Source organism: Salvelinus namaycush, chromosome 21 (assembly GCF_016432855.1).
Source record: "Salvelinus namaycush isolate Seneca chromosome 21, SaNama_1.0, whole genome shotgun sequence".
Classification (NCBI taxonomy): Eukaryota; Metazoa; Chordata; class Actinopteri; order Salmoniformes; family Salmonidae; genus Salvelinus; species Salvelinus namaycush.
Genome location: NC_052327.1, coordinates 16,538,880 through 16,610,968, shown reverse-complemented (window position 1 = coordinate 16,610,968; position 72,089 = coordinate 16,538,880). Strand labels below are relative to the sequence as shown.

Genomic DNA, 72,089 nt, shown 5'->3' with positions numbered 1-72,089 from the left:
AAAACAGCTATATTTGCAAACAGACTGATTGTGTGCAGTGTCCCGGGTCCCAGAGACCTGAGACAATTACTCACACTGTGTTGAAGGACAGGCTGTTTGTGTTGTGGCATCATAATACTGAATGATCTGAAGCCGTTCAAATATCTGTCATCATTATTTTTGTTTTTTTCTATGTGCACCACATTTACAGTATATTAAAGCGGCAATCAGCGGATGAAACAATAACAAACCCTGTTTCGGTAAAAAGCAAGCTATGGGATGGTCCTGGAGAAATGTAACCACTCTCAAATTCATAGACAGACCTATGGATGCAAGGACTGACCATCCATGATGTAAAAATTTAAGTTTTAGCTATGATTTGAGGCTATATAGTGTTTGTTTACATTCACTTTGTTTACACAAACATTGTAGTAAAACAAGAAAACTGATCTGCTCAAGATTGACTATTGAATTATTAATAACTTTCTCTCTGCACACGTGTGATTCATAGTTTGTACACTTTAAATGAAAGTCACTTTGGGGGGAAAGTGATAGAGGTATTAATTTAACAAATTACTCAGAATCTGACAGTCTGTGAAATACATTCCAATCACCAAACAAGGGAGAGAAGGTTGCAGGGTCAACAGGAGAGGGAGGGCAGATGAGTGAAAGTGATAAGAGTGAAAGAGACAGGTGGAGAGAGAGGGGGGGGCGATATATAGAGGGATGAAGAGAGTGAAAGAGAGAGCTGGGGGGAAGAGAGAGTCATTTAACATAGAAGAGTCTCATGGCAGCACAACATCATTCACTTCCTAGTTTGAAAGAGAGAGAGAGAAAGAGAAAGAGAGGGAGAGGTGGCAAAAGAGAGGAATAAATAGGGGGAAGTGAGCAATAAAAAAGATGGGGGTGGGATGACAGAGAGAGTGAGAAATAAATATATGGAAGATACAGAATGAGAGGGAAAGAGAGAGAAAGAGAAATGTGGAAGAGAGTGAAAAAGATAGTGAGAATAAAGAGAGAAAGTATCAGAAAAAAGATAAACATTCTAAGACTTACAACACAATTTCACACTAGGAATGAAAAACATAGAACACACTAAGGTCTATTTATATTTGGCCTTAAAAATACACTCTATGGGTAATTTCTGCTTGGCTGTCAATGAACTGTGTCATGCCCTAATCTGTTTCACCTGTCTTGTGCTTGTCTCCACCCCCCACCGGGTGTCTCCCATTTGTCACCATTATCCTATGTGTATTTATACCAGTGTTTTCGGTTTGTCTGTTGCCAGGTTGTCTTGTCCCGTCAAGTCTTACCAGTGTGGTTTCCTGTTTGAGTCGTTCTAGTTTTCCTGGTTCTGACCATTCTACCTGTCCTGAGCCTGCCTGCAGTTCTGTACCTCATTAACTCTGCCCTGGATTACTGACCTCTGCCTGCCCTGGCCCCTTGTAGAATAAATAGTATGAGAACTGTACTATCCGCCTACTGTGTCTGCATCTGGGTCATATCCTGATTCGTGATAAACTGAAAGAGAAAGCAAGAAGGGCTTTTTACGCTATCAAAGGACAAATTCAAATTGACATACCAATTAGAACCTGGCTCAAAATATTCAAATCAACAATTGAACCATTGTCCTATATGGAAGTGAAGTGTGGGATCTGCTAACCAAACAAGATTTTTTTTTAAATGAGACAAACATCCAATTGAAATCCTGAATGTAGAATTCGGCAAAAGCATTCTTAGAATACAGAGAAAAGCCACAAATAATGTGTGCAATTAGGCCAATATACAATTCTAATTAATATCCAAAAACAAACCATCAAAGAGATATATATTTCCCTGAGATTACAAGGACCCCAAAATCATTTGAGGCAAAATACCGCAGTGTGCAATCATCGCAGCAAAATGTGTGACCTGTTGCAATAAGAAAAGGGTAACTAGTGGCGAACAAACATCAAAGTAAATAAAACCTAGAACTATGTTTATCTGTTTATATCATTTCCCTTGTCATTTGTACTTCTACTTTTTGGAAACACAGAACAAGTTCTCGCACATATGCCAGCTTGCTGAGTGGGCCCTACTGGAGCCAGGCAGTTGTATAAGGTGCGAGTAGCTGAATTGGTTTTCTCTTCATTTAATAGGCTAATTTATATTTTATTTAGTGTATCGACCATCGGCCTGTGCAGGTCCGTACCGATACACTCGTTTTTGTGTTTGTTTTTGTATATAGTTAATCATTTAACATTTCAAACGTCTTTCTCTTTTGAAACTTTTGTGTGTTTAATGTTAAAAACCTCTCTAGGGTATGTGGGACGCTAGCGTCCCACCTGGCCAACATCCAGTGAGATTGCAGAGCGCCAAATTCAAATACAGAAATACTCATTATAGAAATTCAGAAAACAAAACATATTTTACATAGGTTTAAAGATGAACTTCTTGTGAATCCAACCACGGTGTCAGATTTTAAAAATGCTTTACGGCGAAAGCATACCTTACGATTATTTGAGAACATAGCCCAGCAGACAAATCATTACAAACAGTAACCAGCCAAGTAGAAGAGTTACACAAGTCAGAAATAGAGATAAAATGTATCCCTTACCTTTGATGATCTTCATATGGTTGCACTCAGAAGACATTCATTTACTCAATAAATGTTCCTTTTGTTCGATAAAGTCTCTCTTTATATCCAAAAACCTCAGTTTTGTTCGCGCGTTTTCTTCAGTAATCCACAGGCTCAAACGCAGTTACAATACGCAGACAAAAAAATCAAAATTGTATCCGTAAAGTTCATAGAAACATGTCAAACGATGTTTATATTCAATCCTCAGGTTGTTTTTAGCCTAAATAATCGATAATATTTCAACCGGACAATAACGTCGTCAATATAAAAGGTAAACATGAAAGGCACTCTCTCGGTCGCTCGCATGAAAAAGCTCTGTGACACGGCAGGGTCCACTCATTCAGACTGCTCTTACTCCCTCATTTTTCAGAATACAAACCTGAAACAATTTCTAAAGACTGTTGACATCTAGTGGAAGGCATAAGAACTGCAATTTGAGTCCTAAGTCAATGGATACTGTAATGGCATTGAATAGAAAACTACAACAACAAAAAAAAAACTACTTCCTGAATGGACTTTTCTCAGGTTTTCGCCTGCCAAATCAGTTCTGTTATACTCACAGACACTATTTTAACAGTTTTGGAAACTTTAGTGTTTTCTATCCAAATCTACCAGTTATATGCATATCATATCTTCTGGGCATGCTTTTCATCCAAAATTCCGAATGCTGCCCCCTACCCTAGAGAAGTTAATTGTTAATTTATGATTGTTTATTTCACTTGCTTTGGCACTGTTAACATGTTTCCCATGCCAATAATGCCCACATTGAATTGAGTCAGAGAAAGAGAGAGAGAAAATGAGTGAGAGAGAGGGACAGAAAGAGACAGACTGCTGGAGAGAAGGGGCTTTTGAGAGGAGTGAAGACTGTGACCTCCACCTGTAAAGCCCTGGTGGGATTAGAGGATCAGTTTCCTGGAGATAGCGGTGCTATCTTCCCTGGCACAATGCCCCACAGCCACCAGAGCCGGGAGAATAAAAGTCCAAACACTCTCCTGGGAGAGGAGAGAAATAACACCCTCAACTAACTTCCTCATTGTTCACTTGAAAAAACACTGAGCTGCATCAGGGGGTGAGAGCAGGACTCCGACTCTGGATTATACAGTGCCCACCTAACTAGGTAGCCAGAGAGAACAATAATGAGAATATGCCATCCGACTAAAATGTAAATGTCAATACAGCACGGAGAGCACTTCCGTATACACTTTTGAGTCTCACACTGGCTTCTCATACAACTGAGCTGAACCAAGCCAAAACAAGCTGTACTGAGCTGACCTGGCTACGCATCTACCATAGCTTTAACATATACTGTACAAAGCAGTCGTGACGAGCTAACACTTCTTTAAAAATGGTGCTCCACTAAAGTCCAGAAGTAGCCTAGAGCCTGGGCTTAAGTGTGTGTGTGTGTGTGTGTGTGTGTGTGTGTGTGTGTGTGTGTGTGTGTGTGTGTGTGTGTGTGTGTGTGTGTGTGTGTGTGTGTGTGTGTGTGTGTGTGTGTGGGGATAGGGGATCGTGACAGTACTTCAGAACAGCACTCTAAATTAAGAGGGGGCTGCAAAATGCAGGGAGGGAGGGAGTCTCAACAGGTAGGAGAGGGAGGGAACTGGGACTAAAGCTAAAGTTTATACCAGTACTTTAAAATGTATTTCTTTGCTGATCTTGTTCCCTTCGTGGACATTAATTTGAAAGAAACTTGTAAATGTCTTTCTATACTAATCTGCTTCCCTTCTGGCCAATGATCTCATTCTGAAATTACTCCATATGAGGCAGCAATATAATGGTAACATGTTTAGTACATTTACTGTATAAGTAAATACCAATGAAGGGAAAAAATGACAAGAAAGGCGGAATGTTTGAGAGAATTTGAACATGGACTCAAAACAGCAAAGCAGGAGCAGCAGCAAAAATCTGTACACTAATATCAACAGAGAAACTTCATTCACCTCTATCTTCTGAGACCTTTACGTTAACCTTCACACCTTGGCCCAAACTAACCATGCTATCCACATAGAGCAGCATCTAGTCTGCATCTAGCATCTAGTCCAGCCAGCTTTCAAGGACATAGCAACCTTACCATTCAAGGCTTCACACTAGCCACTTAAGGTTAACGTTGGGTGCAGTCCCACTGAGAGGATGCAGCTCACACCATTATGGCTGGCTGAGTAGAGGTAAGCTGCAGGATACCTGTCTGACAGACTGATCACTCACAGGGAGTGTGGATGGATGTACTGAACTTAATGTCGAGGCTCTGAATGGCAAACGCCAGTCATTGTTGTGCTGCAGAATGAGGACCCAAAAGCGACGTAATAGTAACAGAGTCTTTATTCCAGAATAAAACAAATAATGATTCTCCTGGATACTATCCTCTCGTCAACAGAGAGGAACGACTGGAGACGCGACCACAGACTGCAGGTCGCTTCAGGAAGGCACTGGCCGTAGCTGACATTGACACCTGCTCACACGCAGCATCTGAAGAAGGCAAAGAACACGACAGGGCGGAACAAGGACACAGGAACAGCAAACGTCAAACAAGAATCCGACAAGGACAGAAGCGGAAAACAGAGGGAGAAATAGGGACTCTAATCAGAGGGCAAAATAGGGGACAGGTGTGAAAGAGTAAATGAGGTCGTTAGGAGAATGAGAAACAGCTGGGAGCAGGAACGGAACGATAGAGAGAGAGAAAGAGGGAAAGAACCTAATAAGACCAGCAGAAGGAAGCACAGGGACAAGACATGATGAAAGACAAAACATGACAGTACCCCCCCACTCACCGAGCGCCTCCTGGCGCACTCGAGGAACCCTGGCGGCAACGAAGGAAATCATTAATCAACGAACGGTCCAGCACGTCCCGAGATGGAACCCAACTCCTCTCCTCAGGACCGTAACCCTCCCAATCCACTAAGTACTGGTGACCACGTCCCCGAGAACGCATGTCCATGATCTTCCGTACCCTGTAAATAGGAGCGCCCTCGACAAGGACGGGGGGGGGGGAGGGAAGACGAATGGGGGCGCGAAGAAAAGGCTTGACACAAGAGACATGGAAGACAGGGTGGACGCGACGAAGATGTCGCGGAAGAAGCAGTCGCACAGCGACAGGATTGACGACCTGAGAGACACGGAACGGACCAATGAACCGCGGAGTCAACTTGCGAGAAGCTGTCGTAAGGGGAAGGTTACGAGTGGAAAGCCACACTCTCTGACCGCGACAATACCTAGGACTCTTAATCCTACGTTTATTGGCGGCTCTCACAGTCTGCGCCCTGTAACGGCAAAGTGCAGACCTGACCCTCCTCCAGGTGCGCTCACAACGTTGGACAAAAGCCTGAGCGGAGGGAACGCTGGACTCGGCGAGCTGGGACGAGAACAGAGGAGGCTGGTACCCAAGACTACTCTGAAACGGAGATAGCCCGGTAGCAGACGAAGGAAGCGAGTTGTGAGCGTACTCAGCCCAGGGGAGCTGTTCTGCCCAAGACGCAGGGTTTCGAAACGAAAGGCTGCGTAATATGCGACCAATCGACTGATTGGCCCTTTCTGCTTGACCGTTAGACTGGGGATGAAACCCGGAAGAGAGACTGACGGAAGCACCAATCAAACGACAGAACTCCCTCCAAAACTGTGACGTGAATTGCGGACCTCTGTCTGAAACGGCGTCTAACGGGAGGCCATGAATTCTGAACACATTCTCAATGATGATTTGTGCCGTCTCCTTAGCGGAAGGAAGCTTAGCGAGGGGAATGAAATGTGCCGCCTTAGAGAACCTATCGATAACCGTAAGAATCACAGTCTTCCCCGCAGACGAAGGCAGACCGGTAATAAAGTCTAAGGCGATGTGAGACCATGGTCGAGAAGGAATGGGAAGCGGTCTGAGACGACCGGCAGGAGGAGAGTTACCTGACTTAGTCTGCGCGCAGTCCGAGCAAGCAGCCACGAAACGGCGCGTGTCCCGCTCCTGAGTAGGCCACCAAAACCGCTGGCGAATAGAAGCAAGCGTACCCCGAACGCCGGGGTGGCCAGCTAACTTGGCAGAGTGAGCCCACTGAAGAACAGCCAGACGAGTAGAGACAGGAACGAACAGAAGGTTACTAGGACAAGCGCGCGGCGACGCAGTGTGAGTGAGTGCTTGCTTTACCTGTCTCTCAATTCCCCAGACAGTCAACCCGACAACACGCCCCTCAGGGAGAATCCCCTCGGGGTCGGTAGAAGCCACAGAAGAACTAAAGAGACGGGATAAGGCATCAGGCTTGGTGTTCTTATTTCCCGGACGATAGGAAATCACGAACTCGAAACGAGCGAAAAACAACGCCCAACGAGCCTGACGTGCATTAAGTCGTTTGGCAGAACGGATGTACTCAAGGTTCTTATGGTCAGTCCAAACGACAAAAGGAACGGTCGCCCCCTCCAACCACTGTCGCCATTCGCCTATGGCTAAGCGGATGGCGAGCAGTTCGCGGTTACCCACATCATAGTTGCGTTCCGATGGCGACAGGCGATGAGAAAAGTAAGCGCAAGGATGGACCTTATCATCAGACTGGGAGCGCTGAGACAGAATGGCTCCCACGCCCACCTCTGAAGCGTCAACCTCGACAATGAATTGTTTAGTGACGTCAGGAGTAACACGGATAGGGGCGGATGTAAAACGCTTCTTGAGGAGATCAAAAGCTCCCTGGGCGGAACCGGACCACTTAAAGCAAGTCTTGACAGAAGTCAGAGCTGTGAGAGGGGCAGCCACTTGACCGAAATTACGAATGAAACGCCGATAGAAATTAGCGAAACCGAGAAAGCGCTGCAACTCGACACGTGACTTAGGAACGGGCCAATCGCTGACAGCCTGGACCTTAGCGGGATCCATCTGAATGCCTTCAGCGGAAATAACAGAACCGAGAAATGTGACAGAGGAGACATGAAAGGCGCACTTCTCAGCCTTCACGTAGAGACAATTCTCTAAAAGGCGCTGGAGTACACGTCGAACGTGCTGAACATGAATCTCGAGTGACGGTGAAAAAATCAGGATATCGTCAAGGTAAACGAAAACAAAAATGTTCAGCATGTCTCTCAGTACATCATTAACTAATGCCTGAAAGACAGCTGGAGCATTAGCGAGACCGAACGGCAGAACCCGGTATTCAAAATGCCCTAACGGAGTGTTAAACGCCGTTTTCCACTCGTCCCCCTCTCTGATGCGTACGAGATGGTAAGCGTTACGAAGGTCCAACTTAGTAAAGAACCTGGCTCCCTGCAAAATCTCGAAGGCTGACGACATAAGGGGAAGCGGATAACGATTCTTAACCGTTATGTCATTCAGCCCTCGATAATCCACGCAGGGGCGCAGAGTACCGTCCTTCTTCTTAACAAAGAAAAATCCCGCTCCGGCGAGAGAGGAAGAAGGCACCACGGTACCGGCGTTGAGAGAAACAGACAGATAATCCTCGAGAGCCTTACGTTCGGGAGCCGACAGAGAGTATAGTCTACCCCGAGGGGGAGTGGTCCCCGGAAGGAGATCAATACAACAATCATACGACCGGTGAGGAGGAAGGGAGCTGGCTCTGGACCGACTGAAGACCGTGCGCAGATCATGATATTCCTCCGGCACTCCTGTCAAATCACCAGGTTCCTCCTGAGTAGAGGGGACAGAAGACACAGGAGGGATAGCAGACATTAAACACTTCACATGACAAGAAACGTTCCAGGATAGGATAGAATTACTAGACCAATCAATAGAAGGATTATGACATACTAGCCAGGGATGACCCAAAACAACAGGTGTAAAAGGTGAACGAAAAATCAAAAAGGAAATGGTCTCACTGTGGTTACCAGATACTGTGAGGGTTAAAGGTAGTGTCTCACATCTGATACTGGGGAGAAGACTACCATCTAAGGCGAACATGGGCGTGGGCTTCCCTAACTGTCTGAGAGGAATGTCATGTTTCCGAGCCCATGCTTCGTCCATAAAACAACCCTCAGCCCCAGAGTCTATCAAGGCACTGCAGGAAGCAGCTGAACCGGTCCAGCGTAGATGGACCGACAAGGTAGTACAGGATCTTGATGGAGAGACAGGAGTAGTAGCGCTCACCAGTAGCCCTCCGCTTACTGATGAGCTCTGGCTTTTACTGGACATGACAGGACAAAATGTCCCGCAGAACCGCAATAGAGGCAAAGGCGGTTGGTGATTCTCCGTTCCCTCTCCTTAGTCGAGATGCGAATACCTCCCAGCTGCATGGGCTCAGTCTCTGAGCCGGTGGGAGGAGATGGTTGAGATGCGGAGAGGGGAAACACCGTTAACGCGAGCTCTCTTCCACGAGCTCGGTGACGAAGATCTACCCGTCGTTCTATGCGGATGGCGAGTGCAATCAAAGAGTCCACGCTGGAGGGAACCTCCCGGGAGAGAATCTCATCCTTAACCTCAGCGTGGAGTCCCTCCAGAAAACGAGCGAGCAACGCCGGCTCGTTCCAGTCACTGGATGCAGCAAGAGTGCGAAACTCTATAGAGTAATCCGTTATGGATCGATCACCTTGACATAGGGAAGCCAGGGCCCTGGAAGCCTCTTTCCCAAAAACTGAACGATCAAAAACCCGTATCATCTCCTCTTTAAAGTTCTGATAAACGTTAGAACACTCAGCCCTTGCCTCCCAGATAGCTGTGCCCCACTCCCGAGCCCGACCAGTAAGGAGTGATATGACGTAAGCGATCCGAGCTCTCTCTCTTGAGTATGTGTTGGGCTGGAGAGAGAACACAATATCACACTGGGTGAGAAAGGAGCGACACTCAGTGGGCTGCCCAGAGTAACATGGTGGGTTATTAACCCTAGGTTCCGGAGACTCGGAAGACCAGGAAGTAGCTGGTGGCACGAGACGAAGACTCTGAAACTGTCCTGAGAGATCGGAGACCTGAGCGGACAGGGTCTCAACGGCATGACGAGCAGCAGACAATTCCTGCTCGTGTCTGCCGAGCATTGCTCCCTGGATCTCGACGGCAGTGTTGCGAGAATCCGTAGTCGCTGGGTCCATTCTTGGTCGGATTCTTCTGTTGTGCTGCAGAATGAGGACCCAAAAGCGACGTAATAGTAACAGAGTCTTTATTCCAGAATAAAACAAATAATGATTCTCCTGGATACTATCCTCTCGTCAACAGAGAGGAACGACTGGAGACGCGACCACAGACTGCAGGTCGCTTCAGGAAGGCACTGGCCGTAGCTGACATTGACACCTGCTCACACGCAGCATCTGAAGAAGGCAAAGAACACGACAGGGCGGAACAAGGACACAGGAACAGCAAACGTCAAACAAGAATCCGACAAGGACAGAAGCGGAAAACAGAGGGAGAAATAGGGACTCTAATCAGAGGGCAAAATAGGGGACAGGTGTGAAAGAGTAAATGAGGTCGTTAGGAGAATGAGAAACAGCTGGGAGCAGGAACGGAACGATAGAGAGAGAGAAAGAGGGAAAGAACCTAATAAGACCAGCAGAAGGAAGCACAGGGACAAGACATGATGAAAGACAAAACATGACAGTCATACTGGCCATAGGGAATACAGTATGGACCAGGGTTACTCAACTCTTAGCGAAGATCCGGAGCCTGCTGTTTTTCTGTTCTACCCGATAATTAATTGCACACACCTGGTGTCCCAGGTCTCAGTCCCTGATTAAAGGGGAAGAATTAAAAAATGCAGTGGAACTGGCTTCGCGGTCCAGAGTTGAGTTTGAGGGTATAGAACATGGAGACTTTTTAAGAGAGAAAAGAACAATGTCAGCGTCAGGTAGCGTTATTAACTGTATCAATGACATGTAAGAGACCGTGGACATTGTCAGAGGCTAAACGTGCCGGTTTGGTCATGGTGAATACGTTTGGTCAGGTAAGGTTCAAGGCGGAAGGCAAAAACTTTAGCGAATGCTTTAATGTCTGAATTCAAAAGTGATATTGGATGATAACTGGAACATTGAGGGGTCTTTGTCTCTTTTAAGTGAGATTAAAGCAATATTCTAAATTGATTGAGAAAGACCCCTTTTTAGCTGCAGCATGTTCAATAGTAAAGGGCCCAACTGAGTCCAAAAATCTACACTCTGGGGGTATTCTGTCAAGACCAGGTGACCTCCCAATGTTCATAGCTATTCCACTAGCATAATTGAAGACTCCAGTGTATGAGATACTGTGGTTATTACTTTTGGCTTGTGTAATCATATTATAATGCTAACCTGAATGTCATTCTGAATGTTCATGTAATTGTCACAAAAACATAATGAACATTTTGTAGAATAATGACAAGGTTACAATGCAAATGACATGTGTAAAATACTTGTTTTATATCGTTTTGGAACTAAACCACCCTTTCACTGCACTGCTTAGTAAAACCTTTTACTTAGTTGTTTCGGTGGGCTGGCCCTCATCATCTGCTTTGTTTTGTAGTTTCATCTGCTTTGTAGTTTGCTTCTGCAGCCAGTTTTGCCAACAAGTTGCAGGCATAGGAATGTTTTCGTATGAAGAAGCCATGCTGTTGGCATTTTCTCTCTCTTCTTGCTTGCTTCTTAAAAGTGGCTTGTGCTGTCAGCTGCATACGCAAATGCAGCCTGGCTAACTACTGCCACCTTAAGAAGTTTCAGACAAATTACTAGACAGACTCAATCCTCTCAATCCGTATATGACAAGAAACATTTGACAGAAGTACTGAAAGTAACAAAAATTCTAGTGCCGAACGATTTTTAATTTTCATGTTCGAGTTTCAAAAAAGTACCGAAGTTATGGTATACCGTGCAACACTGTCGCTATCTGTCTAACACACAGAGCAGAGGACTAGATGACAATTTATGCTTAAAATCAAATCAAACTTTATTTGTCACATGAGCCAAATACAACATGTGTAGACCTTACCGTGAAATGCTTACTTACGAGCCCTTAACCAACAGTGCAGTTCAAGAAAGAGTTAAGAAAATATTGACCAAATAAACTAAAGTAGAAAATAATAAAATGTAAGACAATAAAAGAACAATAACGAGGCTATATACAGGGGGTACGGGTACCGAGTCAATGTGCGGGGGTACAGGTTAGTCGAGGTAATTTGTACATGTAGGTAAGGGTAAAATGACTATGCATAGATAATAAACAGCAAGTAGCAGCAGGGTAAAAAACAAATGGAGGGGGGTGAGTCTTACGGCTTGGGGTAGAAGCCGTTAAGGAGCCTTTTGGTCCAAGACTTGGCGCTCCGGTACCGCTTGCTGTGCGGTAGCAGAGAGAACAGTCTATGACTTGGGTGACTGGAGTCTTTGAAAAATGTTTGGGCTTTCCTCTGACACCGCCCAGTATAGAGGTCCTGGATGGCTGGAAGCTTGGCCCCAGTGATGTACATGGCCGTACGCATTACCCTCTGTAGCGCCTTATGATCAGATGCCGAGCAGTTACCAGCAGGCATTGATGCAACCAGTCAGGATGCTCTCGATGGTGCAGCTGTAGAACTTTTTGAGGATCTGGGGATCCATGCCAAATCTTTTCAGTCTCCTGAGGGGAAAAGGTCATCTTGATCGAAGGTCATCCATTTTATTTTCCAATGATTGCACGTTGGCCAATAGAACGGATGGCAGTGGAAGTTTACTCACTCGCCTACGAATTCTCAGAAGGCAGCCTGACCTCTGCTCCCTTTTACTCCGTCTTTTCTGCAAGCAAATGACAGGGATTTGGGCCCAATCCCGAGAAAGCAGTATATCCTTTGCGTCGGACTTGTTAAAGAAAAATTATTCTTCCAGTTTGAGTTGAGTAATCACTGTTTTGATGTCCAGAAGTTATTTTCGGTCATAAGAGATGGAAGCAGCAACATTATGTACAAAATGAGTAAAACAAATAAGTTTCAAACAATGCAAAAAAACTAGCAAAATAGCACAGTTGGTTAGGAGCATGTAAAACATCAGCCATCCTCTCCGACGCCATTCTACATGTTACTTAGGGCAATATGTTAAATGTGCACGCCGAGTCCTGCCTGAAGACTAGGCAAATACATCTGTAGGATCCACTTTGCTTGTGTAAATAGCTATGCATTTTGGATTTAGCTGTTATTTCAAAACCATATACAGTATATCCTCTCAATTGAAGACCTTTGAGAAATTGATGCCTATTGCCTAGCTATGGGTTATTTCACAAAGTGTAGTGGGTAAACATTAATTGTGTGCTGTGTGATGGCAGTGTGGTGGTGGGGTGACCTACTGTAGGTACCTGCTGTACTGGTGAAGATCTCGCCCAGTGCGGCACCTGCAGAAGGAATGGCTGTGGTCTCACCTGGAGACATCCAGTCGAAGCTCAGGGTCCCTGAGATGGTGATCTGGCCTGACAGACACTGTGACTGGGGGAAACAATGACAACTTACAGATTGATTAACTGATTGATTTCAGAATAAAAACATTTGAGTGCTTTAGTAATGCCCATATTGTCCCCATCTACAGGGGCAGTTGGACTTACACTACCTTTCAAAAGTTTGGGGTCACTTAGAAATTAAAAAACAAGGAAAATTCTAAGTGACCCCAAACTTTTGAACGTTAGTATAGAAACCACTTTGTATAAGCCAACCTACTTTGTATTGATATTATGGCCAATAGAGCTGTGTGTGATCTAAAAGAGAAAAAAAAACTGTTTCAGAACTTTTCCAGCCATCAACAATGCAATGTCATAAAGATATGGTCCAATATGCAGTATGTCTAAAATATATCTGGCAACTTTTGTACTGTTGATAAAACAATTCAAAAGACGTATGACTCCATTTTATTCGAGAGCACGATAGCAGTCAACTGCCCCAACACGGCATTTGAAAAATAAAAAGAAGCAGACAAATGTGATAAGTGATAAGAAAAGATGGAGCTGGATTGAGGCAAAGACGAGCTTAATTTCCCCTAGGACAATGTTGGACTCAATGTGCTAGATACTAGCAGAGAACCTCTATTTTACCCACTGTCCTACAACAGGGGGGTATGCAACTTATTAGTTGACCAAAGCAGTTTTTCAGACAGTTTGTCCACTGACTGGCCTTCCAAAACTGTGCCAGCAACTACCCTGTGGTGCCATTTTGACAAGGTAATCACAGGTGATGACTGAGCAGGCTTTACCTTGTCCTCTGTCCTCTGTTTGACTCGTCTCTAAAGCCCCTGTAACACCTATTTAATGACTTACCTCTGAAAGATGGGACCCATTTATGTCATTCAATAGGTTAAAAGGAGGACGTCAGACACTCTTTATCCTCCAACAGACGCCTGCTGAGAGTCACTGTAAGGGATTTCTCTGCATTGTCTGTCTGTGGCATCTGAAGAGTGTGTGTGTGTGTGTGTGTGTGTGTGTGTGTGTGTGTGTGTGTGGTTTTTTGTGTGTGTGTGTGTGTGCCTGTGTTTGTGTGTAACTCACGTCACCCCCGGTGCCGGTCTGATGTTCTTGGGCGGTGGTTGGTCCATTTTCTCTGGAGCGGTCGGCTACTCGTTCTCCTTCTTGCACCTCTTGTAAGGGACAAGCAGTCAGACCGGACCCATCTGGACAGTGCAATGCTTGGTGAGCAACAACCGTGATGACTTTTTCATGACTTCTATGATTTATTTGCGTGAACTGTTGGACAGGTTGATTAGTTTCTGCACAAAAAAAGAGTTGGAGTTCTATAAGAAATGCTTAGACGGCTGAATGTTCTGTTTCATGTGAGCACCAAGCTCAGCAAAGATTGCCTTTGCTGCAGATGGCAAAAGCAGCTGTGAAACAAAATGTATGCTGTGTTGTAGAAAACTATTTCCCTCCCTATCTTACAAACAATAAGCCAATGCCCCTGAGTCTGCCCTTTATGTCTGCCAGCCTAGAGATCTGTTATAGCCAGGACGTCAGGGAAAAACGTGGCAGACACACATGATTTGCTGTTGTTTGTCTACTTTCTGGCTGGATTGTCATAAATAAATTCTACTTACCATATTCATGTTTTCCCCTGCATATCCTTGGTACTGGTGAAAAAATATAACAGTGTGATGGGACAGAATGTGAAAGGTGAATTTCACAACTAAGCTTTTAGAAGTGATCATCAATATTTTCATGGCGTGGAAACCACACACTGCTGGTCTGTACCAAGTGGTCCTGTATGTTACACCTCTAACATCCTATCCCTTGAGCTTCACCTTGAGCTACCAGTATATTCAAAAGATATTCATTCACCGACATACTTGTCTCTGCAAAGTCAACTCGCTCATCGACGGGAGGTCATCGCAGCAGGCCGCACAAGTACAGGAGGCAGCGTGGAGGTTGAGGATGCGCTCCTGAGAAATCAATCATATCTCTGCATTCTAAACAATCAGGTGTACACTCCGCTCCTTATGTATTTGGACAGGGAAGTGAAAATGTTTAATTTGGCTCTATACCCCAGCATTTTGGATTTGAGATCTAATGTTTCATATGAGGCAATAGTGAAGAATGTCACCTTTAATTTGAAATGAAAGCACTTTACACTATATATCTTGTCCCCCCATTTGGACAAAATGCAGTCCCTCTTTAAATGACGTTCAGCTTATAAAGGCTTAATAGACTCTTCATAATGCCTTCATAACCACTACATAAATGTGTTACAAAGCATCTATAAACATATGTCATGGTTCATAAATGTGGCATAACTGTGTGACATACAGTAATCAACAATGTCAAATGTGACATACCCACTATGTTGAATATGATATAAACGTGCTTTATGAAGGTGCTGAAGTATGGCACATGCTCTAAAGTCAAGTTAGTCACATTACACCTAATCTCATTCAGTTAGCTCTATCCGGAATCCTTGGGACATCCCTCCCCTAAACGCTAACCTTAACCCCTACGCTTAATCATAACCATAACCCTTACCAAATCCTAACCTTAACCATTTAAAATGTCAACTTCAATGGGGTATGGATGTCCCAGGGATCTCGAATAGCAAGGACCAATCTCGTTCCCAGACACTTCTGCCCAAATGTGCAGAAGGTCTGGTGAACCAACGCGTCAAACTTGGCCTTCGCTAGCCAATACAGAGTGCTTGGTGAATCTCCCGGCGCATTACTCATTGGCTTAAGCTACCAACCAATTATCTTCCACAACACTTTCCCCCATGTGTCTTGTATCGTATTTGTCTGACGTCTTGGCAATAAAGAGATTGTGTTTGTAACTCTTATTGGGAGAGTTTTCCCCACAAGCGCGACACATCTACCACAGATTTTAAGAGTGTAGTCTTTCTTTTTTCAGTGGAGCCATTAGCTAGCTAGCTATGTCCTTTGCTAATTAGCTACCTGGAAGGTAGGGCCTGTTGTTTTTTCTCCCTTGAGGCCAGAGGGAATGGTTTCCACTAAACAGCACAACTATATTGTAAAGATTCATGAACAATTTGCTTTTTGATCTTAATTTAAGGTTAGGGTTAGGCATAAGGTTATCAGTGTGGTTAAGGTTAGGGTTAAGGTTAGGTTAAAAATAAAATGTTAAGGGCCTCCCGAGTGGCGCAGCAGTCTAAGGCACTGCATCACAGTGATTGAGGCGTCACTACAGACCAAAGGTTTGATCCCAGGCTGTGTCACAACCGGCCATGACCGGGAATCCCATAGGGCGTCGCACAATTGGCCCAGTGTCGTCTGGGTTAGGAGAGGGTTTGGCCGGGGGGTCTTTACTTGGCTCATTGCACTCTAGCAACTCCTTGTGGCGGGCCAGGCGCCTGCAGGCTGGTCGTCATTTGACCAGTGTTTCCTCTGACACATTGGTGCGGCTGGCTTGGGCAGCTGTTAAAGAGCGTGGTTTGGCGGGTCATGTTTCGGAGGACGCATGACTCACACTTCGCCTCTCCTGAGCCCGTTGGGGAGTTTCAGCAATGAGACAAGATCGCAATTGGATATCACGAAATAGGGAGGTAAAATACGACAAAAATCTGGGAAAAAATTTGTGGCAATGGGCATGGTTTAGACATAATTCTGACTTTCTGGCTGTGTTAATGAGTGATGACCGGGGGAATGTTTTTGCTAGCAAAGGAATATAAATGCAAAGATTTCAAAGATTTTACTGAGTTACAGTTCAATATAAGGAAATCAGTCAATTAAAATAAACTCATTAGGCCCTAATCTATGGATTTCACATGACTGGGAATACAGATATGTATATGTTGGTCACAGATCCCTTTAAATAAAAGGTAGGGGTGTGGATCAGAAAACCTGTTGGTATCTGGTGTGACCACCATTTGCATCATGCAGCACGACACATCTCCGTCGCATAGAGTTAAGGATTAGGATTATCCCCTTTTTTTTCAATTTTTGCGTAAAATGACATACCCAAATCTAACTGCCTGTAGCTCAGGCCCTGAAGCAAGGATATGCATATTCTTGGTACCATTTGAAAGGAAACACTTTGAAGTTTATGGAAATTTGAAAGGAATGTAGTAGTATATAACACAATAGATCTGGTAAAAGATAATACGAAGAAGGGAAAAAAAACGTTATTTTGTATTTTTTTTGTACCATCATCTTTGAAATACAAGAGAAAGGCCATCATGTATTATTCCAGCCCAGGTGCAATTTAGATTTTGGCTACTAGATGGCATCAGTCTATGTGCAAAGTTTTATACTGATCAAATGAACCATTGCATTTTTGTTCAAAATGTTGAATCAAGACTGCCCAAATGTGCCTAATTTGTTTATTAATAACTTCATGTTCAGAATTGTGCACTCTCCTCAAACAATAGCGTGGTATTCTTTCACTGTAATAGCTACTGTAAATTGGACAGCGGAGTTAGATTAACAAGAATCTAAGCTTTCTGCCAATATCAGATATGTCTATGTCCTGGGACATTTTCTTGTTACTTACAACCTTATGCTAATCGCATTAGCCTAAGTTAGCTCAACCGTCCCGTGGAAGGGACACCAATCCCGAAGAAGTTTTAATCAGGTTGTTGATTGTGACCTGTGGAATGTTGTCCCACATTTTAGAGTGGCCTTTTATTGCCCCCAGCACAAGGCGCACCTGTGTAATGATCATGCCGTTTAAATCAGCTTCTTGATATGCCACACCTGTAAGGTGGATGGATTATCTTGGCAAAGGAGAAATGCTCACTGACAGGGATGTAAACCAATTTGTGCACAAAATTTGAGAGAAATACGCTTTTTGTGCGAATGGAAAATTACTAGAATATTTTATTTCAGCTCCTGAAACATTGGACCAACACTTCACATGTTGCGTTTATAGTTTTGTTCAGTGTAGTTAATCTCTGCACAGTAAATTAGTTTGTCAGCTAACTAGTCCGTTCAGTGTACTTTAGTGAGTAAAGTCAATCAAACCCATAGAATTCTATGGTCATTCAAAAGCCCAATTTTGAATGGTTAATATCCCAGGCTTATATGTGCTGTTTGCACAATTGCCAGAGGACGACGTTACACCAAGAAGTACTTACCTTGATGAACATAAGGAACATCAGGACATTAAAGTGATTTTCTTCTGGAACCAAGTTGCATGTTCCTCCGTACACAAATACGCACACAACAACATAATGATCCATACCGTACGGTGCTGGGCCCAGTCAGGTCTTTGACACATTCACCCACAGATCAGCCACAAAATGTTGGCACCAGTGTAACAGGTTGTAATCAAGCCCTGGTCTCCAGCATGGGAACAGAAGAATAATACCTGTACTGTACTGTCCAAATCATCTTGGCTCTCACACACACACACGCAATAAATAAAGGTTAACTTGCTCGTTTTCGTTGCACAGTGGCACCAAAAGTTGGCATTTGATTTGCGAAGTCCATCACATGTGTGCTTACTGTGCTACAGAAACACTGCATGCACACTGAATTAAAGGGTAACTACACGAAAAAAAATCTTAGATTTTTCCCAGACCTCAAAAGTGGTACCCTGATGTGAACAAAGAAAATCAAAAAATGGGGGAAAACAAGACCGTGAAATGCTTACTTACAAGGCCTTAACCAACAACGCAGTTTGAAGAAAATAGAGTTAAGAAAATATTTACTAACTAAAGTAAAAAAAATAAAGAATTAAGTAACACAATAAAATAACAATAATGAGGCTATTTACAGGGGGTACTGGTACTGAGTCAATGTGCGGGGGTACAGGTTAGTTGTTTGTACATGCAGGTAGCGGTAAAGTGACTATGCATAGATAATAAACAGCGAGTAGCAGTCGTGTAAAAACAAAAGAGTGGGTGTCAATGCAAATATTCCGGGTGGTCATTTGCTTCATTGTTCAGCAGTCTTATGGCTTGGGGGTAGAGGCTGTTAAGGAGCCTTTTGGACCTAGACTTGGTGCTCTGGTACCTCTTGCCATGTGGTAGCAGAGAGAACAGTCTATGACTTGGGTGACTGGAGTCTTTGACAATTTTTGGGGCCTTCCTCTGACACTGGCTAGTATATAGGTCCTAGATTGCAGGAAGCTTGGCCCCAGTGATGTACTGGGCTGTACGCATTACCCTCTGTAGCGCCATACAATCGGATGACGAGCAGTTACAATCGGTCAGATGCAACCAGTCAGGGTTTTCTCGATGGTGTAGCTGTAAAACCTTTTGAGGATCTGGGGACCCATGCCAAATCTTTGGATTCTCCTGAGGGGGAATAGGTGTTGTTGTGCCCTCTTCACCACTTTCTAGGTGTGTTTGGACCACGATATTAAGTTGTTGATGTGTACACCAAGGAACTTGAAACTCTTAACCCACTCCACTACAGCCCCGTTGATGTAAATGGGGGCATGTTCGGCCCTCCTTTTCCTGTAGTTCCTTGGTTGGACCATCCTAGAAATGTTTTAGAGTAATATATTATAAAATAACATATGCCATTTAGCAGATGCTTTTATCCAAAGCAACTTAGTCATGCATGCATACCTTTTTACGTATGGGTGGTCCCGGGAATCAAACACACCATCCTGGTGTTGCAATTCTCTACCAAGATGCCTAACAAGTTTAGAAATGCTTTCTGAATCCTCAATTTAATATGATTTATTAAATCCCAAGATCTGTGCCTCAACACAATCTTGTCTCGGAGCTCTACGGACAATTCCTTCGACCTCATGGCTTGGTTTCTGCTCTGACATATACTGTCCGCTGTGGGACCTTAAATAGACAGGTGTGTGCCTTTCCAAATCATGTACAATCAGTTGAATTTACCACAGGTGGACTCCAATTAAGTTGTAGTAACATCTCAAGGATGATACATGGAAACAGGATGCACCTGAGCTCAATTTCGAGTCTCATAGCAAAGGTTCTGAATACTTATGTAAATGTGATATTTCAGTATTAAAGTTTTTATAAATTAGAAAAAATTCTAAAAAACAGTTTTTGCTTTTTCATTATGGGATAGTGTGTGTAGATTGATGAGGGAAAAAACAATTTAATCAATTTTAGAATTAGACTGTAACGTAACAACATTTTGAAAAAGTGAAGGGGTCTGAATACTTTCCGAATGCACTGTATAGTGTATTCAAGTAGTCAAATTGTGGTTTGGTCCCACATTTCTAGCACACAATGACTACATCAAGATTGTGTCTCTACACACTGGTTGGATGCATCGTTTTGGTTGAGTTTCTGATTATGTTTTGGTCAGATCTTTCTGAGATAGATGTATCTGAACACTTTAAATTAATCCTGATAATGCCAGGAATTAAACATGAAACTGCTCTAACTGTTTACACCCCTCCTTTTGGTGGAGAGAACATTACGCTGTTTGAATGCAAATGTTTTGCACTTCTACACATTTTCCCATGTGGCAGAGAGAACATGTTGCTGTTTTAAAGCTCATTTCCTGCAATTCGACACATTTGTCCGTGTCTTATGTGTGTTTATATTATACCAGGGTTTGAAGAGTTCCAAAAATAAAAAGAAGTGCCATCAGAGACAGTCACGACTGACAGACTGTGGGCTGAGTGGGCTGGCTTGCTCACCTGGATGAGGCACTGCAGTGGACGCCCTGCATAGCGGATGCTTCTCTTCCAATCCCTGCCGCTCGCCTGTCCTGACATGCCCTCAAATTCAATGGGCCTGTACCAGTGGAATGGACAGGCGGCAGAGACAAGACAAGCGAACATGGCAACAATTATTTAAATGGAGATAGGCATCATTCACCATAACCCATGTATTCTCAAGTTGAGTGAAGAATATATGGCTTCTTTCAGACAGCTTTTTTCAGCTGGGTTTCTTAAAAATAGTGAACTCCATAGCGGCGAACCTATCACCTCTTTCACCCCTATTCCCTGCCACTCCTCAACTTTGGCTAAAATCAAATCTGTGTTTACACTCATTTCTACTTCCAGTCGTGATACTGCAATTACTGGTAATCAGAGTGGCCACGGTCTCCAGCCAGGGCAGAGGAAAGTAATGGAGCCTAAACTGTCCTCATCTTTAAACCAAGAGCTCCACTTTGTGGCCACACCTACAGCTACATGAGACCAGTCTAATCTTGTACAGCATGCCGCTGGTGTTCATGGAGCACACTGGCAGCTCGATGTTGTACGCGAACGGGTCCCAGTTGTGCTTGGAGCCATTTTTCCCATGCCCTAAGGTCATTGGAGTAGAGGGAGTCTGGGGGCCTGGGAATGACAAGATAATACACAACACTGAAGTTACCATGACAACTGATATTTATTTTTGTAATTGAGATTCCCCAGAGCATACCAGAGGTCATGGCGGCTGGAGCGTTCGTCAGTCCTGTTGCGTTCACTATGCTCCCATGAGTGTGAACCACTGTCAGAGTGGCCTTCTGGGGATTGACACCATTGCCCATCTGTAGAGTGGTCCTGCCAGTCTGTCATGTGAGGGAGGAGCAGAGAGAAACATTACATTGCACAGTCTGTGCTGCTGGGGACGTTATGTGGCATACGGGTCTGGTTTTACATGGTCTGTTTCGTTTCAGATACAGTGGCTTGCGAAAGTATTCACCCCCTTGGCATTTTTCCTATTTTGTTGCCTTACAACCTGGAATTAAAATAGATTTTTTGGGTGGGGTTTGTATCATTTGATTTACACATCATGCCTACCACTTTGAAGATGCAAAATATTGTTTATTGTGAAACAAACAAGAAATAAGACACAAAAAATTACTTGAGCGTGTATAACTATTCACCCCCACAAAGACAATACTTTGTAGAGCCACCTTTTGCAGCAATTACAGCTGCAAGTCTCTTGGGGTATGTCTCTATAAGCTTGGCACATCTAGCCACTGGGATTTTTGCCCATTCCTTAAGGCAAAACTGCTCCAGCTCCTTCAAGTTTGATGGGTTCCGCTGGTGTACAGCAATCTTTAAGTCATACCACAAATTCACAATTGGATTGAGGTCTGGGCTTTGACTAGGCCATTCCAAGACATTTAAATGTTTCCCCTTAAACCACTCAAGTGTTGCTTTTGCAGTTTGCTTAGGGTCATTGTATTAGATTAGTTTGAATCAAATAGCGAAGTTAGTTATTAAGATCAGCCTATAACTCAAATGTTTGACTATTTATATCATTGTTGTGAATCAGTGTCTCAAAGAACAGGCATTGAGATTATTTTCTCAGTGTTCTCCTGAGCGCACACTGCATAGTTGAAGTCCCTTCTGACCTATTTATAGTGCTGGCCCTCGCTACAATGTCATCTGTAACTCGACTCCATCTGTTTAGTCACAACATGTTGAATGTCAGTTGCCAGAGAGAAGCAGAGAACTTGGCTCTGCGATTCCCCTTCACCCTGTCACTAGACAGCCCAATGGAGTCTGCTGCGGCTGAACCAAGACCCACTGGGATCAGCAGCCTCTTGGGTGTCCCAGGGCTCATCACCTGGGACGGGGACGAGGCGATTGACGCGGAGGTGATCGGCGGCATCAGGCCCAGGTCCTCCCCTCTACCACGGAGAAGGAGCTCCAATGACTTAAAGGACTGTGAGCTCGAGCTGACGCCGTCAAGCTCCAGGAGGGTGTCCTTTGCGGACGCCCTCGGCCAAAACCTGGTGAACGTGAAAGAGTTTGACTCGTGGGACATAACCATCCCGCTGAATTTCGACGCCCTTGAGGGAGAGAAAGAGGTAGAGGAATACTACTTGTCCTCCTTATACACTCCACCACCGTCCGAAGAAGCCATGGTCCTGAGAGTTCAGGAGCAGAAACTAGAGCTGGAGAGCATTAAGTTACTCCACAGGACTACGATACTGCGGGGCGTGGTCCGTGTTCTCAATGTCTCATTTGATAAGATGGTGTACATCCGCACCTCTCTGGATGCCTGGGCCACGCACTTTGACCTGCTGGCAGAGTACATACCAGGGTCCAGCAATGGAGACACTGACTGCTTCTCCTTCAAGCTCACCCTGGTGCCCCCCTTTGGGGAAAAGGGGGCCAGAGTGGACTTCTGTCTCCGGTATGAGACCCCTGTTGGGACTTTCTGGGCCAACAATAGTGACCGAAACTATGTGATGTTTTGTCACCAGAAAGTCAAAGAGCTGGAAGATAAAGCACAAAAATACAAAATCGAGCGTAGGAAAAGCATCCTGAAAGTCAACATGTGAGGATGATCAGATTAATCAAAACATGCTTGTTTTGAGTGTGTGTAGATTGATGGAATGATTGAATGCTACAGCAGTACGTTTTTGAAAATGTGTGGTCCGGTCCAGTGGTCCAGTCGTGTCAAAGCTATGATGCTTTCACATTGATAATGCCTCGCCTCAAAATACACCATTTTACATATATCTAGATATATTTGCTTCCTAAAAATAAGCCAACTTGCAGTTTATTATGAAATTATGATTTAACAGTAAATGTTGGACAATTGTTGTTGGGTCTTTTTTCCTGAGCTTTCATTTCATTTATTTACAGTCATGAATTTCCCTGTGATGAAAACTGGTCATCAACCAGTGATGAATCGTCAGGTAATCATTCATTGTACTAAATCATTAAAAAGTTAAATGACTTGTCCATACACTAAAATCAATTACATTAAATCATTAACTAATGTAAATTATGATTTTTCCTCTCTAGATGTAAACAAACATGGAGGAGAGATGACTAGTGTGAACATCTCTGAGTCTCAGTCAGGAGCACTCGAAGATGATCATCAGAAATTACTGGTGAGTAACACTTGCAGCATTTGGATTTCAGAACTTTTACAGATGAGTCACGTATCCAGGGTTTTCTTACAACATACGCTTTTGTGATACATAGCTTGGCATAGCATTTATGTACGATTTTCAAATGAGCCTTACTTGTTATTGTGGCCTTCAATGATGATTAATGCAAGGTTTAATTAAGTTTTTATGTAATCTACAGTAAATGGCATGGTAAAATGCCATGGTTAGGCTTAAAGCTGCAATATGTAACTTTTTGAGCGACCCACTAAATTCACATAGAACTGTGTGTTATAGATCTGTCATGCTCATTGAAAGCAAGTATAAGAAGCGTTCTATGTGCTCTATTTCTAAGTTTCGTTTTTGCGTCTTTTACTTTCGGTTTTGTATACCAGCTGAAAATACAATGTTTTTGGTTATGGAAAATATATTTCACAGCGGTTTAGATGGTACAATGATTCTCTACACTAAACTTGCTTATTTTGTCACATAAATTGAAATTAAGCAAACTATTAGAATTTTAGCAACCAGGAAATGGCGGAGTGATTTCTTTATAGGTCATCTTTAAACAGCTTGGGGTGACCTCAGAAACAGGAGACAGTGAACCCTGTTGCTCTTTCTCAATATGTCATGTGATCACTGATGTCCGAGCCCTGGTAGTCACTACTTTAACATACTGTGCTAGTTGCATCTTTATGACACTTGAGTCAAATGCCAAGTATTTATATATATTCCATGACAGGAGCTTAGAGAGGTCTTACATGGTCACATGAGTGACTAAGCAACACATTGCAATGGTTACATTACAAACTCAAACATGCAAATGTTACTGGCCAGAGGCCAGTGCTCATGTGAGATTTGGTTTGGGGTGCCAAAATTAAATGTCTAAAAATATATTTTGGCTTGGTCATGAGCAATATTTAATCTGAACCTGCCAATCTAAATGTCATCATCCCCAAACTAGCCAAACCATTGAGGAGGCATTGTGTGAGAAAGCGAAATTGAATCTATCCTTCTTGCTGTTTGACAGATTGAGAGCAGCCAGAACTCCAGCCGGAGAAACCGACGAAAGACAGCACGATTGGTGAAGGTGCAGGACTGCTTCATCCAGAGAGAGGATGAGACCCAAGAGAAAGAGAAGGGAGCAGTGGAACCATCACAGATCCCACAGGAAAGCACATTCCCACAGGAAACCCCTTCAAATGGGCCTGAGGTACAACCACTGCCACCACAGCACAGGAAAAGGTTTGGGCTGCAGGCGACTTCAGATTCTCTGGCTACGTGCAACAAATTGTCTCCTGGTCTCAGGGACAGCACGTCTTGTGAGGAGTCAGTGAAACCTGAGAACATAGACTCAATGGTCAGCTCAGCCCCATCCGAGCTGGGAGAGGAACATGCCTCACCAATCCCTAGCAACAAGTCAGATTTAACTGATCAACCCGCTGCTCTGAGCCAAAATGGTGATACGTCTGTTTCTAAAGTGGAGGGAAGTGCTCTGATGCAGATGGAACCGGAGAAGGGTGGATCTGCCATCAGCACAGAAGGAACACATTCAGATAACACTGTAAGGTTGGGGAACAGCACAGCAGGCTTAGTCCCAGGCAGCCAGACCAATAGTTTTACGTTTGGAAATGTTGTGGCCCCACTATACTGTCAGGTATTTGGTAGAGTGGCGAGTGAGAGCCAGAGCTCAACCGATATTGGGAATCGAACAAGGGGGGCATTGCATGGAAGGGATTCAACAGGCTGTACAGTCCAGAGTTACGTAGAAGCTCACTCCCGTGTTTCAGCTGATACCCACGGGACACCTGAAGAAAAGCCTGTAGATCAACAGCAATATCTTGAATCAAACCAAGGACATTTCATCTCTGGATTAAGTGCAGAAAAAAAGTCTGAACTTGAACCTATGTCAGAAGAGGCAGAAGGTTTTCCCAGGGCTCACACTGCCCTGCACACTGCTGCTGCTCTCAGGGCACAAATCCCCAATGAGGACTCAGGCCTCCAGGGGCCTGAAGAGAACATTCTGCCTCCCCAGTCCCAGATCCACCAGGACAGCACGTTTTTCCAGACACAAACCCCATTACCAAACACAACACTTTCACAAACTCCTCCAGACACAACACTTTCACAAACTCCTCCAGACACAACACTTTCCCAAACACAAACCTCGATAGACACAACACAAGGTAGCCTCTTACAGTCACAAACTGAAATGGGGTCAACACATGTCTCTGCTGAAATGACTTTGCAGGGGGCCAGTGGTGGATATGAGAGACCTGATGAGTCAGAGGAAATGGAGAACCCTTCCTCAGCCAACACTGATGAATGGTCAACAGGCACATTCACAGAATTAGTAGGCACATATATAGCCATGCTAGAGCCTGTGTATGCTGACCTACAAATTTTCACTTCAACAACAAAGGTGGAGGAAAAGATCCCCGCTGAGCACCAAAACTTAGCTGTGACCTGTACGGACACACTGGAGGAAGAAACCAGTGGGACAATGTTAAAAGAGGATCCCATTGTCATTACGGAATGGACATCATTGGAGAAGTTGATGAGAAAACAAACAGATCAAGTGAAGGGTGAACTATCATTTGAAGTGTCAAACACCTTTTGTAATGAAGAAAACAGGCATTCTATTGACAGTAAGGATTATAGTGAGGAAGAAGGCGCGATGACAAACTATGTGAGGGATGATTATGATAAAGACACTGACAAGGTCCCAATGTCCAAAGAAGAAGATATTCATAAGGAAGATGACCCTGTAATTATGAAAAATAAGGAGGATTTAGTTCCTACAGAGAACGAGAAAGGTCCAAGTGATGGACAACCACTGCTAAAGAACAATATAATAGAAAAAGACTGGGAGGGGACTCTGGAAGAGGAAGAGGAGGAGATGATGGGGGAATATGTGGAAGAGGGCGAATGGGAAGAAGAGAAAGTAGTTGTGCGAGAGGTAGAAGTGGAGATGATGGCTGGGGGAAAGGAATTGGAGGAGGTAGGGGAGGTGGAGGCAACAGAGGAGGAAGTGGGAAAGGAGGTGACCAAGGAGGAGTTGGCAGTAGAAGAGGTGGATAAGGACAAAGAAGAAATTATGTTATGGGAAAAGATACAAGGAAGGGTGGAGGAAGAGCTGGTGAAAGGAGAGGAGGAAATAGAGAAAGAAATGGAGGATGAGATGGTTGTTGAAGAAGAGCTGGAGGAATTAGAGGAGGGGGATGTGAAATGGATAGAGTGGGAGGAAGAGGAGATTGTAGAGGAAGAGAAGGAGGAGGAAGCAGAGAAAGACAAAGTAGATGTAGAATTACTAGATGATCAAAATGAATTGGTGGATGAGTTAAGCAACCCAATGGACAATACTTGTGAGGGTAAGGGTAAAGGGGGTGAGAGCACAAATGTAAATGTTGCAGAAAAATCAGGCCCAGAAGAAAATACATTAAAGACGGATGAAGTGTCAAATCTTTGCTACAATGACGTAACGCTGGACACCAATCATCTTGGAGGAGAGGAAATGGATTCCATCAAAGGAGACGGGGAATCCTACATTCAAACAGATGAACCTGCCAGTGAGAAAGAAGGTGAAGGTGGGGCTGAAACAGACAACGTGTCCACAGAGTCCCTGTCAGATGATGAGATGGAGCTGTACATGCACAGTCTGAGGGCTGCACAGAAGCAGCGAAACAAGGACTTGAGTCTTGGGAAACGGCCCTCAATAAGTAGAAGAGGCAGCAGGCTGTCCATGCCATCCATCAGTGAGTCTGTGGATGAGGCAAGCAACCTGGAAGATCAGCCAGACACAGAGACTGTGGAGCATCAGTCTACAAGTACAGTGCCCGTTGTGGAGGGAGGGCAGGATAGCACCAGGAGCAATGTCATGTGGTGGAGAGAAACATTTTCTTGGCATAATCTCTCAAAAGCACTGTTATACACCGTCCTGTTTGTGGTGTTTTTTTTTGCTGCTTACCATTATGACTTTATGGCCTGTTTCAGTCTTTACTTGTTATCTGTGATCTGGCTGGTTTGTCAGGGGGAGAAACAACCGATGAAAGGAAATAGTAGAATAGGTTGAGACCTGTGAAAATATATTTCAGTGTTTATGAAGTGCTCCACAATTAAGTTGAATTATTTTTCATTACGCCTCATCTGAGAATACATGAACTCGCAAATGTAGATGTCAAATGTATAAAATGATTGGTGTGTAGCATACTGCAAAGAGTATAATGTAAATGTACGTTAAAGTTAGTAAAATTCCATCAAGAAATACTGTGTGTATATATATACTGTGTATATATATATATATATATATATATATATATATATATATATATATATATATATATATATTTCAGAACATTCTTATTAAAATTATATTAACAGGCGAGGATGTTATCCTTTAATTACTCTACGTCGCTATACTCTTATGAGCGTCACCTAGTTCAAGGCAGACCCTTTTTCAGTTCAATGGAGCACACAATAATATTATTTTTCTAATAGAATGTTATGTGCCTTTTCTACACATTGGCCATACTATTGATGCATCTTGACAGCATGTATGTTATTTGAACACATTAGTTCAAAGCCTTGCGTTCAAATAACACACCAGATACAAGGCTGTGGACCATTGCTTAGATGAATTATTGATAATAACTACTTTTATTGCATTATTGTATTTGGTGTAAATTAAACTGATTTTAAAACAGTCTAAATTAGATTTATTTTGTACCAGATGCCTCCAGATTCATAATATCAATTTACAGTATGTTATTACTTTGTTATTTAATAAATAAATATGGTTAACAAAATATTATGTCTATGAATCTCTTTTCTGATAACAGTAGTAGAAGAAAAAAAATGTCATTTCCTGCAATCTTTCAACAAATAATATAATTGACCACATGCGTATTTACAGTACCCCTGGGACACATTTAAAAAACATGTAGACATTTCCCACAATGTGAAGCATACTGCATGCAGAACTTTTGTGATGAAGCAGGGGCGGACTGGGACCATAAATCTTCCCAAGCATTTCTGACACACTGGGGTCAAATGGGCCAGTTCACTAAACTATTTTGGGTCGGTGTACGTGAAATGGGACTGAATCTGTGTCGGAAATGGCACCCTATTCCCTATATAGTGCAATACTTTTGACCAGGGCCCATAGGGCTCTAGTCAAAAGTAGTGCATTATATAGTGAATAGGGTGCCATTTCGGACACAGATTCAGTCTGACCCAGATTCGGGAGGTATAAGTAGTCACCATCAGCCCATTAGTCAAATGATGATCATTCTGCACCAAAATCATAATAACATTTCTTAATAACAGGGCCATTTTATGTGATTTTTTACAAAAAAGCCCACTGGCCTAAAGATGGACCGGCCCACCGTCCGTTTCTGTGATGAAGACATCTCATGCCTTATTCTTACTGTGGGACTCCATCCATCACACCACTGACCTTTAGGAGGTGAACTCTACATGGCACCACTGGAGGTTGTCAAGCAGTAGTGAGTGTGGTTGTAATTTTAGCAGACGTATTTGATTTCAATTCGCTCCCATCCAGGCTTGTTAGGACTTTGTGATGACACATCTGTTTCCTGTACTCTGATGCATTACTGTTAGATTCATTAGATACTGTATAGGGCTCATACAATACAACTTTATTGTCCATGTTAGAGCAAACAACAGATATTTGTCTTCTGCTTCGTTCTCTTGGTAAATAAACATGGCAGAAGTTATGAAAGGGGTGTAAACCTAATAGTAAGATTACAACACAATCATGGGTCAATGTTGATGTATGGTTGATTGGGAAAACAGAAAGTGTAAAAACCATAGTCCACTTCTCACCGCATATCAGCTTGAGACAGTTTGAATCTGTTCTCATGTCAAGACAATGCTGTGTATATTAGTCTTTCTGGTGTGTTGAAATGGTTTTATTAATATACAATATAAACCGAACTGAATGTAACTGAATTCAATCTCTTTGTCTCTATCTGACTCATGCTTTGAGAAAGTATGGAAGGCCGTTTTCCAAGACGCAGATTTTCTTTTTCCAAATAGAGTGGGATGACAGAACATAAGACGCAGCCTAGTGCGCGTACTGTATATTCCCTATAGCGTCACAGTGCAACAGCCAATCTGGACAAGCAGGTCTCTCTTCACACACTGTACAAAATGTAATGTCTCTATCAAACCAAGTGCAGTTATTCACCTTATGATTTATGTAGCTAACTTCACCAAACATCAAAGACTCTCCCATCAATCACCAATATGATTAAATAGGTGGTCAATACCATAAGCTTGTACTCAATTCGAGTAACTTGATAGCTAGCGCCTTGGGGTGTCTTTGAACTTTAGCTGTTGGCTGTGGTCGGGGTAGTACAGCTGCAACCGCTTGTCAGGGGCTTTCGGGAGCGTCCTGTGTGAGGATTATCACACCCTTTAGCTGTGCAAAATAACATGTGGACATTTTTAGCCACAGAGAGACACAATTACATTCTTAAAAGGGCAGACACACAGAGTGCCTCTTCTATCTGTGTAAAGAGAAATAAGGGCATGTTTAGCTAACATGGCAAATCATATTTTCCTTAATATCTTACATTCTCATCTACAGGTTTTAAAGGTGGATGTATTTGTGTCCATCAGCTACATTTGAGCAATGTCAGGATATTATGCAACATGAGTTCCATGAGAGCCATGTGGCTGAAGTGGCTGTGTACGTCTGAGGGTGAGGTGTGACACTGGAGTGACATTAGAGCCGTGCGTCATGATTACGAGCGTCATGCGCCATCAGCCAGGGCAAGGTGATGATATCACATTCATCCACAGCTGTTTCACTGAGACTCGTCATGGTGATAATACGTCATCAACACAAATGTGCTGAAGATCCTTTTCTTTTTCCCTATCGCATGATGATGACTGATGGAACGTTCTGTGATTATTAGGATCTTTCTGTAAGTGTCTATCTGGTTCACTTTCTTACTGCTTGCTAACAAGTGTAGGGCCAAAAAACATGTGACTCGTTACTTTGTGTGCCAGTACACATTAGCAGTCTATAACAATCAATGCTCAAAATACAAAACGCAATTATTTTGTGACACTATGGGTTATTCACTGGGTCATTCTTTAAGGCATTTGGGCATGGAATTAGAGGGGAAATTAATTTAGTTTTATTGATCTATATAATATATTGAATACTTTTGTATACTTTCTAGCATTCAAAATAAGACCTCGATACAGTATCTCTAAATCCCAAGAATATGTCAAACTCTACTCATCGCTACTGGGACAAGCAATTTGCTTTACTTTAATCACGTTTTACAGTATAGAGGACTTGCATTATGTTTTACATTAATTAACAGTTCAATATAATCAAAAACATGTATGATGAATAACTATTTGTCATTTTAAGTGTTTTTCATGGTTGTAAAGCTGAGGGGCACAAATGTCACCGTAATTCAAAAACGACCCCAAGGCTAATTGCTGTTTACACAATGGCTCGCAGAAACACTTTAACCATAATAATTAAGTTATGACGCAAACACATGATGCTCAGTGTGTGTAAAGGTCATCACATGCTGCTGCCTATGATGTCTAAATGTGGTCACCATGGTGGAATGGGACAGGCCTATATCCCACATGACACTCCACTCTATCAAGCAGCTGTTTACATACATCAGAAGGGTGTGTCAGGATCTGTCTGAAATGGCACCCTATTCACTATATAGTGCACTACTTTTGACTAGAGCCCTATGGGTCCTGGTCAAAAGTATTGCACTATGTAGGGAATAGGGTGCCATTTCGGACACAGATTCAGCCTGACCCAGATTCGGGAGGTATAAGCAGTCACCATCATGTGTTAGTTATTTTTAGGACACCACACAAGTTATTATTCGCCCAGGGATTTGAAGGAGAATTTACAGTTTACAATTGACTTATAACAGAGGTCAACTGGTTTAATTGTATCAATTTGTGCACATGCAGATTATATCTACACCAAAGTCAAAATCAATCCCACGTAATGCAATATTACAAGACTAATGAAAATGGTGACAGTATTTTAGAATAAGCAGCATGGCTATTGCCTATATCACCCTTTGATAAAATGGCTTAATAGTTGTCACGCCCTGGCCTTAGTTATCTTTGTTTTCTTTATTATTTTAGTTAGGTCAGGGTGTGACATGAGGGATGTTTGTGTGTTTTTGTCTAGTCGAGGGTGTTTGTAGTGTCTAGGGGGTTTTGGTAGAGTTTATGGGGTTGTGTTCAGTGTAGGTGTCTAGGTATGTCTATGGTTGCCTGAGTGGTTCTCAATCAGAGACAGCTGTCTATCATTGTCTCTGATTGGGAGCCATATTTAAGGCAGCCATAGGCATTAGACGGGTTGTGGGTAATTGTCTATGTGATGTTGCATGTTTGCACTCAGTGTTATAGCAGTCACGTTCGTTTTGTTATTTTGTATAGTTTGTCAGTGTTCGTCGTTTCGTCTTCTTTAAAATAAATAAATCATGTATTCTCCACAAGCTGCGTTTTGGTCCGATCCATGCTCCTCCTCAGATGAGGAGGAGAACAACCCTGACAGAATTACCCACCAACCAAGGACCAAGCAGCGTGGTAAACGGCAGGAGAAGCAGCAGCAGCAGGAGAGGCTGCAGCAGCAGCAGCAGCAGCAGCAGCAGCAGCAGGAGAGGCTGCACTATTTGGTGGAATGGACATGGGAGGACGAATTAGACGGCAAAGGACCCTGGGCAGAGCCAGGGGAATATCGCCGCCCCAAAGAAGAGCTGGAGGCAGCAAAGGCGGAGAGGCGCTATTATGAGGCGCTAGCACGGCAGAGCGGCTGGAGGCCCGAGAGGCAGCCCCAAAAATTTCTTGGGGGGGACACACGGGGAGTGTGGCAGAGTCAGGAGTCAGACCTGAGCCAACTCCCCCTGCTTACCGTAAGGAGCCGGTCAGGGCGGAATTGGAGGTGAGCGACGCAGAGACAGTGAAGGAGTTAATGGGGAAATTGGAGGAAAGAGTTATGAGGGAGGTGCTGGTTTGGTGCATGAGGCACGACATCCGCCCGACTGAACGTGTCGGGGAGTTGATGTCACCGGGGACAACTCTCCATACTCGTCCTGAGGTGCGTGCTAGCCGTCTGGTTAAGACTGTGCCAGCCTCACGCACCAGGCCTCCTGTGCGCCTCCCTAGCCCTGCACGTCCTCTGCCAGCTCGGCGCTACAGCTCTCCCAGCCGTGCTTCCAGTGGAGAGGGGGCGTCGTACCGGGCAGGCACCGTGTTATGCGGTGGAGCGCACGGTGTTCCCGGTGCGTGTGCTTAGCCTGGTGCGCAACATCCCAGCTCCCCACATCTGCCGGGCTAGGGTGAAGATCCAGCCAGGGCGGATGGTGCCAACCCTGCTCTCAAGATCTCCAGTGCGCTTTCACGGTCCGGTCTACCCAGTGCCACCTCCACGCACCAGCCCTCCGGTGGCAGCCCCCCGCACCAGTCTGTCTCTCCGTCTCATCGCTACAGAGTCTCCCGCCTGTCCAGCGCTGCCAGAGCCTTCCTCCTCTCCAGCGCTGCCGGAGTCTCCCGCCTGTCCGGCGCTGCCAGAGCTTCAGCCCCTCAGTCCAGAGGCGCCAGAGCCAATCTGCCCAGAGCTGTCTGAGCTGTCTGCCTGCCCAGCGCCGTCTGAGCTGCCTGCCTGCCCAGCTCCATCTGAGCTGCCTGCCTGCCCAGCGCCGTCTGAGCCGCCTGCCTGCCCAGCGCCGTCTGAGCCGCCTGCCTCCCCAGCGCCGTCAGAGCCGCCCGTCTGTCCCGAGCCGTCAGAGCCGCCCGTCTGTCCCGAGCCGTCGGAGCCGCCCGTCTGTCCCGAGCCGTCGGAGCCGCCCGTCTGTCCCGAGCCGTCGGAGCCGCCCGTCTGTCCCGAGCCGCCGGAGCTGCCCGTCTGTCCCGAGCCGCCGGAGCCGCCCGTCTGTCCCGAGCCGCCGGAGCCGCCCGCCAGCCATGACCAGCCGGAGCCGCCCGCCAGCCATGACCAGCCGGAGCCGTCGGCCAGCCATGACCAGCCGGAGCCGTCGGCCAGCCATGACCAGCCGGAGCCGTCGGCCAGTCCGGAACTGCCCCTCAGTCCGGAGCTGCCCCTCAGTCTGGTGCTGCCCCTCAGTCCGGTGCTGCCCCTCAGTCCGGTGGGGTTATTATGGAGGGTGGCCGTTAGGAGGAGGCCACGGAGGCGGGTAGTGACTATGGTGAAGTGGGGGCCACATCCCACACCCGAGCCGCCGCCATAAGAAGGCCCACCCGGACCCTCCCCTTCTGGGTCAGGTTTGCGGCCGGAGTCCGCACCTTTGTGGGGGGGTACTGTCACGCCCTGGCCTTAGTTATCTTTGTTTTCTTTATTATTTTAGTTAGGTCAGGGTGTGACATGGGGGATGTTTGTGTGTTTTTGTCTAGTCGAGGGTGTTTGTAGTGTCTAGGGGGTTTTGGTAGAGTTTATGGGGTTGTGTTCAGTGTAGGTGTCTAGGTATGTCTATGGTTGCCTGAGTGGTTCTCAATCAGAGACAGCTGTCTATCATTGTCTCTGATTGGGAGCCATATTTAAGGCAGCCATAGGCATTAGACGGGTTGTGGGTAATTGTCTGTGATGTTGCATGTTTGCACTCAGTGTTATAGCAGTCACGTTCGTTTTGTTATTTTGTATTGTTTGTTAAGTGTTCTTCATTATTAAAAGGAAGAATGTATTCTAATCACGCTGCGCCTTGGTCCTCTCTTTCACCTATAGACGATCGTGACAATAGTAATACATTTCTTCAGCCTATGTCAGGGGTACCCACGTAAAAGAAAATACTACAATTTACTATAGAATACTATAGTAAATTGAATTCTGTAGTAAACTGTAGTATACTGTAGAATCCTATACTCCACAGTGTAGTATCCCTCGATCGTGTAGTGCTGACTATAGACTTTGTAGTATACTGTAGAATAATATACTACACACTGTATTCTCCTCTGATCATGTGTAGTACTTACTTTTGAATTTTGTAGTATACTGTAGAATACTATACCACACACTGTAGTATCCCTCCATTGTGTAGTGCTTACTATAATATTTTGTAGTATACTGTAGAATACTATACTACACAATGTAGTATCCCCCTCGATCATGTAGGCCAGGCTTACTATAAAATGTTGTACTACACTGTAGAATACTATACTGCACACTGCATTATCCCTTGATCATGTAGTGCTTACTTTGGAATGTTGTAGTATACTGTAGAATACTATACTACACACTTTTGTATCCCTCGATCTGCTAGCTGCTAGCTTAGTCGATGCTGGTTTGATTTGAACGTGCTGTCCTTCGGGAGCTCATGCAGGAGATTTCCTCTGAGGTTCCAACTTGATTGTGTAGTGCTTACTATATAATTTTGTAGTATACTGTAGAATAATATATTCCACACTTTAGTATCCCTTGATTGATTGATTTTATTGGACTATTTACAAACATAGTACAACCACAAGTGTGGATACAATGCATTTAGAAATGTGTCAAGAATAACACAAAAAAAGTTTAAAAGCTAACCAACATGAAAAAATACTATAGTATACTATGGTCTAAATACTGTAGTATTACTATATTTTCATATACTATATATAAATATAGTAGTGCTTTTACGGACTTTACTGTAGTATTCACTGTAGTATTTTTTGCGGGCATGACTGTAGTATACCCTGGAACCCTGACCAGTTTACCGGACCTGCTACCTTATCCCGGACCTGCTGTTTCGACCGTCTCTCTCTCTATCTCTACCGCACCTGCTGTCTCGACCTCTGAATGCTCGGCTATGAAAAGCCTTAATGGCCATGTACTCTTATAATCTCCACCTGCACAGCCAGAAGAGGAGTGGCCACCCCTCAGAGCCTGGTTCCTCTCTAGGTTTCTTCCTAGGTTCCTGCCTTTCTATGGGATTTACCCTAGCCACCGTGCTTCTATATGTGCATTTCTTGCTCTGTGGGGTTTTAGGCTGGGTTTAAGGACTTTGTGACATCTGCTGATGTAAAAAGAGCTTTATAATACATTTGATTGATTGATTACGTCATCATGCACAGCCTTTTATCCACAACAAGTACATTTTATGGAAACACATATCTGGTGGGAAAATGCGATTTTTTTTATATTTGCCTGAAACTTCTGTCGCCAATTGGATGGATACCTAGGTAGTGTAGCCTACATGAATAAAAACAAATTTCAGCACAACATATCATTGCGTGACTCCCAAGTCTACTTCAATATGATGGTTATAATAGCAATATTTACGCATTAACGTTTCCACTGCCATTTCTAACACAATAAATTTTACCAACACAAAAAAATAAACATTGTCTAGCGAAAATTTGTTTTGTCGAAATTTGGAAAGTTTATCAACAAATTTGCTGTTTCCATTAGGTCTGTTGTGACATTTTTTATCCGACATGCAGTACTTTACTTGCATAAAAAGATTGGATGGAAACCAGTTTACAGTCTTCTTTCACAACCAGAAACCCAGGAAAGACATTACCCATGAGCTCTACCTCAAGGGTAAAATAGGGAATGCCTATTAACATAAGTGCAGTAAAACATGTTTTACATGTTTTCATATAATAAGCAGTGATCAGTATAACCAATCAAACACAAGAAAGGCTCATCAAAAAACAATCCTAAGGTTCTTCTCACAGTATATAAGGGCTATGATGACAGGACTTATCTTCCAATATGCTCCAAATAGTCATTTTTTTATTTATATGAAATGCATCCATCCCTCCATCCCTTTTCCCTCCATCCCTTTTTCCATTCCTTAGAGAAAACACAAGTGTGAGGTTGGTGGTGTTGGTTGGTCATTTTCACTTTCACTTCAATCACGTTAATGAATTAACAAACTCAAGGGGAGGAGACGAGGAGCAGAGGCAAAGTCCATAGAGTTATATGGAGATTGCAACATTATATCTGTGCCTTATTGGCGTCTGTAATGGTGAGGCCATCGCCATTTTGAAGTAGTCCATTTTCTTCTTCTACTACTTCTATGAGTTGGCAAACAAACTGAAAGGGTGTATACTGCCCCCTGGAGTGTGTTATTTGAACAGATCTGAAGCCAAGGTTGAAGATTTACTGCCACCTGCAGTTATGGAATGTTTGCTCAGGAGTATAATAGTTGAGCTGCAGTACTATATCTGTAATTAACTCAGGCAACTGTTGATGACAAGAATTGTATTTACATTTTAGTAGACACTCTTATCCAGAGCAACTTAGAAGAGGAATTCAGCTTTAGTGCCTCGCTCAAGGGCACATCGACCGATTTTTCAGCTAATCGGCTCAGGTATTCAAAACAGTGACCTTTCAGTTACTGACCCAACGCTCTTAACCACTAGGCTACCTGCCACCCTAGCATCTAGCGAATTGCATCCTGTTAAAGACATAAAGATGTACTGTAAGATTCATATAAACACTGCAACAAAGGGTGGTGATAACAATGCGTTTGTGTTATGTTTACCCATTAAATTGTTGGGAGTATATATAGAGTGTGTGACTTTCTTTATTTTTATACAGTTTTCTCTCCATCAGTCAGTAGGCAGCACCTCTACAAAAAAATGTTGTGTGTGCGTCAGCTCATGCTTTTTACTTGTATTGGGGCAAACACAACATACAGTATGAGGATTACGATAATATACAGAGTGGACAGTTGAAGGGGAAATATGCAATATAATAGAATATCATACACGTTACAACACGTTTTACATTAAAACATTGGGCAACTCAAGTTCTGGGGGTGTTCAGTGTGTGAACAAATGCCTGCAACACTGCAAAAGACAGTAATTGAGAAAAGGTGCCTTTACTGCACCTGTTGTTGGACTGCAGGTTCATGGTTGAGTCTCATAGCTTCCTGCATTGAAGTGTTACCCTATCTGCAAAGAGAACATGTCACAAAGTGGTGACAGTTTAAGTTTGCCAAATAAACTTTTAAAGCCTCCTTAGAATGTGTGTGTACATGGTAAACATAGTGATAAGGCTTTCTGGTGACCACTGATCTGAAAGAATAAAATAGGGGGAAGCATATTCCCCTATCTAGTCCTTGTGGTCATTAAGGGCTATATCTTAACTTGAGGTATGTGAGTGTAACTCGGTTACATGTGATAGGATTGAGCACTAAGTACACAGTGAAGTGATCCTTTTCAGAATCGTGCCTAAGGTTACCATACGCCAAAGTGCCATACAATACCAGAAATTGTCTTTGGTTGGAGGTGCTGGCATACAATTTTAGAGGTATGCAGGGAAATACATTTTTATAGAAAGTATAGCATTATTAGATCAGTCATCATGTTTTGGATGGGTACAAGTTCAGTCACTGACCAGCAGATGGTGATAGTGATTTCCTATAGAACCAGAGGCCATATGGCATCAAAAGAAAAAAACTTGTGTTTATTCTTCATCATTGGCTTATTGCTACCAACTCATAGGAATCCCCACCCAGTTGACTACATGCAAATGGTGGAAGCCCTCAATGGCATTGTCCATGCTAAAACATGCAGAATATATTTTTAAGTATAACTACATTGGGGAAAAATCTAAACTAAAGAGAATTATTACTTTATATAAGATGAAGAATATTATAAGGTGGAGCAAATTGAGAAATGGTTGGAGCTTAAGTAAATGAATTTTTACAATTTTAAATACTTACCAAATCATTAGGCTGTTCCTAGGCCGTCATTGAAAATAAGAATTTGTTCTTAACTGACTTGCCTAGTTAAATAAAGGTAAAATATTTTTTTTTTTGATATATATGTTCATTGTATAATTCTTGTTAAATGACTTGGTGCTATTGTTCAAGAAAGACATTTTGAATTGTAATGTTTAAGCAAAGTATTCCTGTATTTGTATTGTATTGCACAAACAATTTGCACTGTACAGGAAAAACAATTGACTGTGTGTCCATAAATCGGGGTCCAGTCTACTCACTAGAGTCCTTAGAATTAAAAAAGGTGTTTGATTAAAAAGCTAGGTCAAAGCAACTGTTGCTGGACTTTAACTGTGGTCAAACAGCTTAAAAATGGGGTGCCTGGACACTATACGGTACAAATATAGCACTGTACTGGAACAAGATTGTGTTTCGGTCCCCAGACCGTAGGCAAGCCTAAATCCATTGCAGTGTCCATTGCATTGGGGGCTATGGGGCGGAGTGAAAAGCCAGCTGCAGGCTGTGCGACACATTTCCCCACAAAAACGAATCATATTTGGTTGGTAGAGACCCAACTGAGTATTTCCCACCCACTTTTGCAGCTTAAAATATATTTGTTTAATAGTGCAAGGTCGAATTGAGTTTATGCACACGCGCACTTCCCATATGAGGCGATCCCTAACTGAAATATGCAAACTATTGCTACAACACGCTAGCTCGCGCTTGGCCTTGCCCACATCCGTGCATGTTCTGTCCACTATGCTTAATTTGCTCCCACCGTAAATAACACAGATGAAGTATCTTGTGTTAGTTATAAATATACTTGACCCAACGCTAATGATGCTGGTCAGAGATATTAAAGAAAGGAGGAGATAGGAATCCCAATGGGCAATGAAGGAGTTAACGTATAACGCACCGCCCATCAGAGTGTTGACCAATCGCGTTCACGTTGTCATGCTGCGTCACATGGTTGCTATAGTCAATAGTCAAGCAATACCTTCTCAAGGTCAGAGGTATTATGCCGTGTTCCAAACAACTGGGAACTCTGAAATCTCAGACTCGGGAAAAAACTAGATCCGACTAGAAACATCGTTTTGAACGGTCATACTGGCCTCTTTCTTTAGCTCCGACTTTTAGAGCTGAAGATCACCGACGTCAGGATTTTTCAGAGCTCCCAGTTGTCTTGAAAGCACCATAAGTTGAGAAACCTGCCTATTTTTACATTTTACTACCTTGTCGTTTTTTTTGGTAGTTTGTACCGTATATGTGGGGAAATCCTGTGTTCATCCCGCATTGCCAATATACCGTAGAAGAATAATATCAATTCGGAAATGCCCGAGTTTCCAAGTTCCGACTAGCACGTGAACGTGGCATTGGGCCGCATGTTCAGAATAGAACTTTGATTCCCAAGCTTTAGCACTGTGGGCAAAATGGCTAAAATAGAGTTGTTGGGATTGATTTTCAACAAGGGATTTAGAGCAGTTCCTGAGCTTTTCCGAGCCGTTGAAAAAACAATAAGACTACCAAGGAAAAGATTGTCTATCGAAAGAGAACAACCGTCTACAGAAGCTGCTTGATATCCTCCTTAAACCAGAGATACAGTTACATAGAGCAGGTTTGTTACTCTACGTTTCCACATTAACGTTTATTTTATACACATGAAATAAGTAAATGTTGTTTGTATATCATTCAATTGAGGGATAACGTTACTGTAGCATATAAGCTATTGTTCTTGGAACGTTAGCTAATGTTAGCTAGTTCATTTCACCGCATTAAATGTGTTTTTACTTTAGATATTCAGAGTCAATAGCTCCCCGACAGAAGGTCCTAGGATGAGAGTGATACAGTATATCTAGATTATAAAATCAAATGACGGTAGAGCGCAAGGTACACTCTTTGTTTTTTCTGATAGTCGAACTCTTGAACAGAGCCGAAAAGGAGTGTTTTTCTGGCCCCCCATGTGGTTTATGGACCGTAGTAAATGTGCAATACCGGTAATTGCATGTAAGCCCCCCCCAAAAATGTGCATTACCATTCAGTAGTGTTCGGGAACCCTATATGAAGATTATACACACTGCATAGGGCCTCCAGTTGCTGAAGGGCCCAACATGTTTAATAGTTACCTCTTAACTACTAAGGCCGGTGCTATATATTTGACACATTTACAAGTATTTCCTATCCAGGTAAAATGAAGATGTAAAACCACATAATGTCACTTATCTGACCCCCCCCCCCCCCCCCCCCCCCCCCAATCATCCATGCTAGTTCGTTAGAATTCCAGTTCACTATTTCCCTGATTGTATAGTCCTATTTCTTGTGATGGGTCTAACTTTCAATACATTTTTATCCATATGAGCTTACAGATCTACAGACAAGGGCAGTGGGTTCATTCACATAATATCAAAAGTACACATTTTATTTATTTTATAATTCCTCTTTATCTACAAATATTTGTCCAATTAGAGCTTTAGCTATTGATTCACGTACATATCTTATTTTCAGTAGCTTCCTATCCGCATGAAATACTTCTAAAACTCTCGAGGTTAAGTGTCTTTCCTCCGTCATCCATAGTACACCCATTAAAATGTTTCATTTAACTGATTTTACATGATTATTTTCCTGTGATAGGTCTAATTTTCAATAGCTCACTGTCCATATGAGCTACAGGTCAACAGACAAGTCTGGTGGGTTATTTGACCTCTCTTATCCAAGGTATACTTTTATTTTTTATTCCTCACCTTTTGAGTTTCAAAAAACATTTGAAAATATTTTGGTTATTAATTCCTATACAGATCTCATTTGCAATAGTTTCCAGTCCAAATTACATATGCATCGAAAACCACTTGATATTAGGTCCCTGACCTCCCTCCTCCATAGTACAATGTTAGAAATGCCATTTCACTGATTTTACATTAATATTTTCTGTGATGGGTCTTATTTTCAATAGCTCACTGTCCATATGAGCTACACATCTACAGACAAGTGTGGTGGGTTCCTTGTCCTCTCTTATAAAAGGTACACCTTTCATTAAAAACATTTTTTTGTCCGCTTTTGATTTTCTAAAAATATTTATCCTATTACAGCTGTGGTTATTAATTCACATACAGATCTAATTTTCAATAGCTTCTACCAGTCCGAAGGACATATATACATCTAAAACCACTTGAATACATACTGAATTTATTTAACGAAAGACGAAACACTAATGAACACTATAACAAACTACAAAACAATAAACGAAGGCAACAGACCTGAAACAAACGAACTTACAATAGACACGAAGAACGCGCGAACAGGAACAGACTACCTAAAACGAACGAACAAACGAAACAGTCCCGTGTGGTAATACACAGACACAGGAACAATCACCCACAAACAAACAGTGAGAACAACCTACCTTAATATGGTTCTCAATCAGAGGAAACGTCAAACACCTGCCTCTAATTGAGAACCATACCAGGCCACACATTAACCCAACATAGAAAACACATAACATAGACTACCCACCCCAACTCACGCCCTGACCAACTAAACACATACAAAACAGAAAACAGGTCAGGAACGTGACAGACCTCCCTTGTCAATAGTACACCCATTTAGATTTGCCATTTTTTATTTCACTGGTTTTATATGAATATCACTTCTATTAGGGTGTTTTCACATAGTCATCTTTAAAATAACTGCTCTCAGTCCTCTTTAAAGTGAACTCTGGGGTAGAAAAACAAACAAGCAAAAGAGCTCTGTTCTTTGTATTCATACTGCCCTTGCCTTTGAATGAGGACTCAACTCTTTTGCCAGTTCACCTATTTTGTGGTCCGAGTCCTCTTTGCATTCACATTGCTATGTTTAGAAAGATAAGTAGTAATTATAATCAGAAGATAATTTTAACATTTAAATATTGGCAACAGAATAAATAGCATAAGAATACTGCAGATTAAATAATGCTGTAATGGCGAAGGTGCATAAAGATGGAATTCAGATATGACGTCTTTTATTTGAGCACTATCAAGACTTTTTAAACTACGGTCACATGAGAAACTTAACTGTCTCTCGAGTCAATAAGGATTCAACCCCTTTGTTATGGCAAGCCTAAATAAGTTCAGGAGTAAAAATTTGCTTGAGTTGTATGGACTCAACCTGTGTGCAATAATAGTTTTCAACGTGATTTTTTTAATGACTACCTCATCTTTGTATCCCAAACATAACACAATTATCTGTAAGGTCCCTCAGTTCAACAGTGAATTTCAAACACATTAAACACCAAAGACCAGGGAGGTTTTCCAATGCTTTGCAAAGAAGGGTACCTATTGGTGGATGGAGGAAAAAATATATATTTATATCCCTTTGATCATGGTGAAGTTGTTAATTACATTTTGGATGGTGTATCAATACAGCCAGTCGCTACAAAGGTACAGGCGTCCTTCTTAATTCAGTTGCCGGAAAGGAAGGAAACTTCTCAGGAATTTAACCATGAGGCCAATGGTGACTTTGGAAACTGAGTAATATTGTAGTTACTCCACAATACTAACCTAAATGACAGAGTGAAAAGAAGGAAGCTTGTACAGAATAAAAATATACCAAAACATGCACCCTGTTTGCAGTTAGGCACTAAAGTAAAACTGCAAAAAATGTGTCAAAGAAATTGACTTCATGTCCTGAATACAAAGCGTTATGTTCGGGACAAATACAACACATCACTGAGTACCACTCTTCATATTTTCAAGCATGGTGGTGGCTGCATCATGTTATGGGTATGCTTGTAATCATTAAGGACTGGGGAGTTCTTCAGGATAAGAATAAACTGAATGGAGCTAAGCACAGGAAAATCCTAGAGGAAAGCATGGTTCAGTCTGCTTTCCACCAGACACTGGGAGATGAATTCACCTTTCAGCAGGACAATAAACCTAAAACACAAGGCCAAATCTGAGTTGCTTACCAAGACAGTGAATGTTCCTGAGTGGCCAAGTTAGTTTTGACTTAAATCTGCTTGAAAATCTATGGCAAGACCTGAAATGGTTGTCTAGCAATGATCACCAACCAATTTGACAGAGCTTGAAGAATTTTGAAAATAATAAAAGGAACATTTTGCACAATCCAGGTGTTGAAAGTTCTTAGAGACTTACCCAGAGAGACTCACAGCTGTAATTGCAGCCAAACATGATTCTAACAGGTATTGACTCAGGGTTGAATTAATCCTTACATAATCAAGATATATTGGTGTCCAAAAATGTTTGCGCATGTCCATTTTTCCCCTATTGACATTCAAGTATTTTGTGTGATTTATTGACAAAACATGACCATTAAATCCATTTTAATTCTCCTTGTAACACAACAAAATGTGGGAAAAGTTAAGGGGTGTGAATACTTTCTGAAAACACTGTGTGAAAACACCCTTCTCCCAATGTGTTCTCCAATCTCGTAAAACATTTTCGAAAAAGTTTGTCATTAACCTCGCAAGGAGAGGGTGCTAGAGTATTGAAAACAGTAGCGACACCAATTTTGTAATAAAAAAAAAAGATGACTTGTTAAACAATCTCTTTCTATGACCAGTTGTGTTAGTATAAAACAATATATTTTTTTAAATGCACACTTTTGTACAGTATTTTTTTGCTTATCTTTATTAAGGCTGCCAAATATTTTGGAGGTGACTGTTAAATATGTACAATTATTGGAAAGGATGTTGGATATAAAGCTATAGAAAAGTAGGTCTGTACGTTAATTAGTAACCAAAGCAGTAATATGAAAACTATTTTCAAGAGGACCAAGGGAGAAAAAAAGAGTACCTTTTGATAAGAGGTCAAGGAACCCAACACACTTGTCTGTAGATCTGTAGTTCATGGACAGTGAGCTATTGAAATTTAGTCATATCACAGTAAATATTCGTGTAATATCAGTGGGGGAAAAAATATATTTTCTAATCGGTGTACTAGGGAGGAAGGCAACCTGATCTCAGATCATTTAGTATTATTCTGTATGTAAATCTGAGACACGTGTTTTAAAAAAGTCAGTTAACCTGTTGAGGGCAGAGGGCGCTGTTTTCACTTTGGGGGAAAATCGTGCCCAATTTAAACGGCCTCGTACTCAATTCTTGCTCGTACAATATGCATATTATTATTACTATTGGATAGAAAACATTCTCTAGTTTCTAAAACCGTTTGAATTATATCTGTGAGTAAAACAGAACTCCTTTTGCAGCAAACTTCCTGATAGGAAGTGGAAAATCTGAAATCGATGCTCTGTTCTAGGGCCTGCCTATTAATGTCCTTGATATTTATTAGTATAGATGCACTTCATACGTCTTCCACTAGATGTCGACAGGCAGTGAGAGAAGAAATGGAGTGTGTAACTTGATCTGGGGTCGAATAAAAGCTCTCGGCATGACGTGTCACCAGTTTCCTGTTTTCTGTAGAGCGCGTGAAGGGACCTGGATTTGCCTTCTGATAAGCTGTCGTTATGGATGACTAATATCTCCGGCTTTGATTTTATTTGATACATGTGACAATATCATCGTAAAGTATGTTTTTTCAATATAGTTTTATTATTATTGATTATTGAAATTTATTCGGGACGTTAGGCGTGTTGCGTTGTGTGCCTTTGTTCAGGAAGGAGAGCTTAGCGCCACTTTGCTAGCTTTCCGTGCTAATTGACTGGAGAAGAGGACATTCTAAATCCAAACAACGATTGTTCCCGACAAAGGACCCCTTGTACAACATTCTGATGAAAGATCATCAAAAGTAGGACCCATTTTATGATGCTATTTCATATATCTGTCGAACATGTTGTACTAGTCGTTTGCGCCCAGATTTTGGGTACTCTCTCGCTATACCTAAGCTGGATGTCGTAATGAAGATATTTTTAGAATTCTAACACGGCGATTGCATTAAGAACTAGTGTATCTATCATTTCCTATACAACATGTATTTTCTAGTAACGTTTATGAATAGTTATTTGGTCAGAATAGTTGGAGTGTCATAAAAATATCCGCACATTCTGGGAAAAAGATGCTACGTTAGCACAATGTATAACCACTGATTTCAGCTCTAAATATGCACATTTTCGAACAAAACATAAGTGTATGTATAACCTGATGTTATAGGACTGTCATCTGATGAAGGTTTATGAAGGTTAGTGAAAATTAATATCTTTTGCTGGTTTATTCCCTATCGCTAACGTGCCTATTGCTATCGCTAACGTGCCTTGATGAATGAATGCGGTAGTGTGGTAGGCTATTGTAGTAAGCTAATATAATGCTATATTGTGTTTTCGCTGTAAAACACTTAAAAAATCGGAAATATTGGCTGGATTCACAAGATGTTTGTCTTTCATTTGCTGTACACGATGCATTTTTCAGAAATGTTTTATGATGAGTATTTAGGTATTTGACGTTGGTGTCTGTAATTACTCTGGCTGCTTCGGTTCTATTTCTGACGGTAGCTGTGATGGTAGCTGCAATGTAAAACTGATTTATACCTCAAATATGCACATTTTTCGAACAAAACATAGATTTATTGTATAACATGTTATAAGACTGTCATTTGATGAAGTTGTTTCTTGGTTAGTTTGGTTGGTTCTTGGTTAGTTAGGTTGGCTTTGTGCATGCTACCTGTGCTGTGAAAAATGTCTGTCCTTTTTTGTATTTGGTGGTGAGCTAACATAAATATGTGGTGTTTTCGCTGTAAAACATTTTAAAAATCGGACATGTTGACTGGATTCACAAGATGTGTATCTTTCATTTGCTGTATTGGACTTGTTAATGTGTGAAAGTTAAATATTTCGAAAAAATATCTTTTGAATTTCGCGCTCTGCCTTTTCAGTGGAATGTGGGAGGAGTTCCGCTAGCGGAACGCCGGAGCCAGACAGGTTAAGAACAAATTCTTATTTACAGTGACGGCCTACACCGGCCAAACCCGGACGACACTGGGCCAATTGTGCGCCGCCCTATGGGACTCCCAATCACGGCCAGTTGTGAGATGCAGTGCCTTAGACCCCAGCGCCACTCAGGAGCCCAAAATTAGCAAAACATATTATATGTTATGAATTCTAGCTAGGTGGCTAACGTTTGTTAGCTAGGTGGCTAACGTTTGTTAGCTAGGTGGCTAATGTTAGGATTTAGGTTAAGGTTAGAGGACGAGTTAGCTAACATGCAAAGTAGCTAAAAGGTTGCTAAAGTTGCCCATGGACGTGCAACTTTCGTTTTTGCCTTAAGTAACCGCCTGTCTTATGTAACAATACCAAATGTAACATATCATACAAATTTGAGTGTCCCGGATGTACATTTACTATGTTACGTCTAGTCTATGAGACCAGGCTGAGGAAGGAACATCAAGTGGTTTTATGCATATGTCATTTGGACTGGAAGCTATTGAAAATTAGATCTGTATGAATTAATAACCACAGCTGTAATGGGAAACATATTTGTAGAAAATCAAAAGGGAATACTTTTGAAAACAGTCATTTGCGTTGATAATAGAGGTCAGGGAACACACCACATCTGTAGATGCTGGAGGTCATTTTGCAGGGCTCGGACAGTGCTCCTCCTTGCACAAAGGCGGAGGTAGCGGTCCTGCTGCTGGGTTGTTGCCCTCCTACGGCCTCCTCCACGTCTCCTGATGTACTGGCCTGTCTCCTGGTAGCGCCTCCATGCTCTGGACACTACGCTGACAGACACAGCAAACCTTCTTGCCACAGCTCGCATTGATGTGCCATCCTGGATGAGCTGCACTACCTGAGCCACTTGTGTGGATTGTAGACTCCGTCTCATGCTACCACTAGAGTGAAAGCACCGCCAGCATTCAAAAGTGACCAAAACATCAGCCAGGAAGCATAGGAACTGAGAAGTGGTCTGTGGTCACCACCTGCAGAACCACACCTTTATTGGGGGTGTCTTGCTAATTGCCTATAATTTCCACCTTTTGTCTATTCCATTTGCACAACAGCATGTGAAATTTATTGTCAATCAGTGTTGCTTCCTAAGTGGACAGTTTGATTTCACAGAAGTGTGATTGACTTGGAGTTACATTGTGTTGTTTAAGTGTTCCCTTTATTTTTTTGAGCACTGTATATATATTTCTCAACTGGTAGTTGAAGTGCTCTTCCAAATCGCCATTCAAATGCATAAGCAACGAAAGATGGGCTGTATCAGCGCGTCACACACCACTTTGCAATGAGCTGAAGGCAGTATGCATTTTGAAAACATATATCTACTTAATTGTTTGAGCAAACAGCTGGAGGCAGGGCTTTCTCCTATAGAGCTCCATTTTTATGCAATGGTCTGCCTATCCATGTGAGAGACGCCGACTTGGTCTCAACCTTTGTCTTTATTGAAGACTCTCTTCAGTGGGTCCTATGATTGAGTGTTGTCTGGCCCAGGGGTGCGAAGGTGAACGGAAAGGCAACGAACCTCCCTTGCTGTCTCTGCCTGGCCGGTTCCCCTCTCTCCACTGGGATTCTCTGCCTCTGACCCTATTACAGGGGCTGAGTCACTGGCTTACTAGTGCTCTCCCATGCCCTCCCTAGGAGGGGTGCGTCACTTGAGTGGGTTGAGTCACTGACGTGATATTCCTGTCCGGGTTGGCGCCCCCTCAGGTTCGCGCCTTGGAGGAGATCTTCGTGGGCTATATTCGGCCTTGTCTAAGAGTAGTAAGTTGGTGGTTTGCGAATATCCCTCTAGTGGTGTGGGGGCTGTGCTTTGGCAAAGTGGGTGGGGTTATATCCTGCCTGGTTGGCCCTGTCCGGGGGGATCATCGGATGGGGCCACAGTGTCTCCCGAACCCTCCTGTCTCAGCCTCCAGTATCTATGCTGCAATAGTTTGTCCCTCTAATTCTCTCCCTCCCCTCCCGGAGGACCTGAGCTGGTCATCTATGAACGTTTGAACATCTTGGCCATGTACTGTTATAATCTCCACCCAGCACAGCCAGAAGAGGATTGGCCATCCCTCAGAGCCTGGTTCCTCTCTAGGTTTCGTCCTAGGTTCCTGCCTTTCTAGGGAGTTTTCCTAGCTACCGTGCTTCATTGCTTGCTGTTTGGGGTTTTAGGCTGGGTTTCTGTATAGCACTTTGTGACATCTGCTGATTGTAAAAAGGGATTTATAAATACATTTGAGTGATTTGAAACCTGAACGTTTTACTACATATTATGAGGCGTTGCTTCAAAGTAGCCTAGGCAAAATCTGGCCATATCCGTGGAGGCAAATATTTTATACAGGTTTCCATATGGCATTGAAACCAGTAGCCTATTTCTTTCATGTTCTATCGGTTTTCAGATTTCTTTTATTGTCTGGTAGCCAAATGAATTTGGGATCTGGTTGTATGAATTTGGGATCTACCGTCCCACGACTGTCCCAGAGTCTGTTTGTGCTATTTCTTTCTTGACACGCTGACCAATAGAATAGTGTAGACAGGAGTAGGCGAATTAAGCTATATAGGCTGGGTTTCTGTATAGCATAGTATCTGATACAGCCCAGTCCTCTACACTAAATGGGCTCAGCCATGCATTGGCACTGTCTTTTTTGCGAACAGTGATTGAGTTATATTATTATCCTAAATGTGTATGACTGTCCAATCTACTCAACCTACTATTCCTATGCATAGGCTAGTGATTTTGCTGTTCGTTGTCTTGTTGGCTGAGGAAAAGTACACGTGGACAGTTATTCTAGCATCTTCAAAGTAAGCGGTAAGGACACGTGTCATTGCATCGTCGACTTGGATGTTCTTTTAATATGAATTACCATCATCTAAATGTAATTTCTGGCATTCTGAGCACCGTGGGTGGACACCCTAATCAGGTTATGCACCAATGCATATGAATCCGGTACATTTCTCAAATGTCTGGTAAATTAAAACGCTGCCGGTCAAATGTCCGACGACACATTTTTATAGTGGAAACCTTGCTGTAGATCTCTAGCATATGTGGATTGGAAGCCAGTAAAAAATATAATTAGGACCAGAAATGTATTTATAATCAGGGAACTTTAAAATGGGAATTCTAATGGGTGTATAATGGATTAGGGACATCAGTGACTGCTACAAGTGATTTTAGCTCTCTAGGTCATGCAAGTAGGCCTATTTATGTTTATTTTTACCAAAAATAAAAATCGTTTTTTAATTAACAAGATTACATTTTTAAATGTAATTATTGTGGGGTAAAAACAAAGTCGGTTTAAGCTCTCTCGATTTAATTGTAAAAAAAAAAAAAAATAATAATACCTTTTGTCTGTAAACACCTGGTTCGGCTGATTGCACTTTTAAGACAGCCGTGAGTGCATATTATTCCCCCTATTGAAACCAATTTAGTCACTTTTTGAAAACGGAATGTAGATAAAAAGGCTGTACCTTGCTCTCTAGCATCATCTGATTCTAGATATATCACCCTAATCATCATAGGACCTTCCGTCGACTAGGTATTGATGTGTCAACTCCAAATATCAAACCAATATCCAAACTGAAAACAAAGGGTATTCAATTACTATTCTAATTCCTAATGCTATGGTTGCATGTCTAGCGGTGATTGTTGTTCAATTACCACTAGACATGGGGTTCAGGTGCTTGGCCCCAAAGGCAGACCAATTTTGTGTTTACTCTCGGAGTCGGACCCAAAACAAGTCAAAAGATCCTGGGCTGTGGACTTCCCCTGATTTGCAGTCAGCTGGCTTTTTGGAGCTGCATTAATAAAACAATGGTTAAACATAACTTATTATTTTCCTTCCCAAAATAAAGTGTTTGATTATTCAGAAGTTAACATTTCTGTTCTTCCCAAGTCCTGGTTAAAGCCATAGTCTCACTCCACATTTTGGGGGTGGGTGCTTATACTGTATTTTCCCTATTACATTTACAAGTGTGTAATTTAGACGCATGTGTAAATTGGACATGTTTTTTTCTTTTCTTTTTATCCCACTCCCCGAGACACTGGAGCGTGGGGTCACAGCCAGGGTTTGCCATGTCATTACTATGACTACTCCAAGGTTTTACAGAAACGCCTATATCATTTCAGTGTTCGAGTTTTAGCTAATTAATCATTTCTTTTTCCCTTCAGACCGACAACAGCTCAATGCCATTGAAGAGGAGGTTCCCCCCGAGCAGCAGCACTGTGAGCAGGAAAGGAGCCCCGGTCTGGGGAAAGATGACTCCAAGTCCACACAGATTAAAGAGGAACAGGTGGCACTCAGGACCAGCCAAAAGCTGGAATATAATACCACTTTTCCCTGTGTGAAAAGTGAGTATGATGAGTATCCAACTCAGTCCTCACATCTTAACAAAACCCAAAGTAAAGAATGCAAGAACAGAGACTCTTCAACTAAACAGATAAAAACAGAACCTCATGAGGACTCTTCAGAAACAACCAGTGACTCTCAGGCCCTCTCTTTAGTAAATCCAGGCTGTTCTGCATCTCAGAATGAAAACCGTGAAAGTGTTGACGCGAAGTGGAGTGGAGGACCTCTGGCGGCTTTAAAGATGCGCAAATCAAAGAGGACACAGACAGAAAAAGAACAAATCCGTGCTTGTTGTAAGGTGTGTGGAAGGTCTTGTCACTCCATGCGTACATTATTGACTCATTTGAAAAGTCATAGAAAAGATGAGGAACATATTTGTGGTGTGTGTGGAAAAAGATGTCCATCACTAGAAAGTGTGAGGGATCACATACAAACTCACATGATGTCCCATTTGAAACCACCTAGTGAATGCCCTGCTGGTTCTAGTTGTAAGGTTTGTGGAAGGCCTTGTCACTCCTTTGGGGCTTTATTGAGACATTTGCGAAGACACAGAAAAGATAAGGAACACATTTGTGGTGTTTGTGGCAAAAGCTGTCAATCCCTAAAAGGTTTGATGGATCACATATTAGAAACTCACAGAACTAGGTTTTGTGAAGTTTGTGGTAAAAGTTTTGACTCTCCTACGGATCTGAAAAATCATATTAGGACCCACACAGGGGAGAAACCATTTCCCTGTAATGATTGTGGCAAATGTTTCACTTCGATTGGAATTTTGAATGTCCATATAAGGATGGTCCACACAGGGGAGAAATCTCATCATTGCCATGAATGCGGAAAATGTTACACTGAGTGGAAATCTAAAAATACATATGAGGCTTCATACCGGAGAGAAACCGTATCATTGTAATGAATGTGGCAAAACATTTCGCCTTGGCACCTCTCTGAAAATGCATATGAGGACTCACTCAAGGGAGAAGCCTTATCGGTGCCAGGATTGTGGCAATTCATTCTCTCGAAGGGATCACCTGAAAAACCATAGCAGGATTCACACAGGGGAAAAACCTCACCGCTGTCCTGAATGTGCCAAATGCTTCCCTCAGAGAAGTAGTCTGCAAATGCATATGAGGATTCACACAGGGGAGAAACCCCATCAATGTCATTTTTGTAAGAAATGTTTCACCTATCGCCATCATCTTAGAGGGCATGTGAGAATTCACACCAATGACAAACCATTTCCCTGCCAGGAGTGTGGCCAATGTTTCAGTCAGAGTTCCAATTTGAATCGGCACATGAAGAGACACAGAGGGGAGAAATCACATCACTGCCATGTGTGTGGCAAATCTTTTTCCACTGCCTTTCAGTTGAATGTACATTTGAGAATACACACAGGGGAGAAACCACATGTGTGTTCTACATGTCCAAAATGCTTCAGTGACAGAGGGGCATTAATTAGTCATCAGAGACTGCACACGGAGGAGAAACCGTTCAAGTGTAGTTATTGTGATAAATGCTTCAGACATAAGCAGAACATGAAAGAACACATGAAGAGAAGGCACAAAAACATGACTGTGCCCTGTGTCGGGGAAGGGGATCAAACAGAAGATTGAAAGGCCATTCATCTCCTCTTGAGTGGATAAGACATGACCGAATGAATGCTTGAACTATGAGAACATTGCTGTCTAACTGGCCTGCTTCACCAGACACGCTACGTTTTCAGAGCGTGATACGCTCTTATTTGTGTAAATGAAACCAGGTGTAAGCATGCCGGCTTTGCGAGAGGAGTCCCTGCTCATAGTTTGACACACATTTGAGCTGCAGAACTGTATCTGTAATTAACTTAGTTTGTTGTTGATAAGAGCTTTGTTTAGTAAGCATACGTTTATTTTATTTTTTTTGGCCCATCGGAGGACAAAAGTAACTTTGTTTAACATTGTAATTTTTAGAGCTTTTTTGTTAGATACGTGGTACTTTTACACACAATGGTTTGATTATACACATTACATATTGGATAGATAGTACTCAGACATCTATATAGTGTTTTCAGTATTAACTTACCAATCGTGAGCTGTATAATCCCACCCATCTGCTACTCTCAGCCCATCCCACCTATCTCTGAAAACCATCCTCTTTTGATTTCCACGTGCCATATATTTTTTAACTGCTGGGATGTCTTACATTAATTTTTAACCTTTCTAATCGTATAGTATCCACCGATTTGTAAGTTAATGATGACATTTTTTCCTATGAGTATTATATTGTTGGTTATGGTTTTCCAAATCGCCCAACACTGCTATTTGTAGGGTTAATTTTAAATGAATGTTGTGATTTTTTGGGGGGGACAATTCCAGAACAAATTCTATAATGATTCTGTTACTTCGTAAAAAAATATGCAGAGCTGAGATTGTTGTTTTGCCTTGCAAAAGTATACCCCTTGGATTTCTCCATATATTTTTTTTTTTACAGTGGGATTAAAATGTATTTAATTATAATTTTCTTTCAACAATCTACTCAATGTCAAAGTGGAAGAAAAAGTATATATTTTTTAAGAGTAATACAAATTAGCTAAGTATTCAGCCCCTTTGTTTAGAGAAGCCTAAATTAGTTCAGGAGTAAAATTTGGCTTAACAAATCACATAAGTTCCATGGACTCACTCTGAGTCCAGGGGTATGTGCTTCCTTTCCTGTACTCCTTGCTCACCCATGAGTACGTGACCTCCCACGACTCCAACACCATCATCAAGTTTTCTGACGACACGACGGTGGTAGGCCTGATCACCGACTGCAATGAATCAGCCTATAGGGAGGTGGTCAGATACTTAGCAGTGTGGTGCCAGGACAACAACCTTCCCTTCAATGTCAGTAAGACCAAGGAACTGATCTTGGACTATAGGAGAAAGGGGAGAGCATGCCACCATCCACATCGACGGGGCTGTTGTGGAGTGGGTCGTGAGCTTCCAAGTTCCTTGGCGTCCACATCACTAAGGACTGAACATGGTCCACACACACCTGCACAGTTGTGAAGAGGGCACGGCACCACCTCTTCACCCTCAGGAATCTGAAAAGATTTGGTATGGGCCCCTCGGATCCTCAAAGTTCTACAGCTGCACTATTGAGAGCTGACTGGCTACATCACCTCTTGGTATGGCAAATGCACCGCCCTTGATCGCAAAGCGCTACAGAGGGTGGTGCGGACAGCCCAGTACATCACTGGGGTTGAGCTCCGTGGCAACCAGGACCTCTATATCAGGTGGTGTCAGAGGAAGGCCAGAAAAATGTCCAAAGACTCCAGCCACCCAAGCCATAGACTGTTCACTCTGCTACCATCCAGCAAATGGTACCAGAACATCGGCTCTCGCACCAAAAGGCTCTGAGACAGCTTCTACCTCCAACCCATAAGACCGCTAAATAGCCAGACTGCTAAGTAGTCAATTTAGTGGTACCCAAACTATATATACACACTCACGCACACACAATACATTGACACTCCCATACACTACACACACAAACATAGCATACCAACACAACAAAAATACACACACGCACACTTTTACACATCATTTGCTGCTGCTACTCTGTTCTTTGTTTTACTCGTATTATTATGATTATTATTATCTATCCTGATGCCTAGTCTCTTTACCCTGCCGTCATGTACATACAGTGCATTCGGAAAGTATTTAGACCTTGACTTTTTACACATTTTGTTACATTACAGCCTTATTCTAAAATGTATAAAATAAATAAAAATGTATCAAATCTACACACAATACCCCATAATGACAAAGCGAAAACAAGTTTTTTTTAATTTTTGCAAATGAAAAGAGTTAAAATAAATAAACCTTATTTACATAAGTATTCAGACCCTTTGCTATGAGACTTGACAATGAGCTCCGGTGCATCCTGTTTCCATTGATCATCCTTGAGATGTTGATTAGAGTTGGAGTCCAACTGTGGTAAATACAATTGATTGTACATGATTTGGAAAGGCACACACCTGTCTATATAAGGTCTCACAGTTGACAGTGCATGTCAGAGCAAAAACCAAGACATGAGGTCAAAGGAATTGTCCGTAGAGCTCCGAGACAGGATTGTGTCGAGGTACAGATCTGGGGAAGGGTACCAAAAAATGTCTGCAGCATTTAATGTCCCAAAAAACACAGTGGTCTCCATCATTCTTAAAGAGAAGAAGAATCACCAAGACTCTTCCTAGAGCTGGCCGCCCGGCAAAACTGAGCAATCGGGGGAGAAGGGCCTTGGTCAGGGAGGTGACCAAGAACCCGATGGTCACTCTGACAGAGCTCCAGTGTTCCTCTATGGAGATGGGAGAAGCTTCCAGGAGGACAACCATCTCTGCAGCACTCCACCAATCAGGCCTTTATGGTAGAGTGGCCAGACGGAAGCCACTCCTCAGTAAAAGGCACATGACAGCCCGCTTGGAGTTTGTCAAAAGGCACAAGATTCTCTAGTCTGATGAAATCAAGATTGAGCTCTTTGTCCTGAATGCCAAGCATCACGTCTGGAGGAAACCTGGCACCATCTGTACTTTGAAGCGTGGTGGTGGCAGCATCATGCTGTGGGGATGTTTTTCAGTGGCAGGGACTGGGATACTAGTCAGGATCGAGGGAAAGCTGAACGGAGCAAAGTAGAGAGATCCTTGATGAAAACCTGCTCCAGAGCGCTCAGACTGGGGCGAAGGTTCACCTTCCAACAGGACAACGACCCTAAGCACACAGCCAAGACACAACGCAGGAGTGGATTCGGGACAAGTCTCAATGTCCTTGAGTGGCACAGCCAGAGCCCGGACTTCTCTGAAAATAGCTGTGCAGCAATGCTCCCCATCCAACCTGAAAGCGCTTGAGAGGATCTGCAGAGATGAATGGGAGAAACTCCCCAAATACAGGTGTGCCAAGCTTGTAGCGCAGTGGTTCTTAACCTTGTTGGAGGTACTGAACCCCACCAGTTTCATATGCGCATTCACCGAACCCTTCTTAATTGGAAAAATAAAATATGATTTTTTCAAATTCAAAACATAAGTATATATTTTACTGGTGCACAAAATGAACCGTGCATCAACATCAACACCGCGTGTTCAAAGAACTAAATCATCAAAATATGATTTTCACACAAAAACAAAATAATGAATATTTACTGCAAATCAGTGTGACTTCTGCTGTTGCCTTTCAGAGACCAGTTCAGAAATGCGCGGCTTCACCTTGGCAAGTGCCACTCTCATGTCATTTTCGCAACAAAGTCTGTTCCTTTTCTTCATTTTTATGTCCAGCATCCTCGAAAAGGATTGCTCGCAAAGATATGTTGTAACAAACGGTATGAAAATCTCCAGAGCTTTCTTAGCAATAACAGGGTACGTTACCATTTGTTGACACCAAAACGTTGAAAGCGTTGTTGTTCTGAAGAGTTGCTGTTGAACCTGGCTCTGCTGAATTTCAATGATTTCATCGAGGTATTCATCATTGACATCTGCTGTCTCAACACTAAACGTGAACGGCTGTCTCACCCATGCTGGATATGACTCTCTTGTAGGGAAGTATCCGTCGAGAGACTTTGCAAGCTCATCTAAGTGCGTGGCAATTGCTTGCTTCAGTTCCGCGGGTACAGAAATGTCTCCGATTCCAGATACATCTTCGATCTTACTTACACAGTCGTCCAGCAGGGGAAAGTTTGCGAAGTTATCGTTCTCTGTTCGTCGTTTCCATAACGGTAGCTTTTTTTGAAAAGCCTTCAGGTTTTCCTCCGCTTCGATGATGTTGACTCCACCGCCCTGCATCTTTTGATTGAGATGATTGAGAGCTGCGAAGATATCAGCCATGTACGCTAAAATGAGAATGAACTCAGAATTTTTGAAGCAATCTGCATGACAATGTTGGTGCTCTTGCAAAAACAGGGCTAATTCCACATGCACGGCAAAAACACGATTCAGCACCTGTCCCCGGGATAACCACCGAACGTTAGAATGGTACAGAAGTACCTCGAATTCAGAGCCCATTTCTTTACACAGCTCACTGAAGATGCGGTGCCTCAGAGCACTAGTTCGCACATAGTTCACGCATTCCACTACAATTTTTAGTACTTCTGCCAGTTTTGGAGGCAAGGTTTTTGTTGCCAATGCATGCCTGTGCAGAATACAATGCGTAACAATGATGTGTGGTGCATCGGCTTTCACTAGCGCACCAAAACCAGACTTTCTTCCCAGCATGACTGGAGCTCCGTCCGAACAAACTGCAGAAACCATATCCCACGAAAGATTGTTGCCTTTAAAGAAGTCATCCACAAGTTTCTTCACATCGGCTGCCTTAGTTGTTGTTGTAAGAGGCTTACAAAATAAAAAATCTTCCTTTATCACGTCGTCTTTCACATAGCGCACGAATACAGCAAGCTGGCTTAGATTGGAAACGTCTGTGGTCTCGTCGAGTTGAAGGCTGAATTTTGCCGGGCTTGAAATCAGATCTGCAACTACTTGAGCCAAGATGTCTTTGCTCATGTCCTCTATTCTGTCGCTGATGGTGTCATTTGAAAGAGGAATTTGGGATAACTTAACTTCAGCCTCTTTTCCCAGCATGATATTCGCCATCTTCAACACAGCTGGTTTTATGAGTGTTTCACCAATGGTGTGTGGTTTGCCCTGCTTTGCGATCAGGTAAGCAACTTCGTACGATGCTGTGAGGATCGGTTTGTTGATGGGTACACTAGAATCTAGGGGAAGTGAGAAAGAGTTATTACACTGTACTTAGTAAAGTATCCCAAAGTTAAACTTTTTAACATGAGTTTCGGACATGAGCTTGTGACAAAAAGTATGACAATGACATACCCTCTTCATCCTCGTCCTCCTCATCTTCAACTTCACCATCAATGCCAAGGTCTTCCTCCTGGAGAGAAGGGAAAGAGCAGGTCAGAATCAACAATATGCCCCCTGTTGATCTTTAAAACTATTGAGTCAAACAAACCAAAAAGGGGTTTACCTCCTCATCGCCGCTGACCTCATCTTTCTCCTCTCCTTCTACTCCTTCATCGTCATCATCCTCCTCAAAGTCTTCCTCCTCTCCCTCCTCATCTTCTAAAAACAAAATAAATACATCACATTTTGATTCAGAGCAATTGAATAATTTATCTGAGCAAACCAAAAACCTTTCAATATAGAAATTCAAACAATACGTTAGAACCATTTAGATATAATACATTGGAAGGTTGTGCAGGACTATGGTAGATGAAGGAATCAATCTCTCTTTTCAGAGTGTTAAAGAGTATTTATCTGGTCAATGTCAGTGTATTATGTCTGTTTGCAAAAGTGTGTTATGTGATCATATTATAAATTGTATTTTTATGTTTAAGGACTCTTGGTAGATTAGTCCAACTGAGGACTAAAAGATCCTAATAAATATCTAATCACATCCATTGTCAGTTATCACATGCCGACAAACCGTACAAATACACAATAAAATTCCCTTGCATGACAAAACACCCACGATATACTAATATTGATTGTAATATATAATATGCCATATGCTTTTATTCAAAGCGACTTAGTCACGCGAGCATACATTTCATGTATGGGTGATCCCGGGAATCAAACCTACTATCCTGACTTTGCAAGCGTCATGGGCTAACAACTGAGCTACAGAAGACCCCCATTCAACTCACATCTGCACATTCCCTCAAAACACACAAAATAATGGATGCCCACCGTCATCGTCCACACCGTCCGAGTCGGATGCCGCTCGGTCCTCCACATCGTACTCGTCCAGGTAGGTAAGCTGAGGGAGCAGCTTGAACACACTCTCCCTGTAGTCGTTCAGGTTGGTCACCTCACAGTTGAACAGTTCCAGAGACTTCAGGCTGTCCAGCTTTTTCTGTGGGACCAAATGGGTGTAGGGTAGTTAGGGTGTGAAAAAACACTGGCTGAATAAATCTAATTTGATTTTAGAGCCCACCTTTTGCCCATATAGGCTAGCAAACAAATTTTGACTAGAGCCACATAGGGAAACAAATCAGAAATTAGTATAAAACAAATCTGCCTGCCAACTATACAAGGTATAGTGTCATTTGAGGCATAGCCTGAGACAATGAGATTGTGTCGCACTGTATTGTGCTCTACCGGGAGTTTGGTGTACCTACCAAAGGTTCCAACATACTGATGTCTTTCAGTTTGTTCCCGCTTAGATTTAGATGTTTGAGGTTGGGGAGTTTCTCTGCTAGCACGTCAAGGCCACCAGAGATTATATTGTCACTGAGTTCCAACTGCAACATAATGTGAAGACATATCAGTCACCTCTGTCAACAACAAAAAAACTCCCAAGCAAGTAAGTCTTTCAGAAAACAATGACTATGCCCTAAATGGAACCCTATTCCTTACATAACAGTGCACTACTTTTGACAAGGGCCCTCAATAGTGCACTATATATGGAATAGGTTGCCATTAGGAATGCATAAAATGGCTCTTTCTATACCCCCCAGGAAGAATTTACAGGTTTTTATTTATTTAAAGGAGTCAACAAAAAACGTTTTTCTGTCTGGACAATTGCTCCTTTATGATCTAGTCAGGTCATTACAATACTGTAACTAAGTAACTTGTGTAAAAAAAAACATTACCTTTTTGAGTTTCCCAAGTTTGGGAAGGTTGGAGACTGAGATTAGGCCAACGTTTAGCAAACTGAGGAATTCCAGATTGACGAATTCTGCTGTGAGACCTTCAATTTTCCCTTCATTTGATCTGCAGTTATCCAGGACAAATTCTCGTACCTATAAAAATTTGTAAAATTGTAATTCAAAGAAAAGCATATGTATGCATTGTTTACAGATGCACTACAAACACTAAAACTGAGAATGCACACATATTGTAATGAAACAGCAGGGAGCAGGTCTCGAACCCTCGACCTCCTAGCCCGAGGTCCGGCGCGCTATCGACTGTGCCGCAAAAGCATGCTCGAGCGGCAGAGTCGATTTCCGCGCTTATAAACACAGGGTCGTTACACTACTCCCTCCTTTCAAAGAGCGCGTCCTCGCGCTAGCTTGCGACTTTACGTCTTACAGGAACGCGCTCACCGGCCAAGCACACGCACTGTCGTGGATGCGAGGTCCGATCACTTCCGACACCAATGTAATGAAACAGCAGGGAGCAGGTCTCGAACCCTCGACCTCCTAGCCCGAGGTCCGGCGCGCTATCGACTGTGCCGCAAAAGCATGCTCGAGCGGCAGAGTCGATTTCCGCGCTTATAAACACAGGGTCGTTACAATATTATAAAAGCGTTATTTTACGCATATATGCAAAAATGGTGTGGGAAAATCTGTTAAGAATGGGTACATGTTGACAACAACATTTGCGGCATTAATACAACAACAAACTACGATTGAAAAAGGTCAATACACAAAATATGGATCTCAATGACAGGAGTGGTTGTTATTCTGACGTTTTCCTGATTTATGTATGAATACTTGCAACCTTTCAATTCCTCACAACAAAATCTCATCGTTTAAAAAGTTTACGTGAGGGACAGTCGTTACGCAACCAAAACTCGATAAAAGGGTTGAAGAAAGTTAACGCTGAACGTCAAATATCATGGTTTGCACATTGGCAAAGTGAAACATTGATGCAAAGTGAAACATTGATAAGGCTGTCGAGTGGAGTCATCAATAAAGGTATTTGGTTGCATGATGTTTTATGTCGAGGCACCGCGGTTGTTTCTTTAAACCAGCTGCCACGAGGAAGAACCGCACAATACAGTTCTACCCTCACTTGCCCGCTGTTCAGTCACTAATGACACATGCTATGCTTTTTGTTAGCAAGCTCGCTACAGGCTAGCCATTGCCCTTTTAAGCGCTGCTGTGCAGTTGAGGACATGCATGAGAAGCTTGACTGCCCGCCATTACCTACCCTACAGCAATGGAAAGGATTGCGAATATACCCTGTAAAGATGCACTTTTTAATTTTAAAATCGAATTTATTGGGAAAATTGATCGCCTAGTCGTCGAGCGAACGACCGATATGACAGTTTGTTACATTATATCACCGTTTCGTAAACAACGTCGAAGGAAATATTCAGAACGGAAATTAGTCAAACAAAGATGGAGCCTCATTTCGCCAGAGCTTCAAAGACGGCAGAATGACAACATGGCGATTCCTGAGATACAGTATGCAGAGTTCTCTAAACTCTCCGGAGATGGATGACTGTTTACATGCAGTAATTGCGTAAAATCATCCCTTAAAATTTACTTTCAATGTAGAATACTTTTATCAATGTTTGCATGAAAACCAGAGAGCGTCAACGTCGAGTTTTAGCAACCCACGCACCGAACGCAGTTTCCTCTGTCTCGTGTCATTCAGGCAGGCTATTGCACAAGCCGACGACCAACACGTTATTCGGAGATTGTCGGTAGCCTAAGCATTAGACATTTTAAATTATTAACATACAAAATACCGAATCTGAACGTGGAGGTTTGCCAGTTTCAATAAGTATTTGGTTTGCTTTCGTGGTAGCTGTGGGGAATAATCTCATAAATGATATCACAAAAGTAGGGGCATGGGGTATAAACTTAATTTTTGATTATTGTTGTGGATTTAAGTGCATTGTAATAAAGGGCGCCCCATTTTAGAATTTATGCTAGCAACAAACATGGCTACCAAGGTCTATATAAAATAAACCACTCCGTCAATGTCTAACGCATCGTGGAAAAACACGTCTCCAACAACACAGATGTAGAAGTTAACAAATAATTGAGACAACGTTGTTGCATTCGAACCGTGTGTGTGCAACATCTACCCAGTGACTGTGAAACTGTTAACACTGCAATAATGCCAGAAAGCAAAAAATAATCGCCTTTCGAAAGTAACGATTGAATATTGTCTTGTTCCCCCTCACGCCCCAACGGGGACAGTGTAATGTAGCTTGTTACAGTTAAGTATTTTCTGCTCTATTAATAAATGAGAAACATTAAGCCCATGTGGTCACCATTAGCTACACAGGTCACTTGGAAAGCAAAAAAAAGTAGCAAGCTAGCCAGAAAACTAAAGGTTTGGTTTAAAAGTCACGACTTACATCAGATGGGGTCCTGTTTCTTAGTTCCAAGTGGATCCTCTTTTTCATGTCCATCTCGCCCTACGAAAGTTTAACTTTTCTCTTGTGTGTCGGTGTAATTTATATTCAGTCCAAAGGCAGAGAGATGCCCTAATGGAGGAAGAATATGGGACTGTATAATGAACTGAGCCAAAAGCCAAGTTACCCGCGGAGAGGAGAAACCATGGAGGGAAACGGGACTAAAACAAAATATATTCTCAATAGCGTCATCTCTGGTCAGAAACGCTCACTGCCGTTAAACAGGCATTGCAGTCACAAAACATGACGCTGCCATGAAACAACTGGGGTGCGATGTATTTCTGGGGGGAAAAGTGATGTATTATGTACAATTCTAAGTTCAAACAAATGTTTTTTGTCAGTCTTTTTATTTTATTATTTTTATAAAAATAACCAGTTTGTAACATTCTGTAATTCGGAGATTATTTTAAACATATTTAATAAATCAATTGATTACATAATCAGAAATCATTGCAATGATTTCTAAAGAAAAAACAAATGAAACCAGAACTATTATTTACTTATCTATCTACAGCAGAGATGTTTGAGCTCCCCTCCTCGCAGCCTTGACCCCACTCTTCGAGGCTGTCTCGGGGGGATTCGGGATATGCAAAAAGTACATTTCCATTTCACACGTGTATAATACATACTGGTACATGTGTGAAACAGGACAAACCCAAGCAACCACCTAATTATTGTATTATTTAAAAGGCCTTATTTTGAAATTAATTAATAGGATACCTGTTGACAAGGCAGCGGCAAATTCATTTCATAGCATTCTTTGTTTATCAGTACATTTCAACGTAACCTAAACACATGACATTGTTGTCCTAATGTACATATGCTCAATAAACATTACACCCTATTTAATGTGTGTACACTTATTTCATTTACCAATAATCAGCATCTCAAGCAATATGAAGATGCCCGACAATCTCATACAATTTTCCCTTTTATTAGAACCGGTAGGTAGAGTGCGTTTATTTGGTTTACAGTGAAGGGAGCATTGTATATGCACACCGTGATGGGGTACTTCTCCCTTACGCTTCCTGCATAGAGACGCAAGATCCCTGAAGCAGAAGAACACACCAGTGTGCCTCCCGCTACCACCAAAGAGCACCTTCTCTCTCTGTCAGAACAAGAAACACTTACACCTATGGCAATTATGAACCAGCAACAAATTACCTTAGTGAAAATTGATATTCATCACCAAGCCAATTTATTTATTTACATTTTTTATTTTTCAATGAAAGAGTCTCTTGCATCTCTAAGTGCATCTCTACAAAAGCCTTTCGTAGGATCTAGTCAGGTCACCAACGTGTGTCCTATTCAAGACTAACGGTACCTATACAACTACTATGCTTGAGATAGCTATGTGTTTCTATTTTGGTGTGGATTTTAATTAATATGGTGGTAACATTTGTAAAATTGTAATCACAGCTTTTAAATCACAATATGTAAAACATGAAAACAGCAGTTTTGTATCTTGGATATGAATGCAACTATGGAAGTTGCTAAAATAAATACCATTACAGGCCCTACTGTACTATGCTGTATATTTCAACCATGTTTTGAACATGGTAATCGGTAATAGAAAGTATTTACCAGGAGAGGGCACTGCAATGTCTTTGTAAAACCTCCTCAAACTCATGAGGTTATCATGCATTATGGGTGTGTGTGGGTGACTTCTCTCCTCTCTGACTGTATCTGCTTATCTAATCCATTGCTTAGAAATATGTGCAAGCCTTTAAAGGGGCAATCAGCAGTGGAAACAATAACAGAGTGTTTTTTCGCTGCCCCTGTTTTAGTAAACGGCTGAGGGAGAAATGTAACCACTCTCAATTCATAGACAGAGGTATGGATGCAAGGACTGACCAGCCATGAAATCAAAATTATAATTTTAAACATGTTTTGAGGCTACTTAGTTTATGAACATTGGAGTAAAAAAAGGTTATATTTTGGGTTCTGATGGGGTAGGATAGTTGAACTAAGCTCATGAGGCATTTATAAATTATATTCTTCAAGAATCAATGGGTACATATCATTAATTTATACATCCAAAAAATGGATGTAGCAAGTGCTGATTGCCCCTTAAAGAGACAGAAGGGGGTACATTATCGTGAACCGGCTGAGTATAATATCTATGGAATTGTTAGTGTGTTAGTTGCTTTGATTTTGACAGCAGGATCCCAGCAAACTGATTTTCCTCAACATGCATTTTTCAAGGTAGTTTTGTGTATGTGTGTGTGTCCTCATTTGTTGCACATTGAGTAACTTTTTTGGTTGATCTACTATTGCTTTGCATGTTGTTCTGCATAAGTGTCATTGTCAAACTCCCCTCCAAAGCTGAAGATGAAAATAGAGGAGGTGTCACATATCTGGTAGTCCATATATTATTTGTAGGGCAGTACTCTTTGTGGCCTTGCATTGGGAGTTGCTAGTCTCACAGAATGAACTGTTTAGGGCCTAAACAGCGTCATACCGAAATAGCGTCATACCGAAGACTTGAGTCTGTAATCGCTGCCAAAGGTGCTTCAACAAAGTACTGAGTAAAGGGTCTGAATACTTATGTAAATGTGATATTTCAGTGTTATTTTTTTTTTTGCAAACATTTCTACCAACCTGTTTTTGCTTTGTCATTATGGGGTATTGTGATGTCATTATGGGGTATTGTGTGTAGATTGATGAGGGGGAAAAAACAATTTAATACATTTTAGAATAAGGCTGTAACGTAACAAAATTTGGAAAAAGTCAACAGCGATTTGCTAGTTGAGAGAATGCCAAGAGTGTGCAAAGCTGTTATCAAGGCAAAGGGTGGCTACTATATAAAATATATTTAGATTTTTTTAACACTTTGTTGGTTACTACATGATTCCATGTGTTATTTCATAGTTTTGATGTCTTCACTATTATTCTACAATGTAGAAATTAGTAAAAATAAATAAATAAAAAATTGAATGAGAAGGTGTGTCCAAACTTTTGAGTGGTACTGTATGTTGTACAGGGAAAAAGTCAAATTATTTTGCCTTAGCTAAGAACAAATTGTCATCCAATATCTCTGTCCAGATGGTGGTCTGATCACATTCTGTCTCCTATCAACATGTTTTTTTACTTTTGGAGCCAGTGAGAATAACGCGAAAGTAGTCAAGATGGCTAGCTTGATTAAGTCTCATGTATATCTTACTAGGTCAGTTTTTTTTTGCCTCCATATATTCGCTAGTTCTAATGTGTCCATAATATTCATGATCTCCTTAAGTGCATGAGGGTGATAGTTTGTAGTGTGATTTTCCTTTTATGGTCCTTTGAAGTACTTTTAACCATGTGTCTCCCACCATAATAATAGGATTGTTTGTTACTTGTGAGCTCAATATATACAGTAGTTATTGTGCAAGATCCGTTCAGAAATTTGTACCATGACATATTATGGAAAGCTATTTTAACATATTGTCATTGAAATTGATATCAATAATTGTATTTTTTGTCATGATTTATTGATATCAAATTAGATTTTTTTGAATCAATAGAAATAATTAAAATGTGTATCAACAATTAAATTAGAAATATCAATAATTAGACTTGTTGATATCGATAATTGCATTTTTTATATAAATTCTATGACTTTAATTATCATATAATTACATTTGCATCCTCCTACATACAGTTACTAGTGAAAGTCTTACCACCCGTTGCACAGTCTTCACATTTTGCTGCCTTGAAATTAAATCTAAAAAGGATTACGTTTTATATTTTTCCTATAGATCTACACAACTTCCTCCTTTTTCAAAATTAGGGAAAAATATAGAACATTTTCCAAATTAATAAAATAAATACAAAATGAAAATGTATTGATAGCATATGTCTTCACACTACCCAGAGTTTACACTTGGTGGAAGCACCTTTGGCAGCCATTACAGCTGTAAATAATTTTGAATAAGATTCTACTAACCTCTTACGGTAACATATCCATTGTTTTTGTCAAAATTACTCAAGTTCAGTAATTTGGTTGGGAATCATTGATGGGCAACAATATTCAATGCTCGTCTCAGATTTTCAAGCAGATTTAGGTCAGGACTGAGACTGCTAGACCCTTCAGGAACACATTCAACACCTCTTGGAAAGCCATTCTGGTGTTTCTTTAGCATTAGAATTTGTGTAGTTGTTCCACTGACAAATAAAACTATCGCAGGGTTATGTTTTCAGAAGACTATGGCAGCTTTTCCTCAATGTTTACCTGTCCTTTGCTTCTTTCATATTTATTTTGATCTTAACATACTCCCCAGCCACTCAATTGTTCTGTAGTTCACATCAGAGTGCTGCTGCAGGCTCTCTTCTCTGTGTGTGTGTGTGTTGACCAATCAGAGTCACGGGAATTGCAGGTCGGGCACAAAGCTGAAGGCGTGCTGTCCATTTTTCTTCCGGTATTTATTTAGCAAATGTGATAACATCACTTCAAACACAAGCAAACACGTAAATGTATACACCTCAACATTAGCGATCTGGCATGCTGATCTGCATGGAAAATAGAGAATTTTTCAGTCTGATCATATGTACTCTACCAACAGCAGCTGCATAGTCTTGCCTAACGAAGCGGTAACGTTGTGTACTTATAGCCCATTTTCTTGTGGAAATGTGAATGGGTTCAAATCAGGTTTATATTCAAACTTGGGGTGACTAGGCTACCTAGACTTTTTCCATCCAAAAGAATTAACTGGAATTAACCAATAAACACAATAATAGCTGACAGGCTGTGAGTACATTTTTAATTAGGCCTACAGTTGCATAGGGCACGACTACACGACGCAAACCTGCATAAAGCAAGCTCAGCCCTGTAAGTTTTATTGTCCAATCATGTTGTTTTCTGTGTATAGGAAACCCCCCTAGTCCTTTAACATATAATTCATATGAACAAGTACAAGGTTGCTGCAGTTTGACAAGTACGTTAGTGCTGGGCTGGAACCGAAACCTGCACACCCAGCAGGGTTGGCCTGCTCCAGTTGTAATAGGTTTATACATTGTGTGACTTTTAAACTGTGTTTTTATTTACAAAATGTTCTAACCTAACAAAGATGTACCCTTATTCATTGGGACCTCTTCATCTGCAGACAGGATTTCACAGCTCTGTATCTGTGGACAGAAAACATCACAAAGAAACAGACTACAATATATTAATTAGATGGTACTGAATATTATGTTGCTACAGCATATCACTGTCCTCATAGTTTCTCACTTTCAACTGGAGAATCTTTGCATAATGTCCGCCCACAAAGGTACTTGCCCTATCCAGAGTAGCCTACCTTCACTGGCAACTGGACTGCTAGCTAATCCTTTCACCCTCTTCCATGGCTGTTAGCTAGCTAATTTCCCCCCAACATCAAACACCTCCTAACTTCGGACGCTCTTGCGGTTGGAGGACTAAATCATCTCAAACTGAAAATGTAAATGGATAGGAAATTAACGGTCATTAAGTTTTGCGACTAAATCTACCCTTCTAGTTAGCTGACCACGGATCTTCATGAAAATGTATGTAAGTTAGGTTATGAGTTTTTTTTTTTTTAAGTAATAGATATATACATTTTGGGGACACGCTGTATATTGTATATACATGTTGACTGTGCGACAGACCACACAACATTTAATATCCAACTTTAAACCTCTGAAATATAGCTAACAGATGTTCTAATATTGCTAGCTTATTTGATAAGTACATATGACTATGTACATAGGGCAACAGCCTCTAAGGTGAAGGGTTGAGTAATCGGGTGGTAGCCGGCTAGTGATAGCTGTTTAACAGTCTGATGGCCTTGAGACAGGATGCGCTCAATTGTACATCTGTAAAAGTTTGTGAGGGTCTTAGTGGCCAAGCTGAATTTCTTCATCCTCCTGAGGTTGAAGAGGCACTGTTGCGCCTTATTCACCACACGGTCTGTGGATTTCTGACAACTATCACTGTAGGCTGTTTCATCTTACAACAGCTACATAGAGGCAGTATTTAGTCAAATGTTACAATGTATGCATCAATATTTAAATCATTGGGAAACTACTTTTCATTACAGATAACATGAAACAAAAAACGTTGGTACACTTTCAGTTTATTGTGAAACCTTTCATTGTCACCTTTCAATGCCTTAGCTTTGAATTGTACATTTGTATACATATTCAGACGGAGTTATCTTTCTAAAATGTGTATAGTATGCAAAGTTATTTAGCTACATGTATTTCCCACCACAGGAATGGAGAAAGTCAAGCGACATGTTCCATGCATGGAGGACTGCGGGACAGGGATGGCTATCTGCCGGGCGGCCAAGGTTAGTCATCTTGTTTTTAGGAGATTACGATTATGTGAATTTCATCCGCTAATACGTTTTCTTCTCTTATATACATGGTGTACCTCGGCAGACCCTGGCTGACAGGCTGAGTGGCCGGGTGACCCATGGTTGTCGCATTGGACCACCCACATTGCTTGCACCAGAGGATGAAAATTCTCTGGTGCAGTACTGTATCTACTGGCCAACCATGGCTTCCCCTTCATCAGACTGAAGCTGATGAAATATGCCAACAAAATACGCAGGTATTTGGTGTTCTATTTGTTTATGAATGTAGAATGCTGGACTGACTGTTCTCAATGTGTGTGATGTAAATGTGTATGGTGATGCCAAAATAAACATTTTTATCATGGATGGACACATTCTATTCTAAGTGCTGGCTCCCCGGTGCACAAAACACATGTACCTGCAGGCTCCAGGGACCAAGGAGCACATCACAGTGATGGCCTGCTTCAACGCAGCTGGAAAGGACGTCGCCCCATTTATCAACATCAGGATCGCCCTCTACTTCACCTCTTCGATGGGCACAAGAGCCACATGGACCAGGAGGTGCTCGCAGCGGCTCTAAGGGAAGAGGTTATAGTTCTTTGTCTTCCACCACACTGCACCCATGTCCTGCAGCCGCTGGCCCTTTTTAAAAGGTAGCTGGAGACCTCAGCCATTTTGACCATGGTAAACAAATCAGAATTTGGAGAAAGCGCGTCGGGCATGGATGAGACCATGTGTATTGTGGTAGCTGTTGTGTACAGTCTCCGGTTACTATTATATTAATTAATTTGATGAATCAGTGTATTGCATAAGGAATATTTAATATTTTCAAATGTATTTTCTTCATATTCTGACCTGAGAGAACACCGCATCACCATGATGCTGGGCATACATGGCTGCTCCTCTTGTGGCGCTGAACTATAAGTAGACGATGGTCATGACCTGTGCCTCGGCTGCCTATGCCACCTGCGCGAAGCCCTTACTGGCCCATGCCTGTGACAGATAATTTGACAGCGTCCGGCATTATTCGCCAGGACCCACCCAGCCCACCACAAGAGGGAAAGCCCACGAAACCGATGGCAGGCCGTGGTCGTGGTCAGGCCCCCAGAAACTGAATGGCGGGGGTCGGCCGTTGGCTGATTTACCCAGCAGCAACTGACCTACTGTGCATCCCACTCCTCAGACCCATGGGTGGTGATGACCCTCTCACAAGGGTACAGGCTGCAGTTCCGACACCGGCCCCCACCATTCTCAGGGATCAGAATGACTTCAGTCACAGAACCCCTGAAAGCTTGCACCCTCAACCAGGAGATTACATCTCTCCTTGGGACGGGTGCGATCACGAGTAAAAGTATCAGAACAGCAAGATGGCTTTTACTCAACCAATTTCCTGATTCCGTAGAAAGACGGAGGCTTCCGTCCAGTTCTGGATTTAAAACAGTTCAATGTTTTCCGAAAAGTTCTCCCCTTTCGCATGTTGTGGACGGTCGATGTTCTCCATACTGTATCCGCAGGGGAGTGGTTCACATCCCTGGACCTAAAAGATGCTTACTTTCACGTTCCTGTGTTACCGGAACACAGGCGTTTGCTGTGGTTCGCCTTTCAGGGCCAGGCATAGCTGTTTCCGGTATTACCCTTTGGTCTCTCCCTGGCTCCTCGCGTCTTCACAAGCGCAGCCCTGTGATCCCTCCACATACAGGGGATCAAGATCCTTCCTTACCTCAACGACTGGCTCATCTGTGCACCCACTCGCGAGTTGCGGCCGAGGGCACAGCGCTGACCCACGTCACCGCACTGGGTCTTACCGTGAACAACGAAAATAGCAACTTCACACCAAGCCAAAAGGTCACCTATATTGGCATGGCTCTGAACTCCCGCACTAAGAGGGCATGTATAACACCTCAGCGCATGGACAGCAATCTTCTTCTGCAATAATTACAGTTGATTGCATTGAAGGTACGAACGTTCCAACAACTGATGCGCATGCTCGCGGCGGCCGCCACGGTGACACCGTTAGGTCTGCTTACTTTAAGGCCACTACAAGTGTGGTTTAATGACCTCCAGTTGGACCCCAAGCGAGACAGAAACACCAAAATACAGGTGACATGGGCGTGCTACTCTACTCTGCGGCCGTGAAGGAAAAGAGCCTACTTGGCTACAGGTGTCCCTCAGATCAATTCCGGCAGGGCGGGAAGTAGTGACGGCTGGCACTTAACTAACAGGCTGGGGAGCGGTGTGGCAACACAGGTCTGTAAGGGGAGAGTGGTGCCCCACTAGGAAAGCGCTCAACAACATGCTAGAAATTCAGACAGTTTACCTAGCCCTGAATCACTTTCTGTCGGTTCTCAAACACAAACGTGTCTTGATACGATCAGACAATACATCGACAGTGTTCCACATCAACCATCAAGGGGGAACTAGGTCTATAAGGTCCCTACAGGTGGCCCAACAACTCTTGATATGGGCCCTACCACATCTGGCCTCCCTATGAGCCATTAATCTCCCAGGCAAGGTGAATGAGGTGGAAGATTTCTTTTCGTGACAGAAACCACCCCCGGGAAATGGAGACTTCGCCCACAAGTAGTGAAGATGATATGGCAGCGGTTCAGAACTGCACACATGGACCTGCTCCCTCTTGTTCTCTCTGGCAGGGTCCAAAAGCCCCCAGGGCATGGATGCCTTAGCTCACACATGGCCAGAGGGCTGTATGCTTTCCCTATATATATACAGAATCCCACTGTGGATTTTGGGCACGCCCCTGACAGTACCCCGTAGGCCCATATCCATCCCTCCCGTGGCCAGTCAGCAGATAGGTGAGCGGCACAGAGGGACACAGGCTCATGCACAGCACCCCCATGAGTAACGAGGGCCGCTTCTGTGGAGGTGATGGTCCGAAGGCCAAGCTGGCTACATTCGAGGGGAAGGAGGACTGGGGCTTGTTCATAATTCCCTTTGATCACCAATCTCAGCAAACTGTTGAGTTTGCCGAAGGAGGTCAACCACCTAGTTTCTCTTGTTTATCCTGGGGTTGGCTTGGTGATTTAGGATCAGCTTGCCACCAATGCTTTCCTTAAAGTACTTAAACATCTAAAGGTAGCATGAGATGACGAACCATGACCTGGAACCCTGGCTCAAGCACAGCAGCTAGTACATGTGCACAACTTCAAGTCTACTGTTGGCCTTGACAGTGACTCCAAACTCAGGGCTCGATGCATATCATCATGGTCTGACTCAAATTAACCACCAGCGATATACAGAGTTTAAGGGCCCACATACGTCACCCAGGAACAGTTTGAATCTGTGCTAGAAGAGGTGAAACATATGCAGGTGGAACTGAAAAGCCTTACACAACCCCTTACCCAGCTCCAACAGCTTCTGAGAGTGGCAGGAGGGGATCCAGCCAGGGCAGAGTGACATTCAGGTCTCCCAAGTCCTAACAGAGCCACCTGTTACCAATGTGGGGAGGGGCATTACCGTAGACAATGCTCCAGGTCCCCAAGCCCTACCCGTTCAGAGCTTCAATGACAGGTAACAGCTCCGCTTCAGGTACCAGCACCATGCCATCCATCATCCCCAGTCTATTGGGCGAGTTGCACTCGGAAAGACCACTGTCATTCCTCCTGAGCATGTGTCCCTCACCAACCAATAGAATGTTATATATTCACTCAGCAAAAAAAGAAACATCCCTTTTTCAGGACCCTGTCTTTCAAAGATAATTTGTAAAAATCCAAATAACTTCACAGATCTTCATTGTAAAGGGTTTAAACACTGTTTCCCCTGCTTGTTCAATGAACCATAAACAATTAATGAATATGCACCTGTGGAACGGTCATTAAGACACTAACAGCTTACAGACGGTAGGCAATTAAGGTCACAGTTATGAAAACACTAAAGAGGCCTTTCTAATGACTCTGAAAAACAACAAAAGAAAGATGCCCAGGGTCCCTGCTCATCTGCGTGAACATGCCTTAGGCATGCTGCAAGGAGGCATGAGGACTGCAGATGTGGCCAGGGCAATAAATTGCAATGTCCGTACTGTGAGACGCCTAAGACAGCGCTTCAGGGAGACAGGACGAACAGCTAGTCGTCCTCGCAGTGGCAGACCACGTGTAACAACACCTGCACAGGATTGGTACATCCGAACATCACACCTGCTGGACAGGTACAGGATGGCAACAACA

The 72,089-nt window shown here is 42.6% G+C and overlaps 2 protein-coding genes and 1 long non-coding RNA gene across 4 annotated transcripts; 2 read left to right on the top strand and 1 right to left on the bottom strand.

The window, feature by feature from the left end:
- Nucleotides 1–22,195: 22,195 nt before the first annotated feature.
- Nucleotides 22,196–23,065, top strand: LOC120066588 (protein phosphatase 1 regulatory subunit 3A-like). The gene has a single exon (XM_039018012.1). It carries the CDS (start codon nt 22,196–22,198, stop codon nt 23,063–23,065), a length of 870 nt encoding a protein of 289 aa, XP_038873940.1.
- Nucleotides 23,066–39,413: 16,348 nt separating this feature from the next.
- Nucleotides 39,414–50,374, top strand: LOC120066135. Its single transcript, XR_005478742.1, has 2 exons — nt 39,414–39,922; nt 50,339–50,374. It is a non-coding gene; the product is annotated as an uncharacterized LOC120066135 (long non-coding RNA).
- Nucleotides 50,375–55,466: 5,092 nt separating this feature from the next.
- On the bottom strand, nt 55,467–61,798 carry LOC120066134 (acidic leucine-rich nuclear phosphoprotein 32 family member B-like). 2 transcript variants are annotated; one of them, XM_039017276.1, is made up of 7 exons: nt 61,562–61,791; nt 59,118–59,267; nt 58,644–58,766; nt 58,213–58,378; nt 57,491–57,585; nt 57,340–57,397; nt 55,467–57,224 (listed from the first exon to the last, which is right to left on the bottom strand). In XM_039017276.1, exons 1-7 carry the CDS (start codon nt 61,613–61,615, stop codon nt 55,669–55,671), a joined length of 2,202 nt encoding a protein of 733 aa, XP_038873204.1. In that variant the 5' UTR covers nt 61,616–61,791; the 3' UTR covers nt 55,467–55,668. The 2 variants fall into 2 exon arrangements, with proteins under 2 accessions (XP_038873204.1, XP_038873205.1); XM_039017277.1 differs by having other exon boundaries at nt 57,205–57,397; nt 61,562–61,798.
- Between the last annotated feature and the right edge of the window lie 10,291 nt (nt 61,799–72,089).

What these genes read in the sequence shown, in the direction of transcription:
- LOC120066588 (XM_039018012.1), top strand. Translation starts at nt 22,196, where the DNA reads ATGTTGAATGTCAGTTGCCAGAGAGAAGCAGAGAACTTGGCTCTGCGA.
- LOC120066134 (XM_039017276.1), bottom strand. Translation starts at nt 61,615, where the DNA reads ATGGACATGAAAAAGAGGATCCACTTGGAACTAAGAAACAGGACCCCA. An exon ending in TCAGTATGTTGGAACCTTTG is followed by an intron (nt 58,379 to 58,643) that starts GTAGGTACACCA and finishes TTGGTCCCACAG; the next exon opens with AAAAAGCTGGACAGCCTGAA. An exon ending in GGACGGTGTGGACGATGACG is followed by an intron (nt 57,586 to 58,212) that starts GTGGGCATCCAT and finishes TTTTGTTTTTAG; the next exon opens with AAGATGAGGAGGGAGAGGAG.